The following is a 60,948-nucleotide window of genomic DNA, read 5'->3' as shown; positions in this document are numbered from 1 at the left end:
GTTTCTGGTCTCCACCATTCAATTAATGCACTGATAAGACCAAGGACCAACCTAAATTCTCTTACAAAAGCGACATCATAAAAACCGACTATTTTTAAATTTTCGACAATACGTTGATCTGGCATCTCACAATTGATAAGTCGAGGACGAAGGACTCGTTGTTCGTCATCTTGTAATTTTTTAATCCAAGTAATTATAATTAATTCACCGTTCTCAAATAAAAAAATTATTCGATCATAATACCAGTTCTCCCAAATGACTCGAAATGTGTTGACCATCTAGCCTCAAAAGAACATTTTCTTCTGCCATGTTTTACCAAATCTAGAAAAAAATATTAAACTCAAATACAACTTAATATGTTGGAAAAAATAAATGGAGTTCACATAGGAAACGAGAGAGAACTTACGTGTTTTTGAACAGCGTTAAACCAAAACTCGGAAAATTATCACTGAAAACCCACTTCAAGTAAAGCAACAACTCCAATTGAAACTAAAAGAAAATCATCCTTCAACGTTAAAAAGCCCATTCAACTAAAAACATCTTAATGGAAAGGAAGATTGTATTAGTAAAAGATTTCCCTATGTTCACAAGTAAATCATCCTTCCAAAAGGGGACAAAAGAAGGAGCATCTGAAGCTTTATCAGCATGTCTAATGTTTCTCGTCAATTTTCATATTCCATGTCAAACCCAAAGATTCTTGGAATGAGAATAAAAGTGATGCACCATGGTAAGAAGTTAAGGTCCTAAGCAAGTTGTTCAAGTCAATAACCGATCAACATGTGATGAAAGCAATTACACTCTTAGTTCACAAAGTAAACCCTAAGCAAGTGTTGAGATACAAAATGTTCAATCACCTCTTTACCCAATGTGTTCTTATAGATTAGCAATTTTTAATGATACGTTAAAGCAAGGAAAAGACTGCATAGGCAAGTTCTTATAATTTCTGGCCATTCATAATCAATGCCACATATTTAAACCGAGAAAATCCAAGTTCAATGCAATAAGAAGCCCTTTGAGGATTCCTAGTCTTCCTATATCATATGTATGGGTTTTGGCATCCAAAAGCAATCAAGTAAATATCATTAAGGGCTTTAAAGATTCTCAGGCAATCAAAGATCTACAAGCCAAAATGAAAGAGTAATACATATTTCTTCATCAATACAATCATGGAAATAGAAATCGCATTAAATGGGCTTTCACATTCTAACTAAAGTTGAGAATACCTTTGTTGCGAGGAACTGCCTGACTGCACTTTCTTGATTGAACCTTGATATAAAATCTTCGACGTCTGTTTTTGCTGTAGCTAGTCTCCTCCTCTGCAGCGTATTAAGAACCCTTTTTAACTTATGGCACTCATATGATAGAAAAAGAATAAGGAAATCTCTATGGAATTGTAAATGAAATGCCTAAACCCCTCTTATAAACATGTTCACGTTCACGGGCTTCCAGTGCATGCATTATTGGTTGCCCCATGTCACAGTGGATGCATTCTGCCACTGCTGAAGAAGACGCCGAGAGATTCAGACGTCCAGGCCCCTCCCAGCAGCATGCATGCACAATTCAGAGAGTCATGCAGAGATTCCCGTGCGCCAAACGACAAGTGAAGACTTTGAGCATTCCATATATGCATTGCTTGAAGACGCCGAGCATTCCCCGAGCATTCATACATGGAAGACGCTGAGAGATCCACCTTGGCATGGAAAATTTTGTGTTAGAGACGCCGAGATATCCTGTCACAAATCCAACACCCCTAAAGACTTCGAGAGATCCCTAGAAACGCATGAATCTTTGTAGCATGCATGCACGATTCACGTCCAGGCCCCCCCACATGCAACTGCTCACCCCTGGCACATGCAACAACAGCTTTCTATGCTCACCCTGTGATCTCCCACATGCAACAGAAGACGCTGAGAGATCCCACAGACAGCTTTCGATATGCATGGAAAATATTAACCCCAAAGACGTCGAGAAATGAAACATGCAATAAATTAACCCTAAAGACATCGAGAGATCCCAAGCACCACATGAAACACTGTATATTTCACCCCATTTCGGGAAATAATAAGTAAACTGCATTTTTTTGGGAATTAAACACTCACTGTAACATTATCTGGGCACTTTTGCCCAACTATTAGCCGCTAGGCTAAATAATAAATTTAATATAATTTATAACATTTTATATATGAGAATAATGAAACCATTAAATAATTTTAATATAAAATGTTATTTAAATAAATAATATTATTAATAATATTAAATAAATCTAATATAAGATAATAATAATAATATATTATTATTATTATTAAACAATATGTGATTTAAAGTATTATAAATATTAGATTATATTTTAATAAACCATATTAAATAAATCACATAAAATATTATTAATAATTTTAAATTATCAGTAAGCAATATATGATTTAAATAAATCTAATAAAAATATTTTAAATTTAATATAAATATTATTTGAATAAATAATATTATCAATTATTTTGCATTAACTGAAATAATGTCTATTAGATTTATCTTATAGTTTTGTTCTTCTCATAAATAAAATATTGTAACTTAGCATCAAATTTGTGATTTATTCTAGTAGCTAACTGGTATCTATCTTATGTTAGTGACCTAGTTTCAAATCTTTTACTAATGATAATAAGGTATATAAATAGTATTGTAAAACTTAACGAAAAGAAGAGGCTAGTGCAGTGGTTGAGGCGCGCCCCTGTCAGTTTGCTGGACACGGTTTCAAGTTTTCATATCCCCATTTATGCTCGGTCATTAGTTTTATACTGAATCAGGTTTCACCACCTTATTCCATAAAAAAATATTTAACCTAATAAATTAAAATTTTAAAAATATCCTCCAATGAAATGAAAGATTGATTTATAAATTTAAATTAGGATCAAATTGATATGATGCATAAGTATTGAGAACTAAATTTGAAATTATGTTAATGTTTTTAAATGTCACGTTAGAATTTTCGTTGACTTCCAGTGGCTTGATGGATAGCAATTAAATAGTTAGGTAATATAATTGATAAAATTGAAAGATATGTTGTAAAAATAAAAAGACTAAATAGTTGAGTAGTCAGTGGTATGACTTATGTGGTAAAAATAAAAAGACTAAATAGTTGAGTAGTTAGTGGTATGACTTACCCTTCAACAGAATACAATATAACTTTATACGAATATATTAGAATTTATATAAAAGATACTATTTATATATTAAATTTTATATAAATATGAAACACATTCAACATAATTAGGACACGACAAGACACATGAATACAGTACGAATACATGAACCGTCGTATCTACACATAATAAAGGTAATATAGAGTAATTTAAGGACTTGTTTAAATTTAAGGACTTTCTATAGTATATTACCCTTTATTCTAATACAGTCCTATGTTGCCTGTTTGCCTTATAACGAAATGGTGCCTCACTTGGCGCTCACCGGAGGATCCTACAAATAGGGTATGCTGTCCTATGACCAGCTTCCTCTTCCCTTCGGCATCCACTAAGGTGAAATCTTTGCACACATCTAAGCTCATTGTCACTTTCTTGGTCTTGCCTTTCTTCACCTCGACCCTCTCGAACCCGACCAGCTGCTTGTTCGGTGCCCCGGTGATGTTCGAGCTTGGTGGCTTCCAGAAGAGGAGGACCACATGATCTCCATCCATCGGTCCCTTGTTCCTCACTCCGATAAAGATGTCAAATTGTAGGATGTCGCAGTTTAGGGTAGATGCGTCAATTGCTTCACCGATGTTTGAGTAGGGATTATATTGTTTGAGAATGGATTTTTGTGTTGAGGTTATTGGTATTGTGGAAGGAGATAATATTACGAACTTTGAGAACGATGTGTAGCTTAGTCCGCATCCGAAATCGTAAACGGTTTTGTCGGTGTAGAACCTATAGGTTCTCCCGGGGTAGTTTGCGGTGGCGTTGGCTCGCATGTTCATGTCAGTCATCGGGACCTTATCGGCGTACTCTTGTAGGTATCATGTGAATGGGGACCTTCCAGCTGAGACAGCAGGACAAATTATCAGCACATTTGACGTTTTGGGACAAAATGTTTTACTTAAATTGTCATCAAAGAAGATGAAAAAGATAGGAAACCTGGATTGTAGTCTCCGAATATGACTTGAGCGATGGCGTCTCCGCCGGCTTGACCCGGATATCCGACCAACAGAATCCCTCTGTTGTTTCTCATGTTCTTTGCAAATGATATATCAATAGGACCAGCAGCCATAACCACAATCACGACTTTCCCATTTGCTGCATTAGCAACATCAGTCACCAACTTCTCTTGAAATCCCGGCAATGTCAAGCCTACTCGATCGATCCCTTCGGCCTCGACCAATTGATCTAGGCCCACGACTAGCACCACAGCATCGACATTCGCTGCAGCCTGAACCGCGTGCTGGATAAGCATCTCACTACCACATTTGACATCACTACACCCGCCTCATATGTAACCGTTGACACCTACTTTTGCAGTCCTTGTAAAGGGCTACTGTACCGACAAGGTATACCGGCATAGTTACTTATCATAACCGTCGTGGCATTAGTGTTTGGTTCGTTGACAGCTAAATTTTGTGTGACTGTATTAGACAGAGGAAGAACGCCATGGTTGTCGAGTAAAACTATTCCCTGCTTGGCAGCATCAAGGGCTAGCCGTTGATGGTCATCGGTGCATACATCGGACAGACCGAGGTTACCGTATGGAAGCTGTTTCGGGTTTCCATCGAATAAACCGAGCCTCATAAGTACTATATAGTTATATACTAAAGTCTGATCAACAATAGATTCATCTACTTTCTTAAGTTGATCGCATTCACTGTGTATTTCCCCAAATAATCCCCACAATTCATGTTTAGACCAGCCTTCAAAGCAAGGGCCACTGCATCTTCCGGTGTAACAGTATAATGGATGGAATCTTAATAAACCTCGACCGAGTCACAGTCCGAAACGACGTATCTGTCAAAAACGAAGTGAAAATGTCGATAACGACGTTATCGATCGAACACTTTCGGAAACAATCATGTTATGATAGTAGCATGACTCGATTTTATCGTTTTTTCGAGTAAGAACAAATAGAAATATACCCATCAAGACCCCAATGGCCTCTTATGCCTTTAAGGTCTGGATCAGCACAAGTTGGGACTCCATTGACCCTATTGTATGAGCACATTACACTGCTCACATGTCCTTCCTGCACACAGCTCTTGAATGGTGGCTGATACGTATCTTCCAAGTCCTGCTTTGTGACCTGAAGAAAAATATTGTAATTTATGTTATTCGAACTTTTCATTTTTGGTAAAATAACCGTATCTGACACGTCGAATAATTCGACCACACGTATTTGATATATGTTAACCAACCAACTCTATAAGTTATGCATACCTTTGAATCAAAATGGAACCTATCCACTCCTTTCCAATTGTCCAAATCATAAGCAGTGTAATGCTTGCAACAACTCGAAACCTTAAGCTTGTTACCGTCCCCGGAGGAGCCGCCGACTTCTTGCAGTCCCCGGACATAATTCACAGCGTATTTCGAGACCACCATAGGGTCCTCCCCGGGCATTTCTTGGCCACGACCCCATCTCTAGCCCGACGTTGTACATGGCTCAAGCCTCGGTCGACACCACCCGTCCCATCTCTAGCCACAATGTGGTGTTGAAGCTCGCGGCGGGGAAACTAGTGGCACCGGGCACCGTGGCATTGAACCGAGTGCTCGGACCGACATTCAAGACGCCGTGAAGCGCCTCGGACCACCACTAGTATGCCGGAACACCGAGCCAGGGAACGACTGAGGCCTTGTTTACGAGCTGTGCACCTTTTCTTGGAGTGTCGACCGTGAAACAAGGTCCCTGGCTCGATCCTTGTAGGACAAGGAAGTGTTACAGAATCGGAACTGGCTCGTGTTAGGGCCGTTTTTGTCACATGCAAATGGCTGAGCCTGAGTGTTACATGGGACGATTACTAAGAAAAACAAAAGGCATAAAGCAAAAGAAAACTGGATTTTTAAATTCATTGTGTTTCTTTCTTGCTGGTTTTAGGTCACCTTTCATGGTGGAATATTGCAAGCATGCAGCTTGTTTATAGTACAAGTTTAAGTTTCGAGGGTCAGTCTGGTCTTTTTTTCTTTTGGGTCAAATTCTGCCATTAGTCCCTGTATTGTGCACAATAGTAGAAGTTGAAGTTTCAAGGGCTGAGCTCTTGAGCTGGTCTTTCTTTTTCTTTGGGCCAAATTCTGCCATTAATATTGTACTATGCATAAATTGTGGATTTATTTTCTATATTCTAATTTCCTCAATTTTAATTCCTTTGCTTTTCGAATTTTGAATTTTTTGTCCTAGCCAATCGGTACAGGAACAATATGATTAAATTACAAGGACTGAAAAATTGAAATAAGAAAAATATAGGGATTTAAAATGATTAAATTAAAGTAGAAGGACCAAATCTTTAACTTGTGCAAACTGTGTGGACTAACAAAGGAATTAACCCATTTCTTTGCCTAGTTGCCTTTCGGCTGGTCGATATTTTCCTTTTTGGCCAAAATTATATCATTAGTCTCTATGCTTTCTGAATTTTTAAATTTCAGTTCTAACTCAAATGATTTGACGATAATGTTGCTAAATTATAAGGACTGCACATGATTAAATCGGATAATATGAACTAATTCTGAAATTTACGCATAGTATAAGGACTAAGAGCAAAATTTAACTTAACAACTACCGTTTAGATCAGAATCAAAATTTCAAAAACTTACAATATAATAAGGACTAATAGCAAAATTCAACATTTTCTTTGCATAGTTTCCTTTCTTAGCATTTGAACCACCACTAATGGTACAAAGGATTGACTAAAGTTATGTGTTAGGGTTCAAATCATGGTAATACCATCTCCTTTTAGAAAAACAGAATGCTTAAATTATAACGACCGGTATTTTAAAATTTTAAAAAGTATAGAGATTATAAAAGATGGAATTAAAACTCAACAACTTAATTTATAATTTATGTATACTATAGGGACTGACATTAAAATTTGACATTTTTTCTTGCGTAGTTGCCTTTCTCGTATGTGGAACTACATGGGTTGCTTGCAATGAGAGGAATAACACGAGTTCCCCTATTTAGGAAGTAATGACTTGTGAAGCTAATGATACTTTGATGCTTACAAAAAAAAGAGCATATTTAGCCCTCCATGGCATTATACACACTTGGACCACACAATAATGTTGATCTTATAGTCCTAAATTGGGTGGGGCAACATAATACTTAGTTTAGTATTTCAATTGCCACTAATGAAAGAATTAAACTTTAAGGACCCTACGTTATTAGGACGAATGGTTACAAATCTTTCGAATATAGATCAACATATTATGTGGTCACAACATTATCTTAGAGCTAAATATATCAATGTGTATAAGATAAAGATGTGTATAACAATGTGTATTATATCAATGGGGCAACATAATACTTAGTTTAATTCTTTATCTTATACACATCTTTATGTTATACACATTGATATAACATTATCTTTATTATCAATGTGTATAAGATAAAGATGTGTATAAAGAATAAGTTAAGGATATGAATTATATCAATGTGTATAACAATAAAGATGTGAATTATATGTTATAACATAATCCATTTTTTGGCCCATAGGATAATTGACCATGGAGATTAGATGATGAAGAAATCGAAGAGAGTCAATCATCGATCTAGGGAGATTAAGGTGTTTCCTAGTGAAGTAAAGATCGAAATCGCGTTCAGGGGGTCGAAAAGGTACGAGTCAAAAAGTTTCGGATTCATCGACCTGTGGATATGACGAGACGCGACGGCCAGCGAGCCCATCCGTTAAGTTTTTAATGGCGAAGTACTAAAATGAAACAAAAACTAAACATTGGGTATGATTTAAAAAATGAAAGTTTAAATACTAAAATTGATAGTTTATATACTAAACACATAGTTTACCCTTGTTTTTATAATCTTATTTTAAGGCGGGACAATGTAATATCCTTAGTTTAGCATTTCTATTGCATATATTTGTATAAATGTATGCAAATGATGCATATATTTTTCGACTCGAATGATTTTATAGTCCTAAATTAGGTGGGGCAATATAATATTTAGTTTAACATTTCAATAGTAACTAAGATAGCAATTAAATTTTAAGGATTATACATAAAATAATACCAACTTTTCGAATATATATTGGATAGAGAGTACCGAAAATGTATAAATGTAAAACTCTACTAGTATATGTGAAACTTAAATATTACAGTGATAATATATTAAATACTAACCTATAAATAGAATCGATCGTTACAATTTATAAATATTCAATCGATAAATCAAAATGTATTTCTTAATAATTTATCAGAATAAATCTCAACCAAATTTATTTAAATCCGAGACAGTAAAATTTTAAAGACTTTCGACTGTGATTATTGGATACGAATATTTTTAAATATATTCATAATAATATATTTTAAAAAAATATTTGATAAAATATTGACGAGAGTATAAATGAATCAAGTAATTGATGAGAAGAAAGAATTTGCAAATAATTCTAGTCAAAATACCAAATTGAGAAAAATGCAAATTTAAGAGACTAAATAAAATAAAAGGATGAGTAGAAGAAATAAGGAAATTATGAAAAATTGAGGGACTAAATTGAAAAATAAAAAATTATTGTCAAAAAGGAGGAATTGAAAGTACATATGTATTATATTATGTCTTAGGAGCATGATGTGATCCTGTCTAGCACCAACTTTCCTCATGACATACATCATTAAAGATCTATCAAGTTCAATCTAAGGGAGTTCTACCTTACTTTATCTTAAATTTACTCATTTATGCACTGTATTATTATGAGCATACATTTGCATATATAGACTATACTTGAATTATCAAAACATGTGCATTCATTCATTATGTCATATGGTTTGCATCATTGATTGATATTCAAGCATATAATCTATAGTTATAATAATAATGATATTCATTATCATATGATGCATGAGTTATTATTATAACCTATAGTACACATCTTTATCATATACACATTGATATAATTCTTATCCTTAACTTATTCTTTATGTTTTAAGTGTAGGCACATTCGGCCATACCTTGGGAGCTATCTTGGAGTTAATTGGAGAAAGCAAAGGCAAGGAAACTTACATGGGGACATTTTGGAGAACATAAGGAAAATTTGGTGAAAAGTTATCCAGAGACTCGTGAGCTTATAGCTGGATTGAGCTGAAGATTTGAGCTACAAGATGACTTCAATTCAGCTGAGGAGCTACACCATCATCATCACCACTTAGGACACTTCAAATATGTCCTAAGTCAAATTTTGTGAAATCGTACCTTTTCGCAAATAGTTGCCACCTCAAGAGGTATCTTTTCACAAGGAGCTTCCATAACGTTCATCATGCTACAACTCACCTATGGCCAGCTCACCTCCAACTCATTCACCCTAGAACTAGCTCAAACATGAAAGGTTACCTTCCAACAATTGTAACCTTTCATGAATGATGCTGCCCATGAAGGTGCCCTTTCATCAAGGTACATGTTGGTGAAGTGTTTACATCCATTGGAGGCCTAAATCATGAAGGGACATGAGATAAAGCACCATGCCTATTCGACCACCATCCACATACCTTGCACATGAGAGCTTGGGCGCCAAAATGAACCACCACATCATCATTCGGCCAAGGGAGATGTCTTTGGCGCCAAGATGAACAAGCATGTACCATTCGGACAAGGGAGATGTATCCTCATCCTTGCCGAAACATCATGATCCCTTTGAAGAGGTAGCCGAACCATCACCAAGCCAAGAGACTTCTCCTTTTATTTTAAAGCATTATGTACTTTCATTAGAGACATATACCTAGCCGAAACATTATGTGGCTATTCAGCCAAGTCCTCTCATTTCGTATAAATTGAGAGGCTTGCCTTCATTTGTAATCATCTCATTTTCATAATATAAACCAAGCTTTGTGAGTTAATTCTCTCTTCAAAGTTCTTTATGAACTTTATCGATTAAGCAAGTATATTTCTTATACTTGTGGCCTCATTCTTTCACTTTGATTCGTAAATTCCTAGATTTCATATCTAGTAGGTTGAAGACACTATCACCACCCCTCAAGCAAGTTTGTGAAGATCGTGGTTGTGCTCTTTAGCATTGCTTCTTCTTTGGCATGTTTGTGATACAAAATCATCACCATCTTCCATACAACATCAACACCATCAATCATCTTCCATCAAGACCACCAACAACTTCATTATAATTTCGCATCCATCTATTTTCTTACTTTTTATTCCATTAATTATTTACTTATTCATTTCTTATTCCATTACTAATATTATTTCTTATAATCTTTGTTACAACCATACTTATAAATCAAGGACATCGTACTTTTTATTCCTAGATTGGGACAACAATAAGGCTATCTATTCACTTCCATTGAAGAGTGTAGAATATGTCTTACATCAAGCGATATTCAGAGCATAATTGGATTGATAACAAAAGTGTCATTGGCGTGCAACAACAAAAGTAAAAAATAAAATAAGTTTAAAAAGGAAATCAAAAGCTCTTACAACATCAAAGGAGTTCAAAAACAAAAATCAGAAAAAGAAGAAAAAGAATTTCAAACAAAAAGAAAGACAAAGCCAAGGAAAAGTGCTCTACCATTACAAGTCAATCAAGGAGGCATATCTACACTAGAGAAGATAACCTTATTGTGTCTTGTGAAAGGTGCAATAAGTTGTTTCTTGGGTTGTAGTCATATCTTCTATACTTTCATTTTCCTTGTCTTCAACATTTCCCTTCTTTTCATTACCTTTGAATCATTTATTCTATCTTTCCATTTATTCTTTTCCTTTATACCCTAACCTAATTTGCATCCAACGCACACAAGAAGAGAAATAACTTGTCTAATCTTGAGTAAGTTCTTCAAAGGACTTAGTAAGAGAGATCGAGTGGAAAAAGGCTTATTGAGTGATTGAGATCAGAAGGGGAATTGTAAAAGCCAAAATCATATTCCCGAGAGTAAACACGAGTGTTGAGTGGAGTGGTCTTATCTTTTCTCTGGAGTGAGGCTTGTGAGGCTTTGCGAGTGTCCTGGTAAGGTTTTAATTTTCTTTATTTTTCTACTAACAATGTCTTGTGATTTTCCATCTTTCTAAACATCAGAGGATGAACAACAAAGAACAAACACATTTCACACTCGTTTCTATGTAAATAGTAAAGTGTGTCTTGTAGCTATTGACGGAGGAAGTTGTACAAACATTGCAAGCACATACATGGCAAACAAATTGGGTCTTACAATGATTAAACATTCCAGCCCATATGAATTGCAATGGTTGAATTGAACAAGTACTTGTGTCATTCTCACTTGGAAGGTACAAAGATGAGATTCTATGTGATGTGGTACCTATGAATATGAGTCATTTACTCTTGGAGAGGCCATGGAAATTTGACAAGCGGGCTGTCCATGATGGATTCACAAATCGATATTCATTCTACCACAATGAAAGAAAAGTTATCTTGACTTCATTATCTCCTAGTCGAGTGAATGAAGATCAAACTCATTTGAAAAGGAGCATTGAAGCAATGAAAGAACAACTTAAAGATAATGCAATTGAAGGAGAACGTTTGGAGGAAAATTCAAATGAAGAAAAACTTTTTGTAGTTGAACAAAAGAGAGTGGGTGCAGAAAACATTGGAGTTAAAAATGAGAGGAATAAAATTGGAGCAAAAGAGGAGAATAAAGAACCAATTTTATCTAACCTTACTCATTCTCATATAATTCCTTTTGTTTTACAGGGAAATTCAAAAGATGTATCTTTTCAAGGAGACGATTCTAAAATCGTAAAAGATGTGATTTTTGAAGAACCAATAGTCATGGCTTTTGGTGATTCACAAAACATGTCTCTTGATCATTCAAAGGTTATACCATTTGAAGTTCCAAAAGAAGCATCACTTGAAGTGCCAAGAGTTGTGTTCGTTGATATTCCAAGTGCATTGTCAATCATGAAAAGAATTCAACAACCAACTCCCATTAAACATCCACCTTGGTTTTGATACTTCCATTTATTTTGTTTATAATTTTTCATATTCTAACTTTGATTTAATTTGTAGGAATTCAATTTATATACATAGTATTATCCTACCAAACGTTGATGGAAATATCATTTGTCATTGTGAGATTGATTGGTGCATTGAACTAAACCATTTCAAGAGTATAATGTGAGCATTGTACTCAAGAGCTATCATTTGGAAAGTGGCATCAAGCATGAAGGAAACTATTCAGAAAACAAGGGCTTATTCATCTAAGTGCTTGATACGAGAATGCTTGTTGTCAAGACGCAAGATTGAGGACAATTATTCTAACTTTGAAAATGTAGAATTTTTCTTTGATTTATAGAATGATTCAAAGAACACAACTTTTCAAGGGAAAGGGCCAAGAGGCGTGATACATACAGTCTTAAAGGACGTGACTCTTCAAGAACCTAAGGCTGTGACTCTTCAATCAAAAGACATGATCCTTGGAGGACCAAAGAAAGTGTCTTCTAGAATGCCAAAAGTTATGAACGTTCAAAGCAACATCTCTTGTGATTCAAAAAACATCACTCTTGGCCATTCAAAATATCACAAGGAGGTTCAAGAAAAATCAGCAACGTTTGAATGGAAAGACACTAAAGAGAAGTTACATTTCGATTTGAGGACAAATCTCCTAAAAGAAGGGGAGGATGATGTGTTCATGTCTAGCACCAACTTTATTTATGACATACTCACATCATTTAAGATCCATCAAGTTCAATCTAAGGGAGTTCTACCTTACTTTATCTTAAATTTAGTCATTTATGCACTATGTATTATTATGAGTTACATTTTCATATTAGACTATACTTGAATTATCAAAACATGTGCATTCATTCATTATGTCATATGGTTTGCATCATTGATTGATATTCAAGCATATAATCTATAGTTATAATAATGATATTCATTATCATATGATGCATGAGTTATTATTATAACATATAATACACATCTTTATCTTATACACATTGATATAATTCATATCCTTAATTTATTCTTTATGTTTTAAGTGTAGGTACATTCGGCCACAACTTGGGAGCTATCTTGGAGCTAATTGGAGAAAGCAAAGGCAATGAAACTTACATGTGGACGTTTTGGAGAACATAAGGAACATTTGGTGAAAAGTTGTCTGGAGACCCGTGAGCTCATAACTGGATTGAGTTGAAGATTTGAGCTACAAGATGACTTCAATTCAGCTGGAAAGCTGCACCATCATCATCATCACTTAGGACACTTCAAATATGTTCTAAGTCAAATTTTGTGAAATCGTACCTTTTCGCGAATAGTTGTCACCTCAAGAGGTACCTTTTCACAAGGAGCTGCCATAACGTTCATCATGCTACAACTCACCTATGGCCAGCTCACCTTCAACTCATTCACCCTAGAACTAGCTCAAACATGAAAGGTTACCTTCTAACAATTGTGACATTTCATGAACGATGATGCCCATGAAGGTGCCCTTTCATCAAGGTACACGTTGGTAAAGTGTTTACATCCATTGGAGGCCTAAATCATGAAGGGACATGAGACAAAGCACCATGCCTATTCGGCCACCATCCACATGCCTTGCACATGAGAGCTTGGGTGCCAAAATGAACCAGCACATCATCATTCGACCAAGTGAGATGTCTTTGGCGCCAAGATGAACAAGCATGTACCATTCGGAAAAGGGAGATGTATCCTCATCCTTACCGAAATAACATGATCCCTTTGAAGAGGTAGTCGAACCATCACCAAGCCAAGGGACTTATCATTTCATTTTAAAGCATTATGTACTTTCATTAGAGACATATACCTAGCCGAAACATTATGTGGCTATTCGGCAAAGCCCTCTCATTTCCTATAAATTGAGAGGCTTGCCTTCATTTGTAATCATCTCATTTCATAATATAAACCAACCTTTGTGAGTTAATTTTCTCTTCAAAGTTCTTTGTGAACTTTATCGATTAAGCAAGTATATTTCTTATACTTATGGCGTCATTCTTTCACCTTGATTCCTAAATTCCTAGATTTCATATCTAGTGGGTTGAAGACACTATCACTACCCCTCAAGCAAGTTTGTGAAGATCGAGGTTGTTCTCTTTAACATTGCTTCTTTTTTGGCATGGCTTCTTCTTTGGCATGTTTGAGATACAACATCATCACCATCTTCCATACAACATCAACACCATCAATCATCTTCCATCAAGACCACCAACAACTTCATTATAATTCCGTAGTTATCTCTTTTCTTACTTTTTATTCCACTAATTATTACTTATCCATTTCTTATTCCATTACTAATACTATTTCTTATAATCTTTGTTACAACCATACTTATAACTCAAGGACATCAGTACTTGTCATTCCTAGATCGGGACAACAATAAGGCTATCTATTCACTTCCATTGAAGAGTGTAGAATCTGCCTTACATCAGAGCATGTAGTTCAAATTTGGTAAAAATGGACTTAAAAATGAAGGAGGAATTGAAGGAATAATAATATTTTAGACTAGATAATAAAGTAGTCAAAATACTTAGTCAAATTTTCAATTTTTCAAGTAACTCGAAATTTCAAATTTTCAACTCGACTCAAACTCGAAAATCGGATTGATAATTCGAGTTGACTTGAATAACTCGAAATTGAAAAAAAATTGATTTTTCAAGTCGAGCCAAATTTTGCTCATCCTTAATTTTAGTAATCCGTTAAAACTTCACGTTGAGTTTTGAAGAAAAAAATAAAAATTTAAGTACTAAAACAGACTAAAATTGATAGTTTATGTACTAAACGCATTAAGTTTTTAATAAGAAGATACAAAAATGAAACAAAAACTAAACATTAGACAATTTTGAAAAAATTACAAATTTAGGTACTAAAACGGACCAAAACTGATAATTTAGGTACAAAACTGATAATGTAAGTACAAAACACATTAAATTTTTAGAAATATGATACAAAAACTAAACATTAAATTTTTTTTTAAAAATAAATAATTTAGTTACTTAAACGAACAAAACTAATTGTGTTTACCGGATTTATACTAGGAGGCCGGGTCGGCCGATCCGGGTAGAATCCGTACTTTGGCTTGCTATTTGACCCGACCTGTCATCCCCCCGGGTTACCGTTAAAGTTCCCTCTTCATGGCGGTTAAGCAACCACGAAACCAAGCATCCAAGAAAACACAAATCTGGAATCCTAATCGCTTTCCAAACCCCAAAATCATTATCACCACATTCCATTCACTTTTGGAATCCTAATCGCTTTTGAAAGAAGCATGGAAAATCTGCAATCTGGGGTCATTTTGAATCTTCTTTCAACCATGGGCGTTCAAGAAAAAACAACGATCAATTATCGTGAAGATCCTCATCACAAGAGACCCGTCTTGTTACAGATCATAAGCATAATCCCAATGTTATCAGAAGGCGATCTTTGGCCTAAACGGGCTTCGTCATCAAAGTCTCGGATTCAACCCACGAAGTGTTTGTTTCTTTGCCTCAAGAACAAGACGAAATGATTCTAAACAACAAGTTGCATATCGGGCAGTTCATATACGTGAAGGAATTGGAATCGGCCTATCCAGTTCCGTTGCTTAAAGGGTTGAGGCCAATTCCAGGGAAAAAGCCATTTGATAAGTATCCCAAAGATCTTATTGGCATGGATATAATGGAAACGCCATTGTTGGTGCAACAAAGAAGTGAAAGGGCTCGGTCTATAAGTCCTTATAAGGCACCCTTGAGGAACCGAAGAGCAAGTATCGGGGGACTAAACTGTAGAACCAGGACTCATGGTCTTAACAATTCAAGAAAGAAACAGGGTTTACATAGTTCTAATTCTCATGTATGTCTCATTTCCTGGACCTTTTCTTTCTGCATATCATTCTAAGTTTATCCCATAGCTTGATGGTTGAACTCGGGTGAGTGTCAGATTTAGACGTGTCCTATATGGTATGCTCAATTTTTTCAATGTTTGTCTTGTATTTATATACATATCTAACTATACATATTAGATGGTTGAATTCGGGTGAGTGTCTGATTTAGACATGCATCCTACATGATCTGCCCAATCTTCTGGACATTTGTTATACACATATTTAACTATACATCAAATGGCTGAACTCGGGTGAATGTCAGACGTGTCCTATATAGTATGCTTAATTTTTTTTCCGATATTTTGTCTTGTATTTATACCAGTCACATAAATCGCTCAACAGCCCACGATCTGCGTACCGTACGAAGCGATCCGAAACGCAGTACAAACGCGTTCCAGTCGTTTCAAAATGCGTTCAGTCGTTTCAAAATCGCGATTCGGTACGAGATTTGGGTTTAGATGGAGTCCTAGCTCCTCATCGGAGCGTAGGAGGACGGATGGCATGAAGGCTTTGGGTTTCGTCGAGTGTTAAAGAAGAGCTTGAGGGAGAGGAAATGGGGGAACGACAGGGTCGGTTTAAGGCTGAAGAAGATAATGAACGAGGCGAAACTAACCTTGGCGTGGCGGCTGTCGATGATCGAAGAAGAAGATAGGAGAGTCGGGTTCCTATAAAAAAAAGAGAGGGAGAGTTGGAGAGAGGCGGCTGAGTTTGGGTATTTTAATACCTTTAGTTAGGTTTTCGGTTAAATTAGGATTTAGTCACCGTAATCTTAGGGTAAATTATGTTTAGGCCTTGTAATTTAGTGAATGTTTATAAAACGGTCCCTAATTCGTCCCAATTTTCTGATTTTGTTTTAATGCTTAGGTACCATTTATGTTATTTTACATATTATTTTAGATTAAATCGAATTTGATAAATTGTATATAGGACCCTGTAACTTATGCTCATTTTGTACTTAGGTCACTGATTTATTTCTAAGTTTACCTGTTCAATTTTATATTTGTTTCTGGTTAATGGTAAATATCTATTTAAATCCCTGTTTTTTATGTGTTATTTCAGTTATTAAGGAAGTTTTAATTTCTTTTATTTTATTCCTACTATTTATAGTTACTTATAAAATTTGATGTAGAAAAATAGCAACCTAAGAAACTGGTACATCATACCGAAGCGATCCGAAATAAGTCTACCCCCTCGACCGAATTTTAGGGACTAGCGAATTGCGATCCCGTTCCACGTTCCCGTACCGAGTGTACCGCGATCCATGTGACTATGATTTATACACATATCTAACTAAATATCATATGGTTAAACTTGGATGAGTGTTGGATTTGAACATATGTCCTACGTGGTATGCTCAAATTTTTCGAAGTTTGTCTTGCGTTTATACGCATATCTAACTATATATCAGATGGTTGAACTCGAGTGAATGTTAAGTTTGGACATGAGAACACATGTTATGCCTGATGTTTGTGCTATATTTATACACACATTTAACCAAATATCGTAAGGATATTTCGAGAAAAATGAACTTGCATGTAACAAAATTTAAGGTTCGAATAATATTTTTGTATCCCTTTTTTATACAAAATAAGCCAATATATACTTCTTTTTCTAACTTTACAGGCTTCATCGGTTGGGTCTGCTAGATTTTTCAGTTACCACGATGATAATTCAAACACTAAAGTAGGGATAAAAGATGTTAGTCAATCCTCAAAACCAATTAAAAGTACAAGCAAAAGTTGGAACTCTTCAACCCCTAGGAGAACAATTACAGAGCCTTGGACTGAAGCAAGGAAAAGAGATTCATCCAATAGCAAAATATGGGAAGAAACTGAGATGTTATGGGATACCCTTCCTTCTTCTTTAGTCAAACTAGGGAAGGTATTCCCATTTTACTCGAGTTCAGTATTTTTTTGGGCCCTTTATTTCGCTTTACCTGCCCTTAAAATCCCATAACCTTTTTTAACATATCTGCAGGAAGTACAAGGCATAGAGATGCCACTTTGCTGGCTGCTGTTGAAGCTTTGCAAGAGGCTGCTGCTACTGAGAAATTGCTCAAGTGCTTAAAGTAAGGAAATGTACCCGAGTTTTCATTTTTCTCGAAGTATCCATATCCGAATATACAACTGAGTTGTACTCGGGTCTGCAATGGCTGGAAATTTCATTAAATTCCTTTAATATTTTTTTCAGCAAGTTTTCGGAGCTGCGGTTGGCGAAAGAAGATCAACATCCTTCAATTAACAAGTTCTTCAAGCTGCAAGACTCCATGACTCAGTGCAGAACAATTGTTCAGTCATTAACCAATATTAGTCCCCAAAGAATGGCTGATTGTGATCTAATTAGTCCCGGTTCATCCAGGGAAGCATTAAAACTAGCCGTTGACCGATCGAGAAATGCAATCACATGGGTCAAAGCTGCTGTGGCATCTGATCTTGTCCCACTCTCTACAAGTGGAACCAAAGAGGGTAAAAATGAAGCGAAAAACACAAAACAACCATGTCAGATTACGATGCCGAAAGGTGGTTATACGATTACGAAGCAAAGGAGCAATGGTGAATTTCACTCTGCTTTGGCAGCCGAGAAGGAAAATCTACCAAATTGGGCGAATGAAAGTACCTTGAATATAGCTAGAAACCTTGCAGATACATTGCAAGATGAATGTGAAACATGGTTTCTAGCTTATATAGAGAACTATTTAGGCTGTTTCTATAATGAATGCCTTTCAAATGTACCTCATAGTCAGGTAGCTGAATCAATGTGTCAGATCAAGAGATTGAACGACTGGTTAGATACGATGGGCAGCGATGGCAAATCAACATCGCGAGGTCCCAAATTCGAAGCATATGGAAGGGTGAGGAACAAAATATATGAAGTACTTTTTGAAGCATGTTGAAAGAACTGCAGTGGTTTTGGAGAATATGAACGCAATCTGCTGATGGTCGACTCTTCACCTTGGCATCAAACTTACAGAAATTAACTAACCCAACTATTTTTTGTGCTTGACAAACATGTCGGTTTAGTTTCCCGAAACAGATGCAATTCAGATAATTTTGGGTTCAGATATTTTCGGATTCGAATTATTCAGTATCTGATTGAATCTAGAAATTCCTTTCCAGGTCCTAATAAGAATGCACAAATATGTTGAAATCTTATATACCATGACTCATTAGCCTACCAAAATTTATATAACAACGTCATCTATGACGATGCATAAAACACAAACAATAGAAAAAGTATTGCCAGGTAGTTCATAAGGCATGAAGTGAACAAAGGGTAGACAGCACAAAGGTTTTCACTTTATGTGTTGTATGGTTATGCTATGCTATCAACCTTTTAAATCACCTGAACCCGGACGGAGCCGCTTGGGGACCACCTGCAGCTCTCCTCATTGCTTTTGATTAAGCAAGCATCTCATCGTAGTTCTGACCAAGAAACAAAACAAAAACAACTTACTAAAAGGATGGCTACAGGTGCATGAAGTTCGAGGAAAAGAGCACGGCGAAAAACTATGTTATTCGGACTCCAGTGTGAGTGTCAAATTATGAGTATGTTTCTCAAAAATCATTTGATATGAGTGTTAGATATAAGTACCAAGCCAGAACAAGTCAAAGGTAACAAAAACACTACCCGTTTCTCGAATGCAGCATCTCTTGAGTCGATTATTTTATCAGCAAGGCCATAGTCTATGGCTTCTTGTGCTTGGAAATATTTAGGACGCTGAATATCTTTCTCGATTTCTTCCTTGGTCTTCCCTGTGCCTTTTGCTAGTAGCTCAATGTATGACTCAGTGTTTGCATCAAGTTCTTTGGCCTGAAAATAATACATATATATCAGAAAAGAAGCTAAAACAAACATGCAGATATACAAAGCATAAGGGGATAGAGAAAAAGAACACCTTTATCCACATATCTATGACAGCCCCACTTGATCTGCTAACTTTAGGTAGATATAACTTAGCTGCAAGTATTTAAAACATGAAAAGGAGAACATGAACATCTAGTACCGTACCAAAAAAATGGAGATTAAAAGTTGAAAAAGGAAATGATAGGATAGTCAAGTTTTTTTATCTTGTAATCCTATAGCAAAGCATTTAGTAGGGAGATAAGTTTTGAAATTCTGAATAAATGATCTAAACAAGATAGTGAAAATCGAGTCCAGGCTCATGGGTGGTATTGTCAACCTCAGTTAGAGTAGGAATAAAAGAAAATATTTCCCAACATAATTTATGCCCATCTTCAAAGTTACAAGTGGAATTGAATCATACTGGACGAATTCGGCTGTACAGCACGATAACCCTTAGCTCCTTGAGATAGAAGCATTGCTGCTTGACCAAATTCCATGCCACAATTCACAGTGTAGAACTCTGATTTGCAGTACTTCAGGTATACAGATATATAAAAGTGAAGGAGTTAAATTTAAATCAAATCCAACAGCTAAATAAGAATGATAATCCAAAGCAATAACAACTCATATCGACAAACTATTTAACTTAGCTATTTCCCCGTAAAACATAACTAAAATGACAAACGGACACCATCATAATCCTTGTGTAGAACAAAACAAAAAACACCGCGCTTGTAAAGTATTGAACTGCTTCGGAAGTTTACCTCATTCAATGAAAGATAAATTCATAAATATCAACAGAAATATTTTACTATCATGATACTCACAGCCATGGTGTCGGCTATAGCATATGCCTCGGTTTCTGATCCAACGGGTCTCCATCTTCTCATCCTATATAGTTCAGAAGCAATCAATCAACACAAATAGATATGAAAACTTCCAGTATATGATACTGACATGTCACAAAAGGATTAATGTTTCAAAGTAGTTGAGGGGACTGATCGAGAATTAGAAACATTCTTCTAACCTGTGTCCAGATGAATTTATGTACAAGTATATCGGTTTCGAAGGGTTATCATTAGGGATGGGCATAGAACTCAAACCCAACTGGTTCCGATCCGATTCATTTTTTTTAATTCGGATTCGGGTCGGGTTGGATTTTACATTAAAATATGTGGGTTTGGGTCGGAATCGAGTTTAAGGTTAAAATAATCCTACTCGACCCGAGTACTTAATGCATTATTATTATTATTATTATTTTTTACTTTCACTAATTCGGGGCTTCGGGCTCGGCATCTCCTTCAAACACTGAGTCGGCTACGAACGCATTACGAAAAGGCGAAAACGGAGTTTTACCTCTTGCTCTCTTTCAAACAGTGCAAAGAAAACCAAATCAGAGCCTTTAGCATTCCAATCCTGCTAAGGAGAGGCTAATTCCCTTTGTAAATTCTCCACAGAGGGTTCGAGGCATTGAGCCAACGACGCAGCGACTCGCTTTCCCTTGCTGCAATACCGTAATTCTATTTTCCGTTGCTTTCCTTTTCTTTCTTCACAAATCACAAGCCACATCAATTATTTCATCAAGACATCAGCCCATTTCTCTACTTCAGGTATCTCCGTATCTCTCTCTTTCTGTATATGTGTGTATCTGTGCTTCCTCCTACTGAGATGGCTCCTGAGGAAGGATTCCTTCTTCGTGAATGGCGTCGGTTAGTAGTTGAAATTTATTTACTTTTTATAATTAAATCGTTTTATTTGTTGACATTTTGTGTGGATTTGATTGGTTCTTTTAGTTTAGCAATCTATCTCAGGTTAGATCTGCATTTATTTGTGTCGGATACGAATTGTTGTTGCATTGGTTGAACTAAGATTAACTTTGATTCAAATTCGTTATTGATCATTTCGTGTTCTTAAATAGGCACTTTTAGCTTAGCAATCCTTCTCAGCTTAGATCTGTAATGATGTTGATCAGTTGCGATAACGGCCCATCCCAATTTAGTTACAAGGCTTTGGATTAATGCAGGGGAAAAGATAATTTTGAATTCCATCCCTATTTAAAAAAAATTTAAATGTAGTCCCTTTACTTCAATTTGTAATGATATAGTCATCGTATTTATGAAATCCTATAAGCTAGATGAGTAACACAGATAATTTTTTAAATTCATCTCAAATTGAAAAAAATTCAAATTCAAATCGAGTTACAAAATATAACTCAAATAATTCAAAAATTACTAAAGAGGATTAATTTTTAAGTTTAAATCAAGTTCCTCAACTCTGCATGATATATGTATATCACGTATGAAAAAAATATAACAAATTATATATATATATATTATATATGATTACAGAAAATTGTTGTAATTGGAATCAAATAGTATAATAACATTATAAATATTTATAATTAAATGTATAGAAATTTGAATAATTCGGCTAAAAAAAAAAGTTTCAAAAACCAAAGGAATACTGTCACGTGAAGTGATTGGAGAAGCATTGAAAGCTTATTCATACATAAGATTGCCAGGTTTTAGTAAGGGTGTTATCTATTCGAGGGATGTTGCGAAGTATCGATCAGTTGATACAATCATCTGGTTGTTGCCTGCAGAGAGAGGATGTGTATAATGCAGTTTCTTGCTGAAGTTGTTGAAAGCTGCCATCATCGTCGACTCAGAAGAGACGGATACTGAAGTGCTGGTCCGCCGAATTGGACAGCAACTGAAGGAGGCTACCGTGAACGATCATTTGATACGAACAGCAGAAGGTGAAGATGAAATGTATAATGTTGATGTGGTGCTGAAAATAGTGCAAGAGTTTCTGAGGCAAGATCAGAATTCCGAATTAGAGTCGGAATAAAACAAGGTCCCGGAAATAGAAAGACCTGGAATTTTAACAGAATTGATAGATGCATACCTCGCTGAAATTGCCAAGGATCCCAGCTTACCGTTGTCAAAGTTTGTAGACCTTGCTGAATTGGTGTCCGGAATCTCCCGACCGAATCATGAGCGGCTTTACCGAGCCATTGACATGTATCTTAAGGTGAGAATCTTACCAAAGCCCCATCAGTTTCAATGCACATCAATGGACTTTTTGAACTAGTCAATGTCTGCAACTCTGTTATTATTATAAAAGGTTCATGCTGTTCCAACTCAAATTATTTCACTTGAAGTACTCGAATGTAATACTCGTATCCGACATTGGCCGAACATACATGTGGGACATATACCCTTATCCGACACTGACTCCCGAGTCCGAGTAACATAGACAAAGGCAAACCAATTCTAAAGGGGCGTTTGGTTCACAAAATGTAAGATTATATTTGGGAATAACATTACTGGAATGTAACATTACTATGAGAATATTGTATTACTTTGTTTGGTTTGTTTAGCAAAAATGTAAGATTATAGTGTTTGGTTGGAGGAATATAAGATTACTTAGATGCATATTTTACCAAATTATCCTTGTGATATATATTTTTTAAAGTTAAACTTTAATATTAATTTATAAATATTTGAATGAAAATTCATAAAAATATTTTAATCGTTATACTATCTAACTTTTGAGGAGAAATTACATTTAATATATAATTAATATAATTAGTATATTAAATTTATATTTTTAAATAATGTTCATTAGTATCATATTTATTTATATAAAATATAATATAATATAAAAAATATTATGGTAGTAAAATATTATTTTAAATAATTAGATTTTTACAATAATACTATTTTTTCATCCATAAAATTATAAATAGTAAAATATTGAATATTAAAAATATAAAATATTTTAAATTCTTAAAATTCTTAATATTTTAGTAAATTAAACTCTTTTTATATTATTATTATTTTTATAATTTTGAGTAAAGTATAAAAAATAAGAATTTAGAATGATCATTATAAAAAGAATTCATTAGTTCAAGGATATTCTTGTTCAAAGTGTGGGAATGTAAGATTACCTAAGAATTTGGAGGTAATGACATTCTCACCATTTTAACCAAAAAATGTTACTATTAAAAAAAGAGTATTTCCGGTAATGTAAGATTCTGTGAACCAAACGGGAATACAATTCCGGAAAAAAAATTCCATAATGTAAGATTTCGCGAACCAAATGCACCTAAGCGTATTCTGTTTCCATGCCGGAGCACCCAATGTTGAGCAAAAGTGAGAGAACAAGTATATGCGAGTTAATTGACTGCAAGAAACTATCAGTCGATGCATGTATGCATGCGGTTCGAAACGAGAGACTCCCGTCGCGTGTAGTTATGCAGGTTGTGTTATTCGATCAGGTCCGGGCCGCTGCTTCATCGGGCGGTAACACTCGCAAAGACCGGAAGGGTCTAAAGATGGGGTCTCATGGGCGCACAAAGGCAGCAGCAACCAACCCTGTGAAAGACCGGGATGCACCGGTAACATCCGATGAGCTCAATGGTGCCTTAATGTTTGGAAACAGTGCCATTACTAAAGTGAAAAGCTCGCTGAAGTCAACGCGGATGTTTAAAAAGGTCTGGTCAAGCAAAGGAAGCCATTGTCAGACTAGTTTTTCAGATTCATCAGAAACTATCGGTTCAGCTAAAATGGAAAAATGTAAACTCAAGAGCTTAGGTCTTATGTTAATTTAGCAAAATGAAGCATACTTGTTTTGCTTATGGAAGATGTGTGTCTATCTATATATATGGCTTAATACCACTTTTGATTCCTGTAATTCACCCAGATTTTCAGTTTGACCCCAATATTTTTAGGGTATTTTTTCATTTTTATGATTTTATTTGAATTTTTTGGCTTTTAAACAAGTTTGAATGGTTAATCAAAGTAGGCCAATAAATAAATGATAATGGGTTACCAAAACTGCTAAAATGAGAAGCCAAACCTGGCTAGATTCAGTCAGCTCTTGTTTTTGTCCTACGCGGTCTCGACCCATCGGAAAAGAAAACGCGGTCTTTCGGGTGGAATGTTAGCATTTAGGGTGAGTAGTCGAAACAAGATCAGTTCGATACATGATTTAGTTGCATTCTTTGTCCTCAAGCTGCAGTCTTTAACCTGATGAAAATACTGATTCCAATAAGCCATATGAGCAGATAATAGCATGGGAACTTAACCAGAATGCAGTAGTTTTACCTGAATGGCCGCTAACGCGGACTGGAAGTCGTTACATTGTTAGAGCAAAACCGTTTCTTTCATGGTCTTTTACCTTCGCCGATAGTGTGCAAGTTGAGGATGTGATCGCCTGCAGCACGTCACCCGCCAAACTAAACATTCTTCATATTTTCGATATCTGCCTATTACGAGAGAACGAAGGAAGGGAAGAGAAGCAAGAGTAGCACATTAAACCCTACTGATAGCTATGAAACTGAACCAAGAACAGATCATATATCAAAAGCAAGGGGGAAAAGGGAAGAAACTTACTATTGCTTTTCCGACAATCAGAAGGCGAAGAGTACTCGCCTTTAAAGCTTCACTCGCTTGTCGCAAAGAACAAGAGTGATCTCGTTCGAGGAGCGTCCACGCCTCTAAATGAGCTATCTGCGCTTGAATTACATGTACATCATGATTAATATGAAGGTAAAAACCATGTGTGTATGAGAAGGACTATGAGGAACAGATTCAATACTTAAGAAATACGAAGAAGTAACAGCAACTTGATTCTTGTTAGCTTGACCAAGTGCCCAGTTCCGATGTTGTCACCCGAGCACTCCATAGGTATTTCTGATGCAAAACAAAGTGAAATCGGATGCAGACATACCAGAAGTATTAGAGACCATGATGTTAAACCTCAGCTCAAATGTATTGTTTTCTAGACCTAGTTCGTTTTCATATCGAACCAACTATTATTCGAGAACAATGAGATTGAAAGGCAAGAAATCCATACCTCTACACTCAGCTTCTGTGTCATGAAAGTGGCATATGCCTTTGCATTTGTGAATCTCCATTGCAAGTATATGTTATAAAGAAGCCTTAAAACGCGAGCATCGACTATCTGGTCCTCCCCATTCTTTCCTCTCCGAATATCAATGAAAAAGCTTGGATTCAACGGAGTATCGATAGAATTACCAATCGTCTTATCACCAACCACATTTCATACCGAGCAGAACTTAGCCCCCTCGACCAAGATGAAGCTGAAGATGTCCAAAGCTGAATAGGAGAAGCAGGTATTGTAAACAAAGAAGTCATAGCACCATCAGTAGATAACCTTTTCGACTGAATAAACTCAGCCGAACCACCAATTCTAGAGCCAGGGCTAGCACAAAAAGCAGGGGACTGCAACTGCCTTAGCCGACTGCTATTTTCCGCCAAAACCTCGCAGACACTCCAATATTCCGGGGCACACTCCTCCCTCTCAGAAGACCATTTCCTCCACATTCTTGCATACCAGAATTGGTGCTCCCGGAGGACACACTATCGGTATCGGATGCAGCTAGATCGCAAGCGGCAACATTTGGCTTTAGCTTATTAGTTTCTTTAAACATCTCAGTAGGACCTCCTACATCCAAACTCGACCTCCTAACACAAGGACTAACAAAAGAAACACTCTTAGACAACAAATTCGAACCCGAATTCGCTTTTCGGGCTTTCCTAGGATCCACCGACGTGTAATTCTCCCCGTGATCAATCACTGGGCTAGCTCGACGCCTTTCGGGAATAGCTTTCCTAGTCAAACTGGAACCCTCTTGAGCTTTTATCTTACTAATGGGAAGTGAAAAAACCTCACCTTGAAATGAAACGGATAAGCTTCTCCTTGAAGTAATCATCGTCTTGTTAGCAGGCAGTTCTACAGCATTAACATTGTTTCCTTGTGACAATTGACCCTCTGACCGCCTCCGGTAGACCAATCGAGACCGTTTCGGAAGCAACGACACAATCATCGGGGCCGGTTTTGAAGTAGAACTAGCCTTTGCTGTTACCGGTGAAGAATGAGATGTTGGATATATGAACTGCAAAACTACACCGTTAGCATTGACTGGAAATATAAACAGTAATTAAAAGGAACAAATTTGTAAATCGTGTCGTGGTAAAAACCACTGCCTTAGAAACGAATTCGCCCCGATATGTGTAATCGTTACAGTAGGCGGCCGTCCCCCGAGGTTAACACGGTCGCTCCAAATTTCGTACACCCAAAACCGGAGTGGACTGCTGGTGGTATTGCTCTTCTGATTGGAAAACACTCAGAGAGAACTCACAGAGAGAATTGTAGAAAACACTTTTGTAAGTGAATTGTTAATGTTTGAGAGTGAGTTGAGAAGCTGAATATAACCCTATATTTATAGGCTAGGAATAGGGTTAAAATCGTCCATAAAATTTCAGGATTAAATCTCTTCTTTTTGTAACAGCTGAAACGTATAGATGAACCTGACTAAAAAATAGTCCAGGTTCATTGCATCATTGTTCAGTTGTTATAACTCCCGAAATTATATCATGTAACCCATGAAATTAAATCAAATAACTCCTGTAACTCCTGATATTAACAGCTTGTCTCCTCTGTACAAAGCTGGAAATCAGTCCAGATACATCTTAACGTTTTTTATTTAATTTAGGAAAAGCTGTTTAATTTCTCATAAACCAGGTGTTATCATTTGAAATTAAGCAGTCATCAGCAGCCTATAAATATCAGTTGAAATCTTTCACATTTTTCCATTTGTTTCATTCAAAGAGAAATTCTTCAAGAATTTTCTCTAAAAAGATAGTATCCGCGCGGACGTGTCGAAGACAAGTATTACCACGACCACGACCACGAGCCGAGACAAGACAGACGGACGGCGGCAGCGGTGCGCGAGAGTCCCCCTTGTTCTCTATCACTCAACAAGGAAGTGGGAAAACCAACCCTTAAATACTATTCCCAATAGTGTTTCCAATACTATGTGGGATTGAGCATTACCAACATTCCCCCACTAATGCGAAAGAAATCTTCTGAAACTCGAAAACAAACTTTCCAGAAGAGCAATAGCGAGATTAGTTGCTTAAGCACTAGTGAACGTATCTGGAACTAGTACATAGTGATGTTGAGCAATCCTTCTCTTAGATAAGTGAAACTAGTCTGGAACTTTCTAAGATTAGGGTAAACTCATAACACAGAACTAACCCCTTTATCCACATGAGTCCTCGATGTGTAAGATATATATATACAAAGTATATATTTAGCCATCTTACCTCAGGATTCTAGTAAGTGTGCTAGAAAATGGCCCAACATTTTTCATAGAAGGCGCTAACCCTTCTCACTTACATAGGTTATTTCATCAAGTTTATCTCAACATAAACCACCCTTTAAAAAGGGATATGAAATAATTAAGAGCTTTAATAATAGCTCAACCTCACAAAGGGTATGATGACTTTCTTCAAGTTCATTATTAATGAACCACCCAAACTTTGGGCTAAGAAGTCATTAAGAATAAATATTCAACCTCATTTATCGGTAAATTCAGTAAGTTCTTCTCACTAGAACCATCCAAATACTTGGATTTGAATTTATTAAGAGTTTAACAAACTCAACCTTTCTGTAGGTAAGTTCATCATTTCCTACCCACTCACTCTGGGTTATGAACTTATTAAGAATAGATATTCAGCCAAAATCGGTAAATTCATCAAGTCTTTCTCACTAAGACCACCCAAAGCCTGGGCTATGAATTTATTAAGAGCACTTAAGCTCATCCTGGGCATGCACATTATTCGTCATAGGGATAGGCAGTAGGAATGTGCACTATGAGTCTTTCCATGGTTTCGTTTGACCATAAGGAACTTAGATAACTAAGTTGGGTATCCACCATGAATTCCTCAACCAATGGGCTTTTGACCCATCCCCCTCGAAAATCTAGGACCAGCTTTCGACTTAACCCTTTGGTAAGTGGATCTGCTAGGTTCCTTTCCAACTTCACATACTCTAAAGAGAGCACTCCATTCTTTATTAAGTGTCTCACTGACTCATGTCTTATACGAATGTGTCTTTTCTTACCATTGTAAGCTTGGTTCTTAGCCACACATATCGCAGCTTGTGAATCACACAATAATGAAACTGGAGGAGTCGGTCTTCCCCACAACGGAATATCTGCTAACAAACTTCTGAGCCACTCGGCTTCTTGCTCAGCTAGGTCAAGAGCTATAAACTTTGACTCCATAGTAGAACGAGCAATACAAGTCTGCTTTGATGATTTCCACGAGATTGCTGCTCCACCCAAAGTAAAAACATACTCGCTCGTAGAGCTTACCTCATCATTATCAGAAACCCAGTTGGCATCACAATATCATTCTAGTACCGCAGTAAAGCCAACAAACTCAAGTTTTCAATCCAAAGTACCTTTAAGATACTTCAGTAAGCAGTTAAGAGCAATCCAATGCTTACCACTCGGATTATGAGTATATCTACTCAGTCTACTCACAGCATAAGCAATATCAGGCCGAGTATAGTTAATTAAGAACATCGTGCTTCTGATTAACTTAGCATATTCAGTTTGGGAAACGCTACTTCCTTTATTCATAACTAGATGTATGCTAGGGTCATAAGGAGTTCGAACATGGACGACATCAAAACTGTCAAATTTTTTTAGCACTTTCTCTATATAATGTGCTTGACATAAAGAAAATCCCTTCTCAGTTTTGGTAACTTTGACTCCTAAGATTACATCTACTTCTCCCAAATCTGTCATCTCAAACTTAGTGGACAAGAATTTTTTAACTTTGTTAATGGACTCAATGTTAGAACTGAAAATCAACATGTCATCAACATAAAGACTTATGATAACACATTCAGTATCAAACATCTTTGAATACACACAAGTATCCGAACCATTCACAATAAAACCAATACTAAGAATAGTTTTATGAAATTTCTCATACCACAGTTTAAGTGCTTGCTTAAGTCCATAGAGTGACTTTTTGAGTCTACAGACTTTGCCTTCCATACCAGGTTCTTCAAAACCTAGTGGCTGCTCCATGTAAATCTCCTCATCTAGATCTCTATTCAAGAAAGCAGTCTTAACATCCATTTGATGTACCTGCAACTTATGAATAGAGGCTAGTGCAAATAATGCACGAATCGTTGAGATTTTTGTAACAAGAGAATATGTATCAAAGTAGTCTAAACCAATCCTTTGAGTGAACCCTTTGACGTCTAACCTTGACTTGTACCGCTGAATCGAACCATCTCGCCTTAGTTTCTTCCAGAAGACCCCTTTATTGGAGATTGATTTGAATCCCTTAGGCAAGTCAACTAATTCCCAAGTATGATTAGACATTATCGATTCTAGTTCATCATTAACAGCGCTTTTCCAAAAACTAGCATCGATAGATCTTATAGCTTCTTCAAAAGTTTTAGGATCCTCATCTAACAGAAAAATTTGAGCTATAGGATCTGAAATAGAGTCTAAATCATTTATCTCAAAAATAAAGGAAGTAATAAAGTCTGGTCCAAAAGAGGTTTCAACTCTTTGCCTTTTACTTCTTCTAGGCTCGAAATCAATTTGTTCAGAAGACCTAGCAGAATTACTAGAAGAAGTGGATGGAATATATTCTATTTGTTTTTCAATATTCATTCTCGGTTCATTTAAAGGAAATGTATTTTCAAAGAAAACAGCATCCCTTGACTCACAAATAGAATAATCTTGTAAAAGCATGAATCTGTATGCATCACTATTCGTAGCATACCCTATAAACACTGCATCAACAGTTTTAGGTCCGATGGTGGACTTCTTAAAGTCTGGCAAACCCATTTTAGCCAGACACCCCCACACTTTCAGGTATTGTAAATTAGGAGCGTATCCTTTCCACAATTCATATGGGGTAGAATCTAATTTCTTATGAGGAACTCAGTTCAAGATATGAGTTGCCGATAGAATGGCTTCCCCCACATGTTATCAGATAACCCTGAACTTATTAGTAAAGAATTCATCATCTCTTTTAAAGTTCTATTTTTACTTTCGGCTATACCATTCTGTTGAGGAAAATAGGGGCTGAAGTTTCATGAATTATGCCATTCTTTTCACAAATATCTTTTAAGAAATTAGATCCATATTCACCACCTCTATCATATCTAACCCGTTTGATTCTCCTATCTAACTGATTTTCTACTTCTGCCTTATAAATAAGAAAGAAGTTTTCAGCTTCATATTTAGTTCTTAGGAGATAAACTTTTGTATATCTTGAATAATCATCTACAAAAGTTATGTAGTAGTGTTTTCCTCCTTTACTTTCAATGTTTCTAAAATCTTCTAGATCAGTATGAATGAGTTCTAACAGTTCAGTCTTTCTATTAGAAACAGTCTTAAAGTGAGGTCTAGTATGCTTAGCTTCTACACAATTCTCACATTTATTAAAGCTAGTTGTGTCTAGTTTAGGCAGAACATCCATATTCATTAATTTCTTTAAAGCATGAATATTCACATATCCTAATCTAGCATGCCACATATCAATGGATTCAACAATATAAACATAAGTGGTAGCTTTATTTTCATTAAATTGAGTTTCTATGACAAATAAACCATTGCTTAAAAACCCTTTCCTCACATAATCACTATTTCGGGAAAATACAAGTTTATCTGCCTCAAAAACTAACTTAATGCCTGCCTTATTCAGAAGCCCACCACTTATCAAATTTCTACACAAGACAGGTACATACAGAACATTATTTAAAGCCAGAGTTTTACCAGAAGTCAGCTTGAGTAAAACCTTGCCTTTGCGTAGCACTTCAGAACTGTTAGAGTTCCCCATGTACACACGTTCACCAGTGTTCCCATCCTCGAACTCGATGAAAAACTCCTTCCTTGCGCAGAAATGCTTCGAAGCGCCAGTGTCAACTACCCATTCTGAACTGTTCTCCACTAGATTAACTTCTGAGACCACCGCAGTAATGATCTCATCATCTTCTTCTACAACGTGCATCTGTGGCTTGTTGTCATTCTGGCGGTCTGATCGGTGTTGGTATTGGTAAGCTTTGTGGCCGGGTAAACCACATACATAACACTTGAACGTCTTTCCTTCCGGTTTGGCCTTTCCTGACTTCTTGATGTTGGTAGCCTTCTGTGGCTTGATTCCCACGTTTCATGATCTTCTTAAATTTAAACTCAACCAAGTTAGCTTTAAAAGATAAATTACTCATAGAATTAGTAAGCTTATCTTTTAAACGGTTGGCTTCTTCAATCTTCATATGGCCCACAAGTTCTTCAAGCGAAATGTCTCTCTTCTTATGCTTAAGAGAGTTCTGGTAGTCGGACCATGACTTGGGTAGCTTCTCAATGAGTACATTGGCTTGTAGCACCTTACACATTTGCATCCCTTCAGCGATGATGTCAGCGACTAAGTTCTCATAGTCATGGACTTGATCCATTATTGGCTTATCGTCTGTCATCTGGAATTTGAGCCATTCGCCAACAATGTACTTCTTGATGCCCGCATCGTCTGCACCATACTTTTTGTCAAGAGTGTCACATATTGCCTTGGCACTCATTTCTCTAAGGAACATATCAAATAGTTTATTTGACATGTGGCTGAGCAGATGTCCTCGCACCGTCTTGTTGTCTTTCTCGTATTTCTCGTAGGTAGCGAGAGCGGCGGTTGCTAAGACATCATTATTGAGGACCACATCCGCATCATTACCGGCAGCTGGGGTTGGCGGCATGGTAGGTGGTGGCTTGAGCAGCACGTAGTCAAGATCAAGCTGCTCGAAGAATATCAGGATTCTTTGGGACCACCTTCTATAATTCTTTCCATCAAGTGCATCGAGCTTGGAAAGATCGGGCATTAGTTTGCTCAAAGGTGTTGTCATGATTGCAGTATATGAATTTCGTTTCTAAATTGTTGGATATATGAACTGCAAAACTACACCGTTAGCATTGACTGGAAATATAAACAGTAATTAAAAAGAACAAATTCGTAATTCGTGTCGTGGTAAAAACCATTGCCTTAAAAACGAATTCGCCCTGATATGTGTAATCGCTGCAGTAGGCAGACCGTCCCCCGAGGTTAACACGGTCGCTCCGAATTCCGTACACCCAAAACCAGAGTGGACTGCTGGTGGTATTGCTCTTCTGATTAGAAAGCACTCAGAGAGAACTCACAGAGAGAATTATAGAAAACACTTTTGTAAGTGAATTGTGAATGTTTGAGAGTGAGTTGAGAAGCTGAATATAACCCTCTATTTATAGGCTAGAAATAGGGTTAAAATCGTCCATAAAATTTCAGGATTAAATCTTTTCTTTTGTAACAGCTTAAACGTCTATATGAACCTGACTCAAAAATAGTCCAGGTTCATTGCATCATTATTCAGCTGTTATAACTCCTGAAATTATATCATGTAACCCATGAAATTAAATCAAATAACTCCTGTAACTCCTGATATTAACAGCTTGTCTCCTCTGTACAAAGCTGGAAATCAGTCCAGATACATCTTAACGTTTTTGATTTAATTTAGGAAAAGCTGTTTAATTTCTCATAAACCAGGTGTTATCATTTGAAATTAAACAGTCCTCAGTAGCCTATAAATATCAGTTGAAATCTTTCACATTTTTCCATTTGTTTCTTTCAAAGAGAAATTCCTCAAGAATTTTCTCTAAAAAGATAATATCCGCGCGGACGTGTCGAAGACACGTATTACCACGACCACGAGCCGATCCGTGCCATGCCGAGACGAGACGGGACGGACGAACGACGACGGTGGTGCGCGAGAGTCCCCCTTGTTCTCTATCACTCAACAAGGAAGTGGGAAAGCCAAGCCTTAAATACTATTCCCAATAATGTTTCCAATACTATGTGGGATTGAGCATTACCAACAGGAGACAAATACCTTGAAGAAACTTGTGGTTTTCTAGTAAGAGTGGAGCCATTACTCTTTCTTGTTTCTTTACTGAGTGAGAAATTGCAGCCGCCATTATCAGAATCTACTCTCTCCTCTACATTGCCAAAGAAAATATGTGTTTAGCAACAACCGGTCTTCATTTTCATGGTCGAAAGCTGCTAAACAAACAAGACTTGAGTGATTTTACAGGTGAATGGAAGAAAACCCAGAAATGGTTTTTCAAAGATTCTGTATTTTACATTAACAACAGCGAAACCCTTACTGGTTTTCATATGTATTGTAAGATTTTTGGAAGAAAATAGAAAAATTCAGCTGGGTTTTTTCAGTTCTTGGTTTTTGTGAATCTTTCGAAGGAAGTTGGTTGATTAATTATACAATTTTTTTCGATGAATCCATCAAATTTTACCAATTTAAATATTCAATCTCAAGCTTAATGATATGTATAATGGAAATATCATGGCATGAACAAGATAGAACCCACATAACCAACTGAGTTTCCATAGATTAATTAACAGACAAGTAGAACTTTTTGGCAGTTGAAACTTAGCAGCCATTTTTACTTGAAAAATACTCCATAGATTAGATTGGTTTTGAATGAAAGACACCCACTATCAGTATGTTTTGTTTTCTTTTCTCGGACACAATTAACAAATCATTATGTTTTGTTTAATATTGGTTATCATCATTTTCTTTTTAAATCAATTATTGGTTTTTTTATTAATATAAGTACAATACAATATATATTCAAAGATAACTCTCAATCATTTGACATTAAACGTTCACACTCTTGACAATCTTAGTGCTCGTACATGAGACCTCAAAAAATAACAATAATTTTTTTAATACTGAAGTCGCTTTGTTTTTGTCCGAGCTTAAATTATTATTTGTTGAAAAACCGGGTAAAGAAAACGAAAAGAACACGAGAATTTTAACGAGGTTCAGCAATTTGCTTACATCCTCGGTGCACTAGGTGGCGCTAGAATTTTATTTAATATCTCATAGGTTTTGGTTACATCTCCTTTTATTCAATATCTCGCTTCGCTCACTCCGCTCCATCCTCTGTCATCTTTACCGATATATTTATGAGTCATACCTAAAAAATCTCCACCTTGGAGAATATCCTGCCCCTTAGGAAACATTCAATGTGGGTTGGGTTACCTTACTTCTTTAATAACTCGAAACATTCAACAAGTCCAAACAATGCATGAACTTGTATGTCGTAACTGGCTTGGTGAACATATCAGCGACATTCTCATCAGTATGTAACTTCTGAAATAAAATCTCTCCAGATGGAACCAACTCTCTGATCTTGTGAAACCTTACATCAATATGCTTAGTTTTAGCACGATATACCTGATTCTTAGCCAAGTGAATAGTACTTTAATTGTCACAAAGCAACTGAACTCTACCTTGCTGAACACCTAACTCCTTTACTAAACCAGTAAACCATAAAACTTCTTTTGCAGCTTCAGCCGCTGCCATGTATTCAGCTTCAGTTGTAGATAATGCCACAACAGATTGAACAGTAGACTTCCAAAATAGACCCTCTACCAAGAGTAAAGACATACCCTGTAGGAGATCTTCTATTATCCAAATCACCCGCATAGTTTGAATCCATATATCCTACAACCAAAGGATTATCCCGCTGACTATAAAAAATAATTCCATGTCCCACAGTACCCTTTAAGTACCTAAAGATCCACTTGATTGCTTCCCAATGTTGCTTACCAGATTTAGACATGTACTTACAAACTTGATTAACAACATGAGCTAAATCAGGACGAGTACATACCATTGCATACATCAAGCAGCCAACAATATTAGAATACAGAACCTTTGCCATATCTTCAGCTTCCTTATCTTTCTTAGGGCACTGTTCTGATGAGAGCTTAAAGTGATTCGCCAATGGAGTGCTCACTGGTCTTGCGTTGCTCATCGTAAACCTTTCTAGCATTTTCTCAACATAACCCCGTTGAGATAGCCATATTTTCCTTGAGTCTTTGTCCCTGCAAATTTCCATTCCAAGAATTTTCTTTGCAGCACCTAAATCTTTCATATCAAATTCCTGACTCAGTAAAGTTTTCAATCCGATAACATCATCCCTATTTTTCAGCATTAACATATCATCAACATACAATAACAGAAAATAAAAGAACCATCATCAAGGCTCTTAACATAGACACAATAATCATACTCACATCGCTTGTAGCCAATCTTGATCATATATGAGTCAAACCGTTTGTACCATTGTCTCGGAGACTATTCAACCCGTACAAAGATTTCTTCAATCTGCAAACTAAATGCTCATTTCCAGGTTGAGTGAAACCTTCAGGCTGCTGTATGTAGATCTGTTCCTCTAAATCACCATGCAAAAAAGAAGTTATCACATCCATCTGCTCTAAATGCAAATCTCAACTCCTTTCTGCTCAGATTGAAGTGTGCCTGACCACAGGAGAAAAAATTTCATCATAATCAACTCCTTTCCTGTGAAAAACCCTTTGCTACCAAATGAGCATTGAACTTCTCCGCCTCTTTCTATTACTGTTGGTTTCTTCTTATACACCCATTTACAACCAATAGACTTCTTACCCTCAGGAAGGTGAACTAACTCATGTGCGATTGTAATTCAAAGACTCCTCCTCAACCATGAAAGCCATCCACTTGTTTTCCTAACTAGTAATAGCAACATGAAAAGTAACCAGATTAATTGCTAACAGTAAGTGTAAAAGAGACAAGTCTTCAAAACCCAATCTGTTCGGAGGCTTTATATTGGTCTGTTCACTGTCTCTGGCGAGACTATAATCCTGCAAATCAATCGTAGCAGAACCTAGAAGTCGATTGAGAAGTTTCTGTTTTCTCAATTGGAAACTGCTCCAAATCCACCACTGTCATGTTTCTTCAGCTGCAATATGGGATGTTCATAAAAAATAACATCTCTATTGATCACAATTTTCTTCGCAACTGGATCCCAGAACTTGAATCCACTCCTTCAATTTTGCATCAAGTTTGGATCTCTCATCAGCAGGTACATGCATAAGCAGGACAACCAAAAATCCGTAAATGATCAAAAGTAACATCATGACCAGTCCATACCTCTTCTGCAACTTTCCCAGCCAATGATGCCCTTGGCGATCTATTGATAAGATAACACGCTATATTAACTGCCTCAGCCCAGAAGTGTTTGGGAAGCCCCGCATTCAACCGCAAACATCTGGCTGTTTCATTCAACGGCATGTTCATATGTTCCGCACTACCATTTTGTTGTGGTGTCTTGCACAAAATGTCTCTTAATCCCATGCTCCCTACAAAAATTTAGAAACTGTGAATATGTGTACTCCGTACCATTGTTAGACCACAAATACTTGATTTTTCATCTTGTTTGGTTTTCTATCTCAACTTTCCACAGCTTGAACTTCTCAAAAATATCAGACTTCTGTTTCAAAAAATACACCCAAACTTTTCGTGAAAAATCGTCAATAAAAAAAACATAATACCTAGATCCACCCAAAGACGATGTCGTGGAAGGCCCCATATATCAGAATGCACATAATCAGGAATCCCTTCAGTTGTATGCTTCCCAGTCTTGAAACAAACTTTAGTCTGTTTACCAAGAACACAATACTTGCAAAAATCGAGCTTACAACTTTTAATACCATGCATATATTTCTTTTATGTAATTCATCCATACCACGTTCACTAATGAGCAAGACGCATATGCCACAGTTTAGTAGTATCATCACAAGACTCAACAAAATGAACTCCACCTACAACGGTACTCCCTAACAATCTGTAAATACTCCCTGCAATCATCTTTCCTTTCATCACAGTCAAAGCTCCTTTAACAATCCAAATGGTTTCCCTATCCTCATCAGCCTTAGGGATAAAACCATTATTGTGCAAAGTGCCTAAAGAAATCAAATTCTTCTTCAAATCTGGGATATGCCGAACACCACATAATGTCAGAACAGAACCATCATACATCTGAATTCTGACATCACCAATACCAACAATATTGCAACATCGATCATCACCCAAATAAACAGAACCAGAATTAACCGACCTATATGTCAAAAACCATTCCCTATTTGGCGTGATGTGATAAGAACATCCAAAATCAAGAATCCAAGCATCCGTCAATTGAGTTATTGAAATAGAGAGCATATCACCCTCACTGCAATCAGAATATTCATCCTCGACCATATTCACAGACTTGGATGAGTCATCACGCTTCTCATTAGTCTACTTTTCAACTTCGGACAGTCTCGCTTCATATGTCCCACCTCTTTGCACTTGTAACAGTGAATTGTCTTCTTATCCTTAGATTTGGATCTGAAATTCGTTTCCCAGACCCTGGCTTCCGTCTACGGTCTCAATTACCCTTGACATATAACTATCAGCTTGAGAGCTTTCCCCTGCATTCTGTTTCCGCTGGTTGTGAGCCAACAAGGCTATAGTAATCTCCTTAACTTTGATAGTCTATTTCCCATATGTAAGAGTAGTCACCATGTTCGTAAAAGGGAGGAAACAAACACAACAAAATCATCTCTTTGTCTTCATCCTCAATTTTCACATCAAGCCGAGCCAAATCAGAAATGATTGATGAAAACATTCATGTGTTGCACCAAATCATGATCATATTGCATCTTCAGCCCATATAGCCACTTCTTTAGATACAGTTTGTCTTAAGGATTTCATAAACTAACTTTCCAACTTTTTCCAAATTTTATTTGGAGATGATAGATGCATGACATGATACATGACCTCGTCCACCAAAATAATTGTATGGTTTCTGTCGCTCATTGTTGCAATTCTTCCCAATCTTCCTCATCCATCGACGCCAGTTTTGTAGGCCGCAAAGCCTTCAGGATCCCTTGCTACGCCAACAGATCCTTCACCCTTGTTTCCATAATCTGAAGTTACCCTGATCATCGAATTTCACATTTAATTTGGCTCCTGACATCTGATACCAATTGTTGAAAAAACATGTAAAGAAAACAGAAAGAGCACATGAATTTTAACGAGGTTCAACAATGTGCTTACGTCCTCGGTGCCCTAGGTGGCACTATAATTTATTCAATATCTCATAGGTTTTATATCTCTTTATAATAAATAAACCCTGGTACATATTTATAAAAATAACCCTGTACCGTACCGCAAGGGCTATGTCCCCACAACCCCAACCCACATACTCACAACCCACTACGAGACTTTCTTTGTAAAGACAAATGATGCTCACTCCGCTTCATCCTCTGTCCTCTTTACCGGTATATATGTGAGTCATACCTAACATTATTATACTTGTTATATATTTTTCTTTTTATTTTATTACAGGCACATTACAACAAACCCTAGGTCCTAATGGTCTAAGCAATTTAGGGTTGTTAGAAACCCTAATGGCCCTAGCCACCCATGTCATCGTCGTCAATTACGAAGCCGAGATTGTTGGTGAAAATGGTTCAACCACCTCATCATCATCATCATCTCGCAAGAACAGTGAAAGAAAACAAAAAAATTAAACAAATCTATTAAAAAAAGTAAGATCAAAACTACTTCCCAAAAATCTGAGGGATATCCTTTTGCCAGCTATCTTCACAAACACGCAAGTAGCTTTTTAAAATAACAATCAACACCAAATGAAAGAGGGGGAGACCAGTTCAAGGAGATAAAAACAGAGGGAGAAAAGAAAAGAAAAATACTTGGAAAAAAAAGATAGAGAGGAAGTTATACCTCACAATTTCAAATGCACTTGTTTCGCCAGAGTTGTTAGGATCCCCAAAGCATCAAAGGTAGTCCTTTCACTTTCAGGTTTTGGTATTTAAGAGAATGTGAGAGGTTAAGATAGAAATTTGGGGGTCTTTTTGTTTGTGGGTTTGAAAACATGAGGTAAAAGGGGGACATAGGCCCTTCGGGGCCTTCTAAGATGATAGTCGGAGGGATTTGAAACAAAATGAGAGAAAAAAAGTAAAAAAAGAAGAAAATTAGAGATAGAGTGGCAGTAGAGAGGAAGGGTAAACATACTTGACCTTAAGGGCTTTGTTTTAAACCTAATTAAGGTTTAATTGTACGTTTTTTGGCCCAATACCCCCAAGCGGGTCAAATTTTTAGGTATTAGGCCAGCCCAAATTTTATTTTGGGAAATACGGAAATGGTACAGCTAGGGACTCTTCACCTCGACATGACGAATTTTCTTATATTATTTTAAATGGTCCCTGAGTAGTGGGCCCCACGTAGATCATTATTTTATTTCATTAATATGACTCATCACGTCGAGGTGACGAGTTTATTAAAAAAATTTTTTTAAATTACAAAATAAAACTAAAATTTTTAAATTAAAAAATAGATGGAAATGTCACCTCAAGGTGACGAGTTCCTTCAATTAAAAAAATTAGTCGTTTTGTAGTCATTGGTCGACATACAGATGCAATGATCAATTGGGCAACAGTCACTTGGAACTCATCACCTGAGGTGACGAGTTCGACTGAAATTTTGAAATATATCCATTTATAGGCGTTGATATTAGGTTTGGGTTTCATAAATGGTGAGATCGAATTAAATTTGAATTAATATATATATATATATATTATATATATATATTATATATATATATATATATATATATATATATTATATATATATATATATTCAATCCGATTATGAATTTTAACCTAAAAATTTGAATCAAATTTTAGATCTAATGAAATCTCCTAACTTGGATCGAATTCAAGTGGAGAGAATATGCTTTTGAGTTGAATCATATGATCGAAAAGCTAATATAACTCGACCAGTATCATCCCAATATTAACTTATCATTTTAAGCGCGAATCAAGTGACCTCAGTGATAAAGAATTGTTATATTCTTTGAGGTCTTGGGTTCGAGCACTAGGAATGCAAGAGAAGTAAGTGTTCAATGTCAAATGGTGAGAGTATATTTGAACAATTAATGCCTTGTACTTACCCAAATTAATAAAAAAATCATTTTAAATCATATTTAAATTACCTTGAAGTTTTAAATTCACTTATTAATATGATTCAAATTTCACAACAATAATTGATATAGTAAAATGAGAGATTTGATCTCTTAAGTAACACTTCCGAACATTAAATAGATTGGAGAATCACTATCATATTGGACTTGAATTAATAGATTAATAAATTAGATAATATGAGTATAAAAAAACATAATTCAACCAACGAGAATTGGTTCAAGTGATAAGCAGCTTGATCGTTAAGCATGTCTCAAGTTTGGGTCATTGTGTATGCAAAACATATATGTGTAGACTCACCCATTAAATCAAGTATGTGACATATATCAATCCAAATAATCAAAGCAAGTCCTGGAACCGGGAGGGAAAAAACATGATTAAATCTAGACAATTCACACTGCTTCTCTTACTTTTTTTCTCCTCTCATTTTCTTCTTTTCAACAAATATAGTGATTGTTCTTTTTGGTAAAGAAAGAGCAGATTACAGAATCTAAGCACACACAGTGCTGCTATCATCTTCACGTAAAACAATATAAACCTCCATCGGGGCTGATAAACTTGAGGCAATCATAGGTGTTGTCATCTGCATCTTCGCCAACAAATCGCTACCTTATTTCCGTTTCGAGATCCATACCGTAGTTGATTGGCCGCAATAATGCAGCGGTGTAATTAAAAGGGTAATCCTTTTCATCTGTAGAAGCTGCTGCAATATGATCCAATGCCTCCACACTATCTAATTCTAGTATAATCTGAGTTTCTGTAGCTCCCATGCACATAAGAGTCCCACGAAAGCTCCCCAAAGCTCTGCTTCAAAAACCGAACATATTCTAATAAATTTAGCAGAGCCCATTTTTCATTCCCTTCATGGTTCGAATAACCCTCCACAGCTAGAAAGTCCCGTTACCGGTTCTTTGCACCATCCGCGTTCAACTTCGCCATCCGCTAGTTGGTCTTGTCCATCTTTCTCTTCGAATACCACAGTTGAGTTGAGGCTCCCGATTTACCGAGCCCAACAGACCAAAAAAGAAGGAATTTAGGAAAAGATATTTTAAGAATTTTCAACATAATAACTTTATCCTTTCAACTGAGAATTTTGATAGTTTACCTGGTTATCTACAAGTTTCCACCATATGCTTCTCATCATTTTCTAACCTTAAAAAATGGACCAATATGAACAAGCACCAGCAAATATGAAAAATAGGTATTATAGATCAACATTGAGACCATATTATAGTAAGAATTTCCCAGACATTGTGGTTTAACTTCTAACTCGGATAGAACTTTGAGACCAAGTTGAACCTTATGTCAGTATTTGATCGAATCAAATTAATAAGTCTTGACAACTAAAAAATTCAATTTTTTAACTTGACACAATCAAATCGGTTAACGAAACTTTTCCGACGATAACGTCCACAATTCTCGGTACTTTCAACTTCATGATCGTATCTCCATGGCTACAAAATTCAGCAAGTAATGGAAAAATTTCCAAACATCAAAACCAGGGTGATCGACCATGCCCAAATGACCAAGCACTATCGACCGAGGCCTAACGATAATTACCATAATCAAATGCGACGATGAGAATAAACAAGCTTCACATCTTTCAAAATGCGTAGAGAACCATCTAATCACACTACAAAGGTGATTACAGCAAACTAACAAGAGATACCAACGAAAACAGGATGATTACTTCATTGAGAAACAAAAGTTCAAGGTCCCAAACTTAAATTCAACAGATAAGAACATTATCTTAAAACGCTCCTTCAATTTCAAAACCTGCTTCTTCATGCCCATGTTAAAGTTTGTTCTTCAGCGGTACTGCAAACCAGAAAAAAAATACACCAAGGTTAAGAAGCTGCCTATATAAAAGAAAGGAACATGAAGAGATTAAGATCAAGATAACACTAATGATTAACAGTTGAAAGTGTGATCAATTGGGTGAAATCGGTATACCTTGATGAACCCGATTTCCTTGGCATTGCTTCCGAAGCATTGTCTGCAACACATGAGCCCATATTTTCTGATAATGGCATGAGGGTTTCCACACACTCGGCTATAAAACAGAAAACAAAAGTCCTTTGTATCATGTTAACACCATAAAATCATTTAACAAAGACAAACAACATGGTGGCAACGGGAATACGGATTGGAAACTTTAGATTTGGATCTAATTTTTTTTATATAAATTGTGAGAATGAAATCAATAATATATATCAAATTAGTTAAGATTGTTGAAAAGTCATCACAAGTGGCCAAATGATGGCCTAACTTTCCACCGAAAGTAGAAGCATTAAATGCATCAAATGAATTAAAAATTGGGGCACCGAAAAATGGGCTGTTTTAGTTGATTTTTTAAAATGGTATTATTACAATTTAGCATTTTACTTAGGGTTTAAAATTAGTCATTAAGCTTCAATAAATATAGCTCATTTAGTTTCAAAACCATCCCAAATCATTCTAGCTTTCTCCATACTAGAGAATTTAAAGAGTTTTCTTGAGAGTTGTTTTCTCATTTTTATCAAGAGAGAATTATCATTTTTTCTCCTTGGTAGATCGATAGAGGTTGTAATTCCTATTTCTCATAGTGAAATTCTTTTACGTTGCCCGTGGTTTACCCTATATTTAGGGGGTTTCCACGTAAAATTTGGTCTTCTTTATCTTTATTTTATTTTTTAAATTATCAGTTGATTTTGCTCTATCTGATAGTGTCTTCCGCAACAATTGGTATCAGAGCCAGGTTTGAGTGTGTAATATGTTTATTGTCTTTGTGGTTGCCACCAAAGGTGAATCATAAACATAAGAAAGTAAGAAGGTATTACCCATTTTTGAAGGTTCCAGAGAACTATTCACGATAGTGAAATAGTAGGAGCTATCCGTTAGAAGCTATGTCAACAAAATTTGATATTAAAAATTCAATGGGAGAAATTTCTCATTGTGAAATTGAAGATGAAGGTCATCCTAAGGAAAGACGGTTGTCTAGAAGCTATCAATGAAGGCCAGTAGATTTCACAGATGATAACAAATAGATCGAGATGGACGAGAATGCTACACAAACTTCATCTAGCATTAGCAGATGAGTATTGTTAAGCATCGAGGAGAAGAAGACAGGAGATATGTGATCTCACAATTTACGAGGCCACATCGTTGCACAATAAAATTTTCCTTAAATTGTACTCTCCGATGCCGAATCTACTTCAGTGACAGAGCACTTAAACACGCTGAACACTTTATTTCTCAGCTTACATCCTTAAGATGTACAATAGGAGAACAAGAACGGGTGAACTTCTACTTCAAAGTCTACCTGATTCGTATGATCATCATCAACTTGACAAACAGTAATGTCACCAGTCTAGTCTTCGATGACGTTGCAGCTGCTATTCTATAAGAAGAAAATCGACGCAACAAGAAAGACAGACAAGTAAATCTATAATAAGCAGAAGCGTTGACAACGATGAGAGGGAGATCAAAAACATGACCAAAGTACAGTCACAAACATGTAGATCGAAGTCAAGAAGCAAAAAGAATTAAAGTGCTACAACTGTAGAAAGAAGGGTCACTTGAAGAAGGATTGTTGGAGTTTAAATAAAACTCTAATCCACAAGGCAATACCGCACACTTCAGATGATGGAGATGCTCTATGTTGTGAAACGTCAACCACCTGGAAGGCAGAAAAAGATTTGCATATATATGGCTCATTGATTCAGGAGCAACATATCACATGACCTCAAGAAGAGAATGGTTTCATCATTATGAACCTGTCTCAAGAGAATCTGTGTATAGTTGCAATGATCATGCCTTAGAGATCGTTGGTGTGGGAACCATAAAATTGAAGATCTATGATGGACAATTAAAGTTGTTCGAGATGTGCGGCACGTGAAGGCTGAAGAAAAATTTATTATCTACATATTGTTGGATAATAAAGCAAGCAACATTAAAACACATAAAGAAATCATGAAGGTGTTTCGTGGAGCACTTGTGGTGATGAAAGGCGAAAAGATATCAACAAACTTGTACATGTTGAATGGAGACTTTGCTAGAAGCAGAAGCCTCTGTTGCCTCATGTGTTCAGATTCTGCATGCTATGGAATCAGAAACTTGAACACATGAAAGTCCTTGTGGAGAAAAACTACTTCCAGGCTTAACAAAGATATCACTTACTTTGTGTGAGCATTGCATACAAGTAAAAACACCGGTTGAAATTCAACACATCAAATTCTAGAGGCAAAAGTGTTCTAGAATTGGTTCACTGACGTATGGCAAGCACCAGTTACATCCCTAGGCGGAGCAAATATTTTATCTCATTTATTGATGACTACTCCAGGAGATGTTGGGTGTACCCTATTAAAAAGAAGTCAGTGTGTTTTCCACTTTCAAAAACTTCAAACTCCTCAACAAAATGGAGTGGCAGAGCGGATGAATATAACCTTGTTAGAAAGAACAAGAGCAATGTTGAGGGACGCATGCCTAGAAAAATCATTATGGGCATAAGCAGTCAATACCGCCTGTTATTTGGTGAATCGAGCTCTATCAACTACAATAGAGCTTAAGACACCATGGAGATGTGGACTGGTAAACCAGCTGATTATTCAAACCTCCATGTATTTGGAAGTATTGTGTACGTGATGTACAACTCCCAAGAAATTTCAAAGTTGGATCCAAAATCCAAGAAATGCAAATTCTTAGGGTATGCTGATGGTGTAAAGGGGTATCGCTTGTGGGATCCCACTGCCTGTAAAGTGATCATCAGCAGGGATCTTTGTAGAAGATAAGCTACAAAGAAAAGAAGACGATGGTAGCACTGAAAAGTCAGAGACTACATAGATACATGTGGAAAAGGAGGTTGAACGAGGAGATTCTTCTGAAGCAGAACCAACACATGATGAACAAGAACCAGAGAGTTCTGAAGCTCCAACAACTTGTCAATCAGATTGAGTGAGAAGACGTCCCAATTGACACTTAGATTATGTTATAGAAGGAAATGTTGCATACTGCCTTTTAACAGAGGACGGTGAGCCATCAACATACCAGGAGGCAATAAACAACTCATATGCTTCACTGTGAATGATGGCAATGCAAGAAAAAATCGAAGCCCTTCATAAAATAATACATGGGACCTTGTGCCACTACCACAATGAAGGAAGCCAATTGGTAACAAATGGGTCTTCAAAATCAAGCGAAATGGTGACGATCAAGTTGAGAGGTATCGTGCAAGGCTGATGGTCAAATGATATGCTCAAAAAGAAGGTATTGATTTTAATGAAATATTTTCTCCTATGGTTCGACTAACAATAGTTCGATTAGTCTTGGCAATGTGTGCTACATTGAACTTACATCTAGAGCAGCTAGATGTTAAAACAGCTTTTCTTCATGGAAATCTTGAAGAAGAGATTTATATGCTCCATCCTGAAGGTTTTGAAGAAAAAGAATAACTTGGTTTGCAGGTTGAACAAATCTCTGTACAGTATAAAGCAGGCGTTGAGGTGTTGGTATAAGAGATTTGATTCCTTCATTATGTGCCTTGGATACAACAGACTTAATGCAGACCCTTATGCTTATTTCAAGAGGTCTGATGATAACTATTTTGTTACATTACTGTTGTATGTGGATGACATGTTGGTTGCAGGACCCAACAAAGATCATATTGAAGAATTGAAGGCACAATTGGCTAGGGAATTTGAAATGAAGGACTTGGGATCAGCAAACAAGATTCTAGGGATGCAAATTCACCGATACAGAAGTAATAGGAAAATTTGACTTTCACAAAAGAATTACTTGAAGAAGATCTTGTCAAGATTCAACATACAAGATTGTAAGACAATTTCTATCCCTCTTCCTATTAACTTCAAATTATCCTCCAGTATTAGTCCTAGCAGTGAAGAAGAAAGGATGGAGATGTCTCGAGTACCGTATGCATTGGCAGTGGGAAGTTTAATGTTCACTATGATATGCACAGGACCAGACATTGCACAAGCAGTGAGAGTGGTTAGTCGGTACATGGAGAATCCATTCAAAGAGCATTGTAATACAATAAAGATGATCTTGAGATACATCAAAGGGACCTCAAATGTTGCATTATATTACGGAGGATCAAACTTACTAATAAATGAGTATGTAGATTCTGACTATGCAGAGGATTTGGATAAAAGCAAATCTACTACAGGATATGTGTTCAAAGTTGCTGGTGGAGCTGTAAGCTGAGTTTCAAAATTGCAGTCAATTGTGGCTATGTCCACAACAGAAGCAGAAAATGTAGCAGCTACACTAGCCAGTAAAGAAGCAATTTGGTTGAAGATGCTATTGGAGGAGCTTGGGCACAATCAAGAGTATGTCTCTTTGTTTTGTGACAGTCAAAGCGTCTTGCATTTAGCAAGGAATCTAGCATTTCATTCAAGGACAAAGCACATACGAGTTCAATACCATTTCATTTGTGAAAAGGTGGAAGAAGGAATGGTAGATATGCAGAAGATTCATACCAAAGACAACATAGCAGATTTCATGACGAAGGCGATCAACGCTGATAAATTTACTTGGTGTCGATCCTCTTGTGGCATGTCAAAGACGTAAGCAACATGATGGTACAAGGTAGATAGAATGGTGTGTAGATATGATTGTTCCAATCAAATCTTCAAGTGGGAGATTGCTGAAAAGTCATCATCAAGTGGCTAAAATTGATGGCCTAACTTTCCACCAAAAGTAGAAGCATCAAATTCACCAAATGAATCAAATGAATTAAAAATTGGGCACCGAAAAATGGATTGTTTTTTGTTGATTTTTTGAAATGGTATAATCACAATTTAGTCATTATACTTTAGGTTATTTATAAGATTAGTCCTTAAGCTTCAACTATAAATACCCTAGATCATTTAGTTTTAAAATCATCCCAAATCATTCTAGCTTTCTCCCAATACTAGAGAATTTAAAGAGTTTTCTTGAGAGTTGTTTTTCTTTTTATCAAGAGAGAATTATCATTGTTTTTTTCCTTGTAGATCGAGAGAGGTTATAATTCCTATTTTCTCATAGTGGAATTCTTCTACCGTTGGCCGTAGTTTTTACCCTATATTATTTAGGGGTTTTCCACGTAAAATTTGTGTATTCTTTATCTTATTTTTATTTTCTCAAATTATCAGTTGCAATTTTACTCTATCCGATAGCCGTCTTCCGCAACAAAGATATAATAAATTTCATAATTAAAGGTACAAAAACATTAATTTTGAGAGAATACATCAATGAAAGTAGCAGATCGAGCTGAAAATTTTGAGATTTAGTAGCAGATTGATTAGTAAAAAAGATCTAAAAGGCTCGGACGATAGAAACATATTATTACGTCAATGAGGCAAAGCTCTCATAGTTTGATGGTATACTTTTCAGTCATCACTGCCTTAAATAATCATACAAAAAGTACGAAAAAAATGCATGGATTCATATCAAATTGACGCCTCAGAATCAAATCTTCGAGAGAATACATCAGAGAAAGAAATCTCAGATGCTACGGACAAATGTTTGAACATCACAGGCAATCAAGAATCTGAATAAAACAACGAAACGTAATAGAAATTCAAGTATAGCGAGAGAAGAAATAGAATCCTGTGTATGGAAGTTGATAACAGCGGTAATTTATTTGAAGTTTATAAGCAATCGGATAATGGAGAATCGAGGGGAGATGAAATTTACCAGGCGCGAGTGCCAGGGCCGAAGGTCTTTGGGTGAGAGTTCCAAATGACCCATTATTGACTAAAGATGATGGCCTCCCTCCGATGCAATCTCTGTTTATATCCTTCTATCAACTATAATCTCTTACATGATCATTAAAAAATTTAAGGGTAAGTAAAATTTGACTCTAACTCAAAAAACTGATTTTTTTGGACTCGAATTGACTTCGAGTTATAATTTGATAAACTTAACTCGAAAATATTTCTAGTTCAAATCGAGCTGTAAAATATATCTTGAATAGTAACTCATAATATTTAGTAATTAGTGGATTAATTTTCAAGTTTGAGTCGAGTCCCTCGAATATATATGATAAATGCATATTACATATAAAAAATACAAAGAAATATATGTATTGTATATGGGTATTAAATTAGAATCAAATAATATCATAATACTTACAATTAAATTTAAACAAAAATTCAACTCGACTTGAAAAAATTTCAAATGAACTTCGAGTTATAAAATAAGACTTGAGAACTCGAATAACTTGAAATTTGTTTACTTGACTTGACCAAGCGTTCACCCCTAAACAAACTTATGTAATTTACCACTTAAATCTATCTGAAATATACAAATAACTATCATCATCCTAAATCTATATCAACACTTAAAAGTTTGTATATAAAGCATCATGCAAGGTAGGACAAAGGAGAGAGAACATTGTTTCACTCTCACTCAAGCTCTCTTTGGACGATTTATCAGCTTTTTAACTCGTTTATTTTTTTTTCTCGTCCATTGAACAATTGTATTTGACTCTCTCTCCAATTTAAAAGAGATAAATAGTTAAACTCCACTACAATCTCATTTCTCCCATTAAAAGATTGAATTTATATTCTAAACTAAGTTTAATATAAAAAATTTGAAACTATAAATATATTTTTCCATTTAGGTGCTTTTTTGTCAATTTAGGTGTCTAACGTTTCCAACATTATCATTTAAGTTTTTGGACCGTGACAAATGATAAAAAAAAAATACTGTCAACCACTCAGAATGTGGCACGTGGTGCCAATTTTTTAAAATTTAAAAAAAACTATTATTTTAAAAATAAATCCACCAAAATATTTTTAAAATCTAAAAAAAATCACAAAATCTTTAATCCCAAAGCATTCACTCCACCAATAGACCGTCCCCCACTATTAACGCCCCCACTAGCTGTCTACTCACTCGTCGTTATCTGTCCATCCATCATCAATCATAAATCGTGGCTTTAAACTCTCAAATCCCTAAATTCAAACCCTAAATCCCTAGATTCAAACACAAATATATCACAATCGTTGGGTGAGTGGTCGTCAACATGGTAATTGGCAGACGGTGGTAGTCGACATCAAAATTGAAGGTCTTATGATATTTTATAAAAAATAGGAAAAGTTAATGCTTTTTTAAATGACTATTAGATACTTATATGATAACATTAAAAACATTAAGCACCTAAATTGATAAAAAAATAGATGTCTAACCGGAAAAGAAGTATAATTTAAACACTCTTTATATTAAGTCTCTAAACTAATATAACCGGATCGGCTTAAAATCTATTGGTCTCGCATGTTAATTGATTTAATTTTAATATTTATATACAAAATACAATATATTTAAAATATTATATATGTCGATTCTTTTATTGGTTCGGTTTGAAAATTTAAAAAAACCGAAAACGACTAAAATAACCATATTGATTGATCTCCACCCCGTCTTCCTTTCCCCTGCTTCGTGCCGGCAGTCGTCGACTCGACACTGACAAACAAACAAATAAGGCAGGTTTCATGCCACTACTGCTCTTCTAATACGTCTATATTCAGATATCGATATGCTTCGTCGCGGTTCCTTCTAAATCGCAGGCATGCAGCTCGCAATCCAGCTTGCCCCACCTCGCATCCACTCGCTCGCACCGGAATATCGGTTTTCTGAGGCTGTTGGAAGCAACCAATGCCAACTAACCATAACAATGCTCTAAAAAAGATCAATCTAATATAGCTCAATTCACATAGGCAAGTATGCTAGTTGATATGCAAGCATATGAGGTGCAGCAAAGAAGATAAATTTTACCTTCTGTTAACAACATTGTGCACGTGACAGAGCCATTGGGAAAACTCATCATGAGATCCGGCCATTACAGGATTAGCTCTGACATCATGATATATCTCTATTCAGAACAGATTAAGGCTACTAAATATCTGCATATATACATATAAGAAGAACCTCGGATCGAAAATTTTGATCGAATCAAGTGAGAACAATCCAACCGCATATAACAACATAAATGAATAAACAGGACAACGAGATATCGACTTAGAAATTTCGTCCTTTTTCACTCAGCATTCCCAAATCAGGACCTAATTACTCTTTGTTCTTCAAATACTGGAGCTAGTTCAGTTACAAACCCCGATTTGGTGTGAAACCGGATAGCTTTCCAATCTTACTCGGCAATCCCTTTGATTATACCATCTAAAACAAAGGCTAACAAAGTGGTTCTAAAATTCTTAACATGATATCGATTACCAGAGGAAGCAACATGGAGAAGACAAAAATATACCTCAAAACTTCTTTAAAATGATCTGCACATTCCTTGCAGGGATACATTCTGGATAATATCGACATCTGCAAGTCGAAACAATTATCATTAGTCAGTTTAAATAGTTTATAAGGACAACAGTTACTTCCACAATTCCATTTTTGGTTTTCCTTACAATTCTTTTTATGTCATTAAAAGCCTAAAGAATCAAATCCTTTCGATTTGACTCGACTCATTTCACTTTTATGTTTTAATCGAACCCGTATCGAGATTTCGCTTCATCCAAGCATAAAATTGCAAGATTGAATAAGGAAATTAAGATTCAATCCAAGAATGAGATGTTATACCAGCTCTTTTACATCCTTCTTTTGTTGCCTTGTTGGATTTTCGGGATACTGGGAGGAAACCATCAGGGCAAAACCGTAGGCATTATAATTGACAATGAGAAACAAAAGGAAAGATAAATGAAAAGACCTGGGCGGCAAGAGTGTGAAGAAAAGTCCAAGTAGCTCTTCCAAGTTCTTCTTTAGTAATCGGTGCAGCTGGCTTCTGTCAAATTAAACAAAAATGTGTCTAGGAAATGAAAAGCAACACTTCAATAAGTAACCTAAAAAGAAAGTAAAGTACAAGATAATCTCTAACTATAGGTGTTGTTTTGTTAAGTTTAATACCGTTAAAAGTTATAAAATAATAAATCAACTATTCATATTTTTAAAATTCCTTTTTTTATAAAAATAATTAACGACTGTCTAAATTGAACATTAAATTATTGACACAAATATAATGAAATTTTATCTAAAAATCGTTTCAACTATATTTTATGAATTAATTTTCTATTTACAATATATCATCGAATTAATGCTTTAAATATTTGTTTACCTTATATTGTGAAGTCAATGCTTAAAAATAACAATAATATCCATATACATTATTAAAATATAACTTTATCATATCATAATATTCAACCAGTTAACGTCTAGTTGACCTAGAAGTAAATTTTTAATAAAAAGAAGATAAATTTGAAACATATAATCATAATATTATTTTATAATTTTTTATAGCTGGGATATTTAACAAAAAGACACTGATAATTTGGATTTATTTTATAATTTTAAATAGTCGAAAATTTAACAAAGAGCGGACCATTTGTATACTTTAACCAAATAAAAAAACATAGGCGTCATTTGGAAAATTCGTCAAACAGATAATAAGCAAGCTACCAGGAGCACCATTGATAAACCCTGTAAGCTTTAGAATCGATTCCAAGTAATTGGGCATATCGAAAATGAATCTATTGAGGGAATGGAAAAGATACCTTCACGAGAAGATTGGTCGCGGTGGTCGAGGAGTCGGCGTTTACTGACGATGAAAGAGAGATGAGAGGGTTTTTCTTGGTGGGTGATGAACGAAGAACCTGTTGGGTGAAACTGGAGAGGTGGGTTTGAACACAATTCGAGAATCTTTCAACTGTTTGGATCAAAGCTTGGAAAGGGTTTGGATTTTCAGCAGCCATATTTGCTTGAACGTGATAGAGATAATGGCGGGAAAAAATGAGAAAGTTTGGATCTCAAGGCGCTGTTTGGGTACTTTGCTAAATGCCGCTCACAAAAGGCCCATCGCACTGATTTTCATTTTGTTTTTTTAAGGCTGATATTTTGGTTAAATTCTATAAAAGGTCCCTATACTGTCAGATTTGGGTGGATTTAGTCCATTGTTAAAGCACATTTTTCCAATTTCTTCTTCTCAACTTAGTTTTTATTGAAATATCCTAGAAATCAAATCAAACTTCATGCTTATATTGATCTGATTTATAATTTCTTTTGTTTGAGTGGCATAGAATCAACATTTATTATCTTTCTACTTTTTGGTCTATCTATTATTGAAGTTTGAAAGAAGCTAGTGAGTTGCACGTGTTGAAAATTATAAAGGCACATGGGCTGTTAATTCATTAGCAGCCGGCTGCCTTGAAAAAAAAAATGGGAAAGTGCATTTTTAGTCCTTTGCAATTTATGGTATTTACAAGATTAGCCCTTAAGTTTCAACTATAAATACCCTAGCTCATTTAGCTTCAAAATCATCCCAAAATCTTCTAGTTCTCTCTCAAGTGTGTTGTGTAAACACCTGTAAATTTTCTCTTAGTAAAAGATCTGCAGCAGTCCGGAGATGTAAGCAAAATTGGCTGAACTCCGTTATCAATTTCGGGTATTATTTTTCCGCTTTTATTTCGCATTCTCACTAATCTGGTTATAGGGAAATTACTTGTACTCGGTTTATTTCCTAACAACTGGTATCAGAGCTTTTGGTTGTGAATTTTGTCAATTTTCTGCGAGGTTACTATTCATTAATATTCACGTGAATAGTGAATTTCGTGAATAGTGAAATTCAGTCGGCGATACGAGTTTGTCGACGGAGGTGTTCTAATACACGGCGGTTCGCAGAAATTGTCAGAAACGATCCAAACGAAGCCAGATTCGAGTGGGATCGTCGGCTGCAGACGAAGGGAAGGTGAAAATTGAAATGTTCGATGGTGCGGACTTTGGCTTTTGGAAGATGCAGATTGAAGATTTTCTGTACCAGAAAAATCTATATCAACCTCTTTCAGGAAAGCAACCAGAGGGCATGAAGAATGAAGACTGGGCTCTTCTCGACAGACAAGCCCTCGGAGTTATCCGACTGACGTTATCCCGCAATGTTGCTTTCAACATAGAAAAGGAAAAGACCACGGCGGGTCTTATGACAGCTCTCTCCAGTATGTATGAGAAGCCATCGGCCTCAAACAAAGTTCATTTGATGAGGCGATTATTCAATTTGCGGATGATGGAAGGGGTATCAGTGGCACAACACCTAAATGAACTCAACACAATCACAACCCAGTTGAGTTCAGTGGAAATTGAATTTGATGATGAAGTTCGAGCTTTAATTCTCTTATCATCTTTACCAGACAGTTGGAATGCTACTGTTACAGCAGTCAGCAGTTCGTCGGGAAACAGCAAATTAAAATTCGACGATGTTCGGGATCTGGTACTGAGCAAAGAAATTCGGCGGAGAGAATCGGGTGAAGCATCAACCTCCTCAGCCTTGCACACGGAGTCTAGAGGGAGAACTTCAGAAAGAAATTCAAATCGTGGCAGATCGAAATCCAGAAGGGGAAAATCAAGAACAGGAAATAAAGATTTTACCTGTTATAATTGTGGCAAGAAGGGCCACTTTAAAAGAGATTGCCGAGCACTGAAGAAAGATACCGGTGCACAGGAATCTGCCAACGTGACAGAGGAGACAAGTGATGCCATGATTCTAAGCGTCAACAGTCCGATTGAATCATGGATTTTGGATTCAGGGGCATCTTTCCACTCCACGCCATGCCAAGAAATCATGGAGAACTATGTCAGTGGTGATTTTGGGAAGGTTCATCTTGCTGATGATGATGAAACCTTGAAGATCGTCGGAAAAGGAGATATCCGACTAAAGCTGCCAAACCAGACCACCTGGAAGCTGACAGGAGTGAGACATATTCCTGGCCTCAAAAGAAATCTGATTTCTGTTGGACAGCTTGATGGAGAAGGATATAGTACAACCTTTTCAGGCTGTGAATGGAAGATTACCAAAGGAGCACTCGTCAGTGCTCGTGGTAAGAAGACTGGTACTCTCTATATATAACCTCAAATTTAGAGAATATCATTGTAGTAGCAGATGCTGATGGAAAATCAAACCTATGGCACCAAAGGCTTGGCCATATGAGTGAGAAAGGAATGAAGATACTTCTGTCAAAAGGGAAGCTGCCGGATCTAAAGAATGTAGATGTCGGACTATACGAGGATTGCATCTTTGGAAAACAAAAGAAAGTCATCTTTACAAAGATTGGCAAGACTCCCAAGGCAGAAAGGTTAGAATTGATTCATATTGATGTATGGGGACCATCCCCAGTTCCATCTCTTGCAGGCTCACTATATTATGTCACCTTCATCGATGATTCAACAAGGAAGGTGTGGGTTTATTTTCTGAAGAAGAAATCAGAAGTCTTTGATACCTTCAGAAAATGGAAGGCCATGGTGGAAAATGAGACTGGTTTGAAAGTCAAGCGGTTGAGGTCTGACAATGGAGGAGAATACAGAGACAGTAGATTCAGAGATTTCTTCGCAAACAATGGGATTAAGATGGAGACAACAGTTCCCATAACACCGTAGCAGAATGGCGTAGCAGAGCGCATGAACAGAACTCTGAATGAACGTGCCAGAAGAATGAGGATACATGCCGGATTGCCCAAATTTCTATGGGCTGAAGCTATCAACACTGCAGCTTACCTGATCAACCGTGGGCCCTCAGTTCCTTTGGATGGTGGAATACCAGAGGAAGCTTGGAGCAAGAAAGAAATAAACCTTTCACACTTAAGAGTGTTTGGTTGTATTTCTTATGTACACATAAACTCTACTGAAAGAAGTAAACTTGATGCCAAGTCCAACAAATGCGTCTTTGTTGGTTACGATGGTGATGAGTTCAGTTACCGGTTTTGGGACTACGAAAATCGAAAGATCATCAGAAGTAGAGACGTCATTTTCAATGAAAATGTGATGTACAAAGACAGGTCAACCGCAGAATCAAGTAATACCGAAGCTGAAACAAAGGAATTTGCTGAGTTCGAGGAGATTTCTGGAAATGATGTTCAGATCAGTCCTGAAGCAGTTCAAGAGGAAGAACCAGGCACACCAGAACTGAGACGCTCCTCCAGAATTCCTAAACCAACCCAACGGTATTCTCCTTCTTTGCACTACTTGTTGCTGACTGACAATGGTGAACCAGAGTGCTATGATGAAGCGATACAGGTGGATGATTCAATCAAGTGGGAGTCTTCCATGAAAGATGAGATGGACTCGCTTATGTCAAATCATACGTGGGAATTAGCTGAATTACCACCAGGCAAGAAAGCGCTCCATAACAAGTGGATTTACAGGATCAAAGAAGAGTACGATGGGAGAAAACGCTACAAAGCAAGATTGGTTGTCAAAGGCTTTCAGTAAAAAGAAGGTATTGACTACAATGAAATTTTCTCTCCAGTCGTAAAACTGTCTACAATCAGACTGGTATTGAAAATTGTAGCTGCAGAGAATTTACATCTTGAGCAGTTAGATGTAAAGACAACTTTCCTTCATGGTGATTTAGAGGAAGAAATCTATATGAGGCAGCCAAAAGGCTTCATAGAGGCAGGCAAGAAAAACTTGGTATGCAGGTTGAAGAAGAGCTTGTATGGTTTAAAACAAGCTTCTAGACAGTGGTACAAGAAGTTCGATAGTTTCATGGGTAGCAGTGGTTTTACCAGATTCCAAGCAGATCATTTTTGTTACATCAAGAGGTTCGACAACAACTTTATTATTTTATTATTGTATGTTGATGACATGCTCGTTGCAGGCTCAGACATGCAAGAGATTATACACTTGAAGCAAAAATTGTCGAAGCAGTTTGCTATGAAGGATCTGGGTGCTGCAAAGCAGATTCTTGGGATGAGGATCAAGAGAGACACAAAGTCGGAGACTTTGATGTTATCACAGGCTGAGTACATCAACAAAGTACTCTCCAGGTTTAACATGCAAGATGCTAAACCAGTAAGTACACCTTTAGGTGTTCATTTCAGACTCTCCAAAGAACAGTCACCAAAGACGGAGGAAGAACGTGCACACATGGTGAAGGTGCCGTATGCCTCAGCAATTGGAAGTCTGATGTATGCCATGGTTTGTACCAGACCAGATATTGCTCAAGCAGTGGGAGCTGTTAGCAGGTACATGAATAATCCAGGCAAAATACACTGGGAAGCAGTCAAATGGATCCTCAGATATCTGCGAGGTACCACAAACAAAGCACTTTGTTTCAAAGGTGGAGATACGATACTGACAGGCTATGTAGATGCTGACTTAGCCGAAAATGTTGACATCAGAATGAGCACTACAGGGTATGTCTATACTCTAGGAGGAACCGCAGTGAGTTGGGTTTCTCAACTACAGAAGATAGTTGCTCTCTCCACAACCGAAGCAGAATATGTCGCTGTTACGGAAGCCAGCAATGAGATGGTCTGGCTTCAAAGTTTCTTGGAAGAGTTAGGCAAGAAACAAGAAAACAATGTCTTGTATTGCGACTGTCAAAGTGCTATCCATCTAGCGAAGAATCCATCTTTTCATTCCAGGACGAAGCACATACAATTGCGATATCATTTTATCCGGTCTCTTCTGGAAGATGGGATTTTGAAAACTTGAAAAGATCAGTGGAGCTCAAAATCCGGCAGACATGTTGACAAAGACGGTGACCACGGAAAAACTGAAGTTGTGTTCAGCTTCAGTTGGCATGCTAGAGTAACAAAACTAGAAATGATGCTGCATCGATCGAGGTGTGAAGACAGATTAAAATCAGTCTTCAAGTGGGAGATTGTTGAAAATTATAAAGGCACATGGGCTGCTAATTCATTAGCAGCCGGCTGCCTTGAAAAAAAAATGGGAAAGTACATTTTTTAGTCCTTTGCAATTTATGGTATTTACAAGATTAGCCCTTAAGTTTCAACTATAAATACCCTAGCTCATTTAGCTTCAAAATCATCCCAAAATCTTCTAGTTCTCTCTCAAAAACACCTGTAAATTTTCTCATAGTAAAAGATCTGCAACAGTCCGGAGACGTAAGCAAAATTGGTTGAACTCCGTTATCAATTTCGGGTATTATTTTTCCGCTTTTATTTCGCATTCTCACTAATCTGGTTATAGGGAAATTACTTGTACTCGGTTTATTTCCTAACAGCATGATATCTACAACAATTAACAGAGGAAAAGAAATCTATCTGAAATATACAATACTATCATCATCCTAAATCTATATCAACACGTAAAAGTTTGTATATAAGCATCATGCAAGGTAGGACAAAGGAGAGAGAACATTGTTTACTCTCACTCGAGCTCCCTTTGGACGATTTATCATCTTTTAACTCGTATTTTTTTTCTCGTCCATTGAACAATTGTATTGACTCTCTCTCCAATTTAAAAGAGATAAATAGTTTAAACTCCACTACAATCTCATTTCTCCCATTAAAAGATTGAATTTATATTCTAAAACTAAGTTTAATAAAAAATTTGAAACTATAAATCTATTTTTCCATTTAGGTGCTTTTTTTGTCAATTTAGGTGTCTAACGTTTCCAACATTATCATTTAAGTTTTTGGACCGTGACAATGATAAAAAAAAATACTGTCAACCACTCAGAATGTGGCACGTGGTGCCAATTTTTTAAAATTAAAAAAAAAAACTATTATTTTAAAAATAAATCCACCAAAATATTTTAAAATCTAAAAAAAAATCACAAAATCTTTAATCCAAAGCATTCACTCCACCAGTAGACCGTCCCCCACTATTAACACCCCCACTAGCTGTCTACTCACTCGTCGTTATCTGTCCATCCATCATCAATCATAAATCGTGGCTTTAAACTTTTAAATCCCTAAATTCAAACCCTAAAACCCTAGATTCAAACACAAATATATCACAATCGTTGGGTTAGTGGTCGTCAACATGGTAATTGGCAGACGTGGTAGTCGACATCAAAATTGAAGGTTATATATTTTATAAAAATAGTAAAAGTTAATGCTTTTTTAAATGACTATTAGATACTTATATGATAACATTAAAAACATTAAGCACCTAAATTGATAAAAAAAATAGATGTCTAACCGGAAAAAGAAGTATAATTTAAACACTCTTTATATTAAGTCTCTAAACTAATATAACCGGATCGGCTTAAAATCTATTGGTCTCGCATGTTAATTGATTTAATTTAATATTTATATACAAAATACAATATATTTAAAAATATTATATGTCGATTTTATTGGTTCGGTTTGAAAATTTAAAAAACCGAAAACGACTAAAATAACCATATTGATTGATCTCCACCCCGTCTTCCTTTCCCCTGCTTCGTGCCGGCAGTCGTCGACTCGACACTGACAAACAAACAAATAAGGCAGGTTTCATGCCACTACTGCTCTTCTAATACGTCTATCTATTCAGATATCGATATGCTTCGTCGCGGTTCCTTCTAAAATCGCAGGCATGCAGCTCGCAATCCAGCTTGCCCCACCTCGCATCCACTCGCTCGCACCGGAATATCGGTTTTCTGAGGCTGTTGGAAGCAACCAATGCCAACTAACCATAACAATGCTCTAAAAAAGATCAATCTAATAGCTCAATTCACATAGGCAGTATGCTAGTTGATATCAAGCATATGGTGCAGCAAAGAAGATAAATTTTACCTTCTGTTAACAACATTGTGCACGTGACCAGAGCCATTGGGAAAACTCATCAGAGATCCGGCCATTACAGGATTAGCTCTGACATCAGATATATCTCTATTCAGAACAGATTAAGGCTACTAAATATCTGCATATATACATATAAGAAGAACCTCGGATCGAAAATTTTGATCGAATCAAGTGAGTACAATCCAACCGCATATAACGTAATGAAACAGGACAACGAGATCTCGACTTAGAAATTTCGTCCTTTTTCATCAGCATTCCCAAATCAGGACCTAATTACTCTTTGTTCTTCAAATACTGGAGTTAGTTCAGTTACAAACCCCGATTTGGTGTGAAACCTGATAGCTTTCCAATCTTACTCGGCAATCCCTTTGATTATACCATCTAAAACAAAGTGGTTCTAAAATTCTTAACATGATATCGATTACCAGAGGAAGCAACATGGAGAAGACAAATATACCTCAAAACTTCTTTAAAATGATCTGCACATTCCTTGCAGGGATACATTCTGGATAATATCGACATCTGCAAGTCGAAACAATTATCATTAGTCCAGTTTAAATAGTTTACAAGGACAACAGTTACTTCCACAATTCCATTTTTGGTTTTCCTTACAATTCTTTTTATGTCATTAAAAGCCTAAAGAATCAAATCCTTTCGATTTGACTCGACTCATTTCACTTTTATGTTTAATCGAACCCGTATCGAGATTTCGCTTCATCCAAGCTAAAATTGCAAGATTGAATAGGAAATTAAGATTCAATCCAAGAATGAGATGTTATACCAGCTCTTTTACATCCTTCTTTTGTTGCCTTGTTGGATTTTCGGGATACTGGGAAACCATCAGGCAAAACCGTAGGCATTATAATTTGGCTCTAAGTGCTTTTTGATTGTTTTTTTTTGGATAAGTACTGCTTTTTGATTGTTGAAATAGCTTTCTTGTCTTTTCTTGGCTGTTTGAATACCTATTTATATACTCTCATTGATTTGTAGCCGTTTGTGGTTGTTAGAGGGAGTTTGGAGCCGTTTGAAACATTAAATCCACGTATTTAAGGCTACACATAAAGTTTCGAAACTCTAGGGGAAGTTTTGAAACTTTCCGAAAGAGCAATGAAATATATGACCATTGGATCAAAGTATCGAAACTTTAAGGAAAATTTCGAAACTCTTGAGATAGTTTCAAAATTACAAGAAGTTTTGAAACTTTTTGGTCTAATGTCTTAGAAGGTTCGAACTCTTGTAGAAGTTTGAAAACTTCTGTCAATACTTGTTTAAAAGTCAGTTTTTGACATTTTGAGAAATACAAGACTTTGAAAATTATTCTAAAGTATTTGAATGATATAATTAATATAATTTGAACTTAAAAGACTCATTTTAAAGATTTGACAAATTTTAGGGACTTAAAATTAGTTTTTTTAAAATTATTATATTTAATTTTATATCAAAATCATTTATTTATCATATAATTTATAATAATTTTATTTTAATAAATATAATAATCTTAATATTTTTTATTTATAAAATTGTAGACATAATATTTCAATAATATTAACATAAATAATATAAAAAATTAATTATTTTAATTTTAAAATAAATTATAATTTTATTAATAAATAATATTTATTGTATTTGATGTTTATAATAAAGTTTTTAAAAAAAATTATCAATCAATAGAAAATAAATTATACAACATCATTCAAACACTGTAACATGACTTTCAAAAAATGTTTTCTAGAAAATGTAATTCATTTTACATAATTCATTTTCTGGAATCTGTTTTTCGTTAAACAAACGGACCCTAAGTGTTTAAATATAATATTTAAATTATTTTCATCGAGTAATCAAATATAATTTATATATATAGGGATGGGTACTGTCACAACC

General features: G+C 36.1%; 3 protein-coding genes, 1 long non-coding RNA gene, 2 other non-coding genes and 4 pseudogenes across 6 annotated transcripts; 2 read left to right on the top strand and 8 right to left on the bottom strand.

Moving 5' to 3' along the window:
• Positions 1–3,375: 3,375 nt before the first annotated feature.
• Positions 3,376–6,043, bottom strand: LOC120142672 (annotated as a pseudogene).
• A 9,322-nt stretch (positions 6,044–15,365) lies between these two features.
• Positions 15,366–18,904, top strand: LOC120142846 (annotated as a pseudogene).
• Positions 18,905–19,262: 358 nt separating this feature from the next.
• Positions 19,263–20,659, bottom strand: LOC120142632 (ATP-dependent Clp protease proteolytic subunit-related protein 1, chloroplastic-like). Its single transcript, XM_039157168.1, has 5 exons — positions 20,639–20,659; positions 20,233–20,344; positions 19,864–19,925; positions 19,596–19,778; positions 19,263–19,390 (listed from the first exon to the last, which is right to left on the bottom strand). Exons 1-5 carry the CDS (start codon positions 20,642–20,644, stop codon positions 19,367–19,369), a joined length of 387 nt encoding a protein of 128 aa, XP_039013099.1. The 5' UTR covers positions 20,645–20,659; the 3' UTR covers positions 19,263–19,366.
• Positions 20,660–21,449: 790 nt separating this feature from the next.
• Positions 21,450–24,426, top strand: LOC120142845 (annotated as a pseudogene).
• A 710-nt stretch (positions 24,427–25,136) lies between these two features.
• Positions 25,137–41,153, bottom strand: LOC120142844 (protein SNOWY COTYLEDON 3-like). The gene is made up of 6 exons (XM_039157332.1): positions 41,067–41,153; positions 26,102–26,736; positions 25,887–26,030; positions 25,674–25,803; positions 25,211–25,327; positions 25,137–25,154 (listed from the first exon to the last, which is right to left on the bottom strand). Exons 1-6 carry the CDS (start codon positions 41,151–41,153, stop codon positions 25,137–25,139), a joined length of 1,131 nt encoding a protein of 376 aa, XP_039013263.1.
• Positions 41,154–42,237: 1,084 nt separating this feature from the next.
• LOC120142723 lies at positions 42,238–42,722 on the bottom strand. Its single transcript, XR_005517877.1, has 2 exons — positions 42,518–42,722; positions 42,238–42,382 (listed from the first exon to the last, which is right to left on the bottom strand). It is a non-coding gene; the product is annotated as an uncharacterized LOC120142723 (long non-coding RNA).
• A 5,137-nt stretch (positions 42,723–47,859) lies between these two features.
• On the bottom strand, positions 47,860–47,944 carry LOC120142932. Its single transcript, XR_005517895.1, has one exon. It is a non-coding gene; the product is annotated as a small nucleolar RNA snoR116 (small nucleolar RNA).
• Positions 47,945–47,996: 52 nt separating this feature from the next.
• Positions 47,997–48,080, bottom strand: LOC120142933. The gene has a single exon (XR_005517896.1). It is a non-coding gene; the product is annotated as a small nucleolar RNA snoR117 (small nucleolar RNA).
• Positions 48,081–50,255: 2,175 nt separating this feature from the next.
• On the bottom strand, positions 50,256–52,392 carry LOC120142670 (FAD-linked sulfhydryl oxidase ERV1-like). Its single transcript, XM_039157197.1, has 5 exons — positions 52,099–52,392; positions 51,258–51,332; positions 51,131–51,178; positions 50,805–50,869; positions 50,256–50,395 (listed from the first exon to the last, which is right to left on the bottom strand). The coding sequence occupies exons 1-5, from the start codon at positions 52,294–52,296 to the stop codon at positions 50,314–50,316; spliced, it is 468 nt and encodes a 155-aa protein (XP_039013128.1). The 5' UTR covers positions 52,297–52,392; the 3' UTR covers positions 50,256–50,313.
• Positions 52,393–58,812: 6,420 nt separating this feature from the next.
• On the bottom strand, positions 58,813–59,908 carry LOC120142843 (annotated as a pseudogene).
• Between the last annotated feature and the right edge of the window lie 1,040 nt (positions 59,909–60,948).

Source organism: Hibiscus syriacus, unplaced genomic scaffold, assembly GCF_006381635.1.
Source record: "Hibiscus syriacus cultivar Baekdansim isolate YM2019G1 unplaced genomic scaffold, ASM638163v2 tig00110831_pilon, whole genome shotgun sequence".
NCBI lineage: Eukaryota > Viridiplantae > Streptophyta > Magnoliopsida > Malvales > Malvaceae > Hibiscus > Hibiscus syriacus.
The sequence above is the reverse complement of the archived record's forward strand: the minus strand, read 5'-3'. Positions and strand labels throughout refer to the sequence as shown.

What these genes read in the sequence shown, in the direction of transcription:
- LOC120142632 (XM_039157168.1), bottom strand. An exon ending in TCATAGATATGTGGATAAAG is followed by an intron (nt 19,779 to 19,863) that starts GTGTTCTTTTTC and finishes TATTATTTTCAG; the next exon opens with GCCAAAGAACTTGATGCAAA. An exon ending in ATGCTGCATTCGAGAAACGG is followed by an intron (nt 19,391 to 19,595) that starts GTAGTGTTTTTG and finishes TTTCTTGGTCAG; the next exon opens with AACTACGATGAGATGCTTGC.
- LOC120142670 (XM_039157197.1), bottom strand. Translation starts at nt 52,296, where the DNA reads ATGGCTGCTGAAAATCCAAACCCTTTCCAAGCTTTGATCCAAACAGTT. An exon ending in TTCACACTCTTGCCGCCCAG is followed by an intron (nt 51,179 to 51,257) that starts GTCTTTTCATTT and finishes GTTTCCTCCCAG; the next exon opens with TATCCCGAAAATCCAACAAG. An exon ending in CATTTTAAAGAAGTTTTGAG is followed by an intron (nt 50,396 to 50,804) that starts GTATATTTTTGT and finishes TCATGATGTCAG; the next exon opens with AGCTAATCCTGTAATGGCCG.
- LOC120142844 (XM_039157332.1), bottom strand. Translation starts at nt 41,153, where the DNA reads ATGCAGATGACAACACCTATGATTGCCTCAAGTTTATCAGCCCCGATG. An exon ending in GTGAAGATGATAGCAGCACT is followed by an intron (nt 26,737 to 41,066) that starts GTGTGTGCTTAG and finishes GTAGTTTTGCAG; the next exon opens with TTCATATATCCAACATCTCA. An exon ending in AATATTGGAGTGTCTGCGAG is followed by an intron (nt 26,031 to 26,101) that starts GTTTTGGCGGAA and finishes CCCTGGCTCTAG; the next exon opens with AATTGGTGGTTCGGCTGAGT.